Below are 72089 nucleotides of genomic sequence, written 5' to 3'. Positions count from 1 at the left end.
GCTATCTGCAAAAATGCTTGTTTGATCAAATTGGAAAAAATGTGCAAGTCTATGTGGATGATGTCCTGATAAAAACGAAGGTAAAAGATACCTTAATCGACGATATCCGGCAAACATTCGATAACTTGAGAAGGTTCCGGATGAAACTTAACCCGGCAAAATGTACTTTCGGTGTCCCTGCCGGTAAGCTGCTTGGTTTCCTTGTATCAAGCCGGGGCATTGAAGTGAATCCGGTAAAGATCCGGGCAATAGAAAGAATGACCATACCGCACGATCTCAAGGAAGTGCAAAAGTTTACCGGAAGCTTGGCATCGCTAAGCCGGTTCATAAGCAGATTGGGAGAAAAAGCTCTGCCCCTCTATGCTCTCATGAAAAAATCCGATACATTCGTCTGGACCCCTCAGGCAGACGCGGCATTTAAGGAGCTAAAAACAATGCTAGCCACAGCACCAATACTGGCTTCGCCTTTGGAAAGAGAGCCCATGTTGTTGTACATAGCAGCAACTAACCGAGTCGTAAGTGTTGTTGTGGTAGTAGAAAGAGAGGAGGAAGGAAAAACCGTCCAGAGGCCGGTATACTAACTGAGCGAGGTGTTATCCCTCTCGAAACAAAACTACCCGCACTTCCAGAAAATGACCTATGGCGTGTTCATGGCCGCCACAAAGCTTAAGCATTACTTTGAGGAGCACCCCATGAAGGTGGTGAGTGAGGCACCCATCTCCGATATCATGTGCAATAAGGATGCTAGCGGTAGGATTGCAAAATGGGCAATCCAGATATCACCATATGTACCGGTGTATGAAAGAAGAGATGCCATAAAATCACAAGCTTTAGCTGATTTCTTGGTTGATTGGGCGGAAATGCAATACAAGCCTCCAGACCAAAGAGTCGAATACTGGAAGATGCACTTTGATGGATCCAAACTCAAAGAGGGTCTAGGTGCCGGTGTAGTACTTACCTCACCTAAGGGAGATCATCTCCGGTATGTTTTGCAAGTGCATTTCAGGGCATCAAACAATGTCGCTGAATACGAGGCTTTGATCCATGGGCTTAAGGTCGCAAAAGAAATCGGTGCACACCGGATCATTTGCTACGGAGATTCAGACCTTGTGGTGCAACAATGTTCCGGAGATTGGGAAGCAAAAGATGCCAACATGGCCTCATACCGGTTTCACGCGCAAAAGATTGCCGGCTTCTTCGAAGGGTGTGAGTTTCACCATGTGCCGCGTGCGGAAAATGAAGCCGCGGATGCTTTGTCCAAGCTGGGCTCATCTAGGCAAGAAATTCCTCCCGGAATAGCCTTGGCACACTTAAGAGTACCATCGATCAAACCGAGTCCGGAGTCGGAATCAATTTTCGTACCGGAATCACATGTTGTACCAATGGATATCGATGAAGGAAACCCGGGGACTGTTCCGGCAAACTCGGGGACTGTTCCGGTAAGCTCGGGGACTGCTGCGTCTATACCGGAAGAAACAATGCTGGTGGATAACATGGACATAGACGTACCGGTCTTCCTGATTCGGGAGGCACCATCTTGGGTTAAACCTATTAAGGAATTCCTGATCAATGGCACCTTGTCGGTTGACGAAAATGAATCCAGAAGAATCCAGAGGAGGTTCAAGGCATACACCATTATCAATGGCGAGGTGTACAAGACAAGTGTTACCGGTGTCCTTCAAAGGTGTGTGGAACCGGAAGAAGGAAAAGAAATGCTTGTAGAGATTCACCAAGGGGAGTGATACGTCTCAAACGTATCTATAATTTTTTATGTTCCATGCTACTTTTATGATGATACTCACATGTTTTATACACATTATATGTCATTATTATGCGTTTTCCGGAACTAACCTATTGACGAGATGACGAAGGGCCAGTTGTTGTTTTCTGCTGTTTTTTGTTTCAGAAATCCTAGTAAGGAAATATTCTCGGAATCGGACGAAATCAATGCCCAGCATCCTATTTTTCCACGAAGCTTCCAGAACACCCGAGAGCCAGCAGAGGAGGGCCACAGGGCCACCAGATGATAGGGCGGCGCGGCCAGGGCCTGGGCCGCGCCCCCCTATTGTGTCACACCCCCTTCAGCCCTCCGACTCCGCCTCTTCGCCTATTTAAGCCTCCTCGACCTAAAACCTCGAGACGGAAAAGCCACGGTACGAGAAACCTTCCAGAGCCGCCGCCATCGCGAAGCCAAGATCTGGGGGACAGGAGTCTCGTTCCGGCACGCCGCCGGGACGGGGAAGTGCCCCCGGAAGGCCTCTCCATCGACACCACCGCCATCTTCATCAACGCTGCTTGTCTCCCATGAGGAGGGAGTAGTTCTCCATCGAGGCTAAGGGCTGTACCGGTAGCTATGTGGTTAATCTCTCTCCTATGTACTTCAATACAATGATCTCATGAGCTGCCTTACATGATTGAGATTCATATGAGCTTTGTATCACTATTCATCTATGTGTTACTCTAGTGATGTTATTAAAGTACTCTATTCCTCCTCCACGGTGTAATGGTGACAGTGTGTTCATCGTGTAGTACTTGGCGTAGGTTATGATTGTAATCTCTTGTAGATTATGAAGTTAATTATTGCTATGATAGTATTGATGTGATCTATTCCTCCTTCATAGTGTGATGGTGACGAGTGTGCATGCTATGTTAGTACTTGGTGTAATTGCAATGATCTATCATGCACTCTAAGGTTATTTAAATATGAACATCGAATGTTGTGGAGCTTGTTAACTCCGGCATTGAGGTGCTCTTGTAGCCCTACGCAATTAGTGGTGTTCATCATCCAACAAGAGAGTGTAGAGTGGTTTTATTATGTGATCAATGTTGAGAGTGTCCACTAGTGAAAGTATGATCCCTAGGCCTTGTTTCCAAACATCGAAACTCCGTTTATTTACTGTTCTGTTGCATGTTTACTCGCTGCCATATTTTATTCAGATTGTTATTACCACTCATATACATCCATACTACTTGTATTTCACTATCTATTCGCCGAACTAGTGCACCTATACATCTGACAAGTGTATTAGGTGTGTTGGGGACACAAGAGACTTCTTGTATCGTGATTGCAGGGTTGCTTGAGAGGGATATCTTTGACCTCTTCCTCCCTGAGTTCGATAAACCTTGGGTGATCCACTTAAGGGAAACTTGCTGCTGTTCTACAAACCTCTGCTCTTGGAGGACCAACACTGTCTACAAGAATAGAAGCACCCATGGACATCAAGCACTTTTCTGGCGCCGTTTCCGGGGAGGAAAGGTAAAAGGCACTCATACTCCGGTCCCAGGTAACTGAGTACTTTTCTGTTGCTGTTGTGTGAGTGTTCGAAGCTATTTCCTTTAGATCCTGCAATTGCATCTTTTTGTTTCTTGTTAAACACTAGTAAGGCATAATGGAAAACATCTGTGAGCTTTTTGTACTATTTTCTGAGTCAAGACATGAATGGTTTAATGCGAAAATTAAAAAACCTATGGAACCTTATTTGCATGCTAGTAGTATTAGTATGAACGCTTTGAACACCATTGTTGATAATGATATAGAAAATTATAAGCTTGGGGAAGCTGGTTTTGATGAGAATGATCTCTTTAGCCCTCCGGGTATTGAGGAGAAAGTTTATGTTGATTATGATATGCCTCCCATATATGATGATTATAATGATAGTGGTCTTTTGGTGCCACCTACTATGGAGGATAAAGTTTATTATGATTATACTATGCCTCCCACACTTTATGAGAATAATAATGATAGCTACTTTGTTGAATTTGCTCCCACTATTACTAATAAAATTGACTATGCTTATGTGGAGAGTAATAATTTTATGCATGAGACTCATGATAAGAATGCTTTATGTGATAGTTATATTGTTGAGTTTGCTCATGATGCTACTGAAAGTTATTATGAGAGAGGAAAATATGGTTGTAGAAATTTTCATGTTACTAAAACACCTCTCTATATGCTGAAAATCTTGAAGTTGCGCTTGTCTAGTTTTCCTATGCTTGTTGCATTATGCTTCATTAACTTGTTTATTTACAAGATTCCTTTTCATAAGAAGCATGTTAGGCTTAAATTTGTTTTGAATTTGCTTTTTGATGCTCTCTTTTGCTTCAACTACTATTTCTTGCGAGTGCAGCATTAAAACTGCTGAGCCCATCTTAATGGCTATAAAGAAAGCACTTCTTGGGAGATAACCCATATCTTTATTTTACTACAGTACTTTTGTTTTATATTTGAGTCTTGGAAGTTGTTACTACTGTAGCAACCTCTCCTTATCTTTATTTTATTGCATTGTTGTGCCAAGTAAAGTCTTTGATAGTAAAGTCATACTAGATTTGGATTACTGCGCAGAAACAGATTTCTTGCTGTCACGAATTTGGGTATGATTTTCTGTAGGTAACTCAGAAAAATCTGCCAATTTACGTGCATGATCCACAGATATGTACGCAACTTTCATTCAATTTGAGCATTTTCATCTGATCAAGTCTGGTGCCTCTATAAAATTCGTCTTTACGGACTGTTCTGTTTTGACAGATTCTGCCTTTTATTTCGCATTGCCTCTTTTGCTGTGTTGGATGGATTTCTTTGTTCCATTAACTTCCAGTAGCTTTGAGCAATGTCCAGAAGTGTTAAGAATGATTGTGTCACCTCTGAACATGTGAATTTTTGATTATGCACTAACCCTCTAATGAGTTTGTTTTGAGTTTGGTGTGGAGGAAGTTTTCAAGGGTCAAGAGAGGAGGATGATACAATATGATCAAGAAGAGTGAAAAGTCTAAGCTTGGGGATGCCCCCGTGGTTCATCCCTGCATATTTCAAGAACACTCAAGCACCTAAGCTTGGGGATGCCCAAGGCATCCCCTTCTTCATTGACAACTTATCAGGTTTCTTCTCTTGAAACTATATTTTTATTCGGTCACATCTTATGTACTTTACTTGGAGCGTCTGTGTGCTTTTATTTTTGTTTGTTATTTTCATTATCTTATAAATACATGCTTGTGTGGGAGAGAGACACGCTCCGCTGGTTCATATGAACACATGTGTTCTTAGCTTTATTCTTAATGTTCATGGCGAAGGTTGAAACTGCTTCATTGATATATGGTTGGAAACAGAAAATGCCGCATGTGGTAAATGGTATAATGTCTTGAATAATTTGATACTTGGCAATTGTTGTGCTCATATAGATCATGTTTAAGCTCTTGCATCATGTACCTTGTACCCATTAATGAAGAACTACATAGAGCTTGTTAAAATTTGGTTTGCATGATTGGTCTCTAGAGTCTAGATATTTTCTGGTTGAGGTGTTTGAACAACAAGGAGACGATGTAAAGTCTTATAATGCTTGCAATATGTTCATATGTGAGTCTTACTGCACCGTTTCATACTTCAGTTTGCTTCAAACAAACCTTGCTAGACTAGCCTTGTATTGAGAGGAATTCTTCTCGTGCATCCAAATCCTTGAGCCAAATACTATGCCATTTGTGTCCACCATACCTACCTACCACATGGTATTTCTCTGTCATTCCAAAGTAAATTACTTCATGTGCTACCTTTAAACAATTCAAAACTTTATTACTCCTTATTTGTGTCAATGTTTTATAGCTCATGAGGAAGTATGTGGTGTTTTATCTTTCAATCTTGTTGGGCAGCTTTCACCAATGGACTAGTGGCTTCATCAGCTTATCCAATAATTTTGCAAAAAGAGCTGGCGCGGGGTTCCCAGCCCCCAATTAATCAACCTTCATTAATAATTCTCTTCACATGTTTTGCTCGATTCATCGGTAAGCAACTTAATTTTGCAAATAGACACTCCTTCATGGTATGTGAATGTTGGAAGGCACCCGAGGATTCGGTTAGCCATGGCTTGTGTAAGCAAAAGGTTGGGAGGAGTGTCAACCATAAATAAAACTAAAGTACATGTGAGAAGAGGGATGATCTACCTTGCTAGTAGAGATAACGTCCTTCATGGGAGCCGCTCTTTGAAAGTCTGTTTGGCAAGGGGGTTAGAGTGCCCACTACCATTCGTTGACAACAACAAACACCTCTCAAAACTTTACTTTTATGCTCTCTATATGATTTCAAAACTTAAAAAGCTCTAGCACATGATTTAATCCATGCTTCCCTCTGCGAAGGGCCATTCTTCTACTTTTATGTTGAGTCAGTTCACCTACTTCTTTCTATCCTAGAAGCAAACACTTGTATCAACTGTGTGCATTGATTCTTACATGTTTACCTATTGCATTTGTTATATTACTTTGTGTTGACAATTATCCATGAGATATACATGTTGAAGTTGAAAGCAACCAGTGAAACTTAATCTTCCTTTGTGTTGCTTCAATGCCTTTACTTTGAATTTATTGCTTTATGAGTAACTCTTATGCAAGTCTTATTGATGCTTGTCTTGAAAGTACTATTCATGAAAAGTCTTTGCTATATGATTCAATTGTTTAGTCATTATCTTTACCATTGCTTTGAATCGTTGCATTCATTACATATGCTTTACAATTGTATTGATCAAGATTATGATAGCATGTCACTTAAGAAATTATCTTTGTTATCGTTTACCTACTCGAGGGCGAGTAGGAACTAAGCTTGGGGATGCTTGATACGTCTCAAACGTATCTATAATTTCTTATGTTCCATGCTACTTTTATGATGATACTCACATGTTTTATACATATTATATGTCATTATTATGCGTTTTTCGGAACTAAGCTATTGACGAGATGCCGAAGGGCCAGTTGTTGTTTTCTGCTGTTTTTGGTTTCAGAAATCCTAGTAAGGAAATATTCTCGGAATCGGACGAAATCAATGCCCAGCATCCTATTTTTCCACGAAGCTTCCAGAACACCCGAGAGCCAGCAGAGGAGGGCCACATGGCCACCAGATGATAGGGCGGCACGGCCAGGGCCTGGGCCGCGCCCCCCTATTGTGTCACGCCCCCTTCAGCCCTCCGACTCCGCCTCTTCGCCTATTTAAGCCTCCTCGACCTAAAACCTCGAGACGGAAAGGCCACGGTACGAGAAACCTTCCAGAGCCACCGCCATCGCGAAGCCAAGATCTGGGGGACAAGAGTCTCTGTTCCGACACGCCGCCGGGACGGGGAAGTGCCCCCGGAATGCCTCTCCATCGACACCACCGCCATCTTCATCAACGTTGTTGTCTCCCATGAGGAGGGAGTAGTTCTCCATCGAGGCTAAGGGCTGTACCGGTAGCTATGTGGTTAATCTCTCTCCTATGTACTTCAATACAATGATCTCATGAGCTGCCTTACATGATTGAGATTCATATGAGCTTTGTATCACTATTCATCTATGTGTTACTCTAGTGATGTTATTAAAGTACTCTATTCCTCCTCCACGGTGTAATGGTGACGAGTGTGTGCATCGTGTAGTACTTGGCGTAGGTTATGATTGTAATCTCTTGTAGATTATGAAGTTAATTATTGCTATGATAGTATTGATGTGATCTATTCCTCCTTCATAGTGTGATGGTGACAGTGTGCATGCTATGTTAGTACTTGGTGTAATTGCAATGATCTATCATGCACTCTAAGGTTATTTAAATATGAACATCGAATGTTGTGGAGCTTGTTAACTCCGGCATTGAGGTGCTCTTGTAGCCCTACGCAATTAGTGGTGTTCATCATCCAACAAGAGAGTGTAGAGTGGTTTTATTATGTGATCAATGTTGAGAGTGTCCACTAGTGAAATTATGATCCCTAGGCCTTGTTTCCAAACATCGAAACTCCATTTATTTACTGTTTTGTTGCATGTTTACTCGCTGCCATATTTTATTCAGATTGTTATTACCACTCATATACATCCATACTACTTGTATTTCACTATCTCTTCGCCGAACTAGTGCACCTATACATCTGACAAGTGTATTAGGTGTGTTGGGGACACAAGAGACTTCTTGTATCGTGATTGCGGGGTTGCTTGAGAGGGATATCTTTGACCTCTTCCTCCCTGAGTTCGATAAACCTTGGGTGATCCACTTAAGGGAAACTTGCTGCTGTTCTACAAACCTCTGCTCTTGGAGGCCCAACACTGTCTACAAGAATAGAAGCACCCGTAGACATCAGGGAGTGTGGGCACCACGCTTCGTCAAGGGCGCTGGTGGCAAAAGTGTTCCGGCATGGATTCTATTGGCCCACTGCCTTGGAAAATGCTGAGGATTTGGTAAGAAAATGCAACGGGTGCCAGAGGTACGCCAAGCAAAATCATACCCCAGCATCCGGTTTGAAAACCATACCGCTAACTTGGCCATTTGCTGTTTGGTGCCTTGACATGGTTGGCCCATTCAAAACTGCACGGAGCAGCATGACCCACATTCTAGTAATGGTGGATAAATTCACTAAGTGGCTTGAGGTGAAACCTATCGCAAAGTGTGATGGGCATACGGCTGTGAAGTTCCTAAAAGATGTCATCTTGCGGTATGGCTACCCGCATAGCATTATCACGGACAATGGCACAAACTTTGCTCAAGGTGAGTTCAAAAGATTTTGTGAGGACAACAATATCCGGTTGGATTTGTGCTCGGTGGCACACCCACAAGGCAATGGCCAAGTTGAAAGAACAAATGCTTTGGTACTTTCCGGTATCAAACCAAGACTCATCGATGCGGTGGAAAAGTCACTGGGGTGTTGGCTCGATGAGCTACCATCAGTGTTGTGGAGCATAAGAACAACTCCAAACCGGTCTACCGGATACACTCCGTTCTTTATGGTTTACGGAGCAGAAGCGGTCATACCAACCGACATTCTCCATGATTCACCAAGGGTGCAACTCTATACCGAAGAAGAGGTAAAAGAGGCCAGAGAAAACGATGTGGAACGTAGCACTGTTGCGTCATTTCTACTCTTGAAGTTGTGGTGTAAGAAGTTCCTTTTTTGTACCTTATTTGCTATGAATAAAAGATGTCGGAACCTCGAACGAGTCTCGGGGACTACCCCTACTAAAGTTACATATAATATGTTTATTTATTTCAGTTTACCGGTTGCTTATTGAACGTTTTTTCTTTCCGGTTTAGTAGTGTGCTAAAACCTACCGGTGTCTTCGACTCTGCTGCTATCCGCAACCCGGCTTCATGGCAAGCAAGATAAACCGGTAGGGGATAAGCACATGAACTGTGAAGAGAGAGAGCGGGAAAGAACAATCCGGAAAAATTTAACTAACCCCGGTTGTACCGGTTTTTTGCAAAAATTTCAAGTTATTTCTAAGTTCAAGAAAGTGCTTGCTTGGTAAAAGAACTTTGTGCTCATATGCCAAAAACGCCCAGAGAAGGTAGGCAGAGCCAAAGCAAAAGAGCCAAGTGTCCATCGGATTGGATGCGGAAACAATTCCGAAATCTTTGCAGTGCAAGATGAAAACCAAACAATGAGCAAAATGTTAAGACATTAGAACAAACACAACTTAATAAGCTACCGGTATAGCATACCGGCAGTTAACATTGTCGCATAGCCAAAAGAGCAGCTAAGTTTTATATTACATCATAAACCTCGGCATGCCGGGGTAGAATTTAACGAGCATTGTTTTAAAGTGAGCATGGCAGGCAAACATATCACAACAGATACAGCAACGACAAGAGGGTAGCACTTAGGCAGAAGGAGCTTCGGGAGGCACAACACCAGCTTCCGGAGCTTCCGGAGGCTGCTCACCGGCACCGGCATCTTCCTCTCCCTCGTCCTCTTCTTCCTCTTCATCACTGAGGTAGTCGCGGACGTCAGGAGGAGGGGGGATGAAGGTGCGGACCTGGGCGTACTCAGCAATCCGGTAGGCCCGATCCTGCCGCTTCGCGGTGAGGACCGGGTCCATATCAGTTGGAGCGTTTTTGTGCACGCCAAGGAGCGCATCCAGATCCAGGTCTTCGTACCAGGAGCAGGCGACGCGCAGCGCCATATCCGCTCCGGCACGAGCCGCAGAGCATTGCCACTCCCGGATTCGCCGGCCGGCATTCTTCAAGCACTCTGAGGTAAGCGATAAGTTCGCCGGCACCTCCTCTCCAGGCGAGAGCACCTTGAAGAGGTGGATTGCCACATCGGGCAGATCCGCAAGGTTCCGGTCAACCGCACGCATGTGGGAGACCCGCGCAGAAAGGGCAACAAGGTGATCATAAGCATCCCATGGCGCTTCCAAGTTCTGGTACTTCTGCTGGATCCGGCGCTCGGCCACCTTTTTCTGCGCGAAGAGCTGCGAGTCCGGGAAAAGCCCTGCAAGACAAAGAGAAAAGGGTAAGGACATGAAACAGGAAAACATAAGCTTATAAGCAGAAACCGGAGGAAAAGGAAGATAAGAAAAACTTACGAAGGGCAAGTGCGTCAGTTTGCATGACCAATTGGTCATACTCCTTTTGCTCTCCCTCCAAGCGCGCGGCTTGATCCTCGGCTGCTTTTCGCGCCTTGGCTCCCTCCTCAAGCTCAGCTCGCAGCACAACTGTGGAGTTGTTGGCATCCTCCAGGGCTTCATTGAGCTTGGCCTCAGCGGCGGCTTGGGCGGCCTTCATAGCCTCATTATGCTTGAGCCCAAGCTGGATCAGCTGCTCCTTCAGCCCCTTGGAGTAAAGCTCCTGGGCGTCCATAGCCTTGCGGTGCTCCTGAACGAGCTGCTCCTTTTCACCTAGAGCCCGGAAAGAAAGCGTCAACAAAATTGCGGCTGGTAAAATGAAAAAGAAGCAAGTTAACCGGAAAAGGAAAGAGTGATACCTTGGAGTGCGGCGATCTGGGTCTTGAGGGCTTCAATGGAAGCTTCCGGGACAGCTGTTGTAGAAAAAGATTCATAAGTGCTAAGGAAGAAAAGCTTCCGGTAAGAAGGTGCCGGAGAAAAAGAAACTCACCTTGGCACTTGCTGTGCGCCTCTGCAAGGTCCCGGTGCTCCCAGAGAAGCTCCTCAAAGAGGTGCCTCCGGGCCTCGGCCGTGCTCTGTTCAAGAAAAAGGGTTAGAAAAAGAAGCCGTTTTCTTCATGCTTCTACCTAAGTTTCGCGCTAAAAGCAAAGCTCTTAACCCGAAACTCGGGGACTAGCTATGCCGGTTTTTCGAGTTTTTACCTAAGCTTCGCGCTAAGACTTATGATCTTAACCCGAAGCTCGGGGACTGGCGATGCAAGTTTTTGAATCTCTCTCCTTAAGTTTCGTGCTAACAGCTATGCTCTCAACACGAAACTCGGGGACTGGGAAGATAGACAAGATCCGGAAAGAAAGAAACCGACAAAAATTGAAAAGTTGCCAAAAGTTTGGTGGAACTTACCACCATGTTGTTGGTGGCATCGTGCCAGGCGTTGTCCAGCTCCCTCACCGAGCGCTTCAGCCGCATGAAATGCTCCTCCGTGCTCCGAGGGCCAGCGGGGTCCGGCGCCGGAACCCGGTCCTTCCCTAGGCCGCGTGTAGCTGCAGACACGTCCGCAGCATTCCACTTCTTGGCGTAGTCAAGAAGGTGCCCGAGCTCGCGGCCTTCGCGCTTGAGCTCGGTGATCCGGCCCAGGAGGCCGGTGGGTTTCTCTCCAACCGCGGCAGCGGGGCGGCCGACGTGCAGCACCAAGGAATGCTGGCCGGCGGATGGAGTGCTGGAGGCCGTGGCCTTCCCCTTGAAAGGTTCGGACATGCGGACCCTGCTGCCTTCTGGCGGTGGCGTCGGCTTGGCCACAGAGGGCCCTTGGCTTAGCGGCGGAGTTGGGGTGGCCCCAGTTGGCTCGAGGATAGGAGCTTCTGGCGGCGGCGTAGAGGAAGCCGGCGCGGAAGAGTCCGGCGCGGTCTTGGAGGGGGAAGAGCTAGAGTGCTTCTTCTTCTTTTTCTTCGGGGCGAGAGGAACCAGAGGTTCCGCCCGCCCGGCAGCTTCATCATCGGCGCCGATGTTGCTGGCGCCGATATCTTGGTTCTCTGGAGGGGAGGTGAGATCCTCCTCCGCGCGGTGATCAGGAGGTGTAGGGGCCGCGCGCCCCGCACTTGTGGTGCCTCCCAGAGGGGAGGCAGAAGGGTTGCCGGTACCAGAGGGTACCGGGCTTGACTGAGGAGGAGGAGTTGAGGCCTCAGGCTTCGAGCCGCTGGCGCTCTTGGAGAGCTTGAGCGCAGGGCTGAACAAGAGAGAGAGAAAAGATCAAAAAGAGCAAGAGAAAGGAAAAGTTTGGAAAACGAAGCAAATAGAGAAACAAAGATCTTACCCAGAAGCGATCGGCATCTGCTTGTTCTTGTAGCGCCTCTTGCCAGTCTCTTTCCCCCCAAGGACTTCCGTCCAGAAGCGTTTGGCGGGGGGAGCTTGGCTGGAGCCGGCGTCAGGTGCAGGGGCCTTGTTCTTCTTGCTCTGAGGGATGAGCTTCTCCAAGAACTCCTGGCCGACCTCGGCCTGCAAGGGAGCCACGTGCTCGTGGACCTGTGGTTCGGGGCCAGCTGAGGGAGCATCTACAGAAGGGAAATAGCAACAATACATAAGAGACTGGAAGAGGAAACTACCTCAAGTATGGTGAGCTCATCGCTGGAACCGGAAGCCGCAGAAGAAAAGTTACCAGGGCGCGGAGTGGGGATGCGGCCCAACTTCAGATCGGTCCAATGGACGTAGGGATCTGGGTCAACCTTGTCCAAGGGGCGCTTCCGGCAAGGGCCTCGCCGATCCGACTCGATGCAAGGGAAGCGGTCCTTGGCCTGGAAACAAAGAGAAAATCAGTTAGCCGCAGCATAAAAGTTACCGGTAGAGCAGCCCGGGTGGCACAATCTCTTACTTTGTTGGTTGGAGGGTTGGTAGAGCTGAGAGGCAGGAAGCCCCACTCCCAGTCATCCGACATGTCTGTTTGGCAGATTTGCCTAGCCTTGAGGACTACATCCGCTTTGCTTAAAGGAAGGCCGGTGATCTTGGTGGGATCGCTAGGGCCGTACATCTCGCTTATCTTATGAGCCCGGCGCTTAAGGGGAAGCACCCGGCGGCAGATGAAGGTGCGGATGATATCGTCAGAGCAGATGTTGGTCTCCTTCATCAGCTTCTCCATGAAGCGTACGACCCGGTTCGTCTCAATGTGATTCGTACCGGGAAGTAGCCCCAGTTGACCTTCGTGGGCGGCGCCGGGTTGAAAGCCGGCAGATTGATGAGATCCGCGGCGCCGTTGTTCTTCACGTAGAAGAACGCCGTCTGCCACAACCGGCAGGACTCGAGGCCGGTGAATTTAAAAAAGGGGCTCCCTTGGCGGGAGCCGATAATACAAGACCCGCATTGAACGGGGGGTTTCGGCTTGGGAATATCCTTTCCCTGGACCGAATTGATCCGGAGAGAGAAGAAGCGAGCAAAGGTCTCGCGAGCGGTACGGATGCCGATGTAGCCTTCTATGAAGGCAACATAGCAAGAAAGATAGAAAACGGCGTTGCCGGGAAGGTGGTGAGGCTGGAGTCGATAAAAATCCAGAATTTGGCGGAAGAAGTCAGAGGCAGGAAGGCCGAAGCCACGCTCAAAGTGAGCAAGAAAGACAACAAACTCACCGGGTTCAAGCACCAGTTCGATCTCGTTGCCAGGAAGCCGGCAGGAGACTCCCTCCGGTATCCTCCTAGACCGGTAAAGCCAGTCGATCTCATGTTGTTTCACGTCGGAACCTCTCCAGGCTCCGCGTGTGATACCGGAAAGATCTTTTCCGGGGGCCTGGCTGGAGCTGCCGGCCTCTTGGCCTTTGCCGGATTCGGCTTCCATCCGGGCAAGATCTGCGGTTAGCCCGTCGGAAGTTCTACTCTCTTGGCTACTAGAGGATGAGGCCGAGAGAGACTCTTCGCTAGACATATGGATCTGGGAGACGCCGGTATCTACCCGCAAAACAGATTTCCCAAGAACTACCCTCGCACGAAGATCTACGAGTAAGAGGAAAAGCAAACTAAAAAGGAAGTAAATATTCTACCGGCCCAAGATCTGGAAAGCAAAGAGGAGAGAGGTAAATGCATTTTAAGCCTAACCTGAGGCGGCGGAGGCGCTTGGGGAGAAGGTCGCCGGAGCAGCGGGAGGCTCGTGAGCGCCGACGGAGGCTGGCGACGGCGAAGGGCGAAGACCGCCGAGCAAAGCCCGAAGCAGCGGCGGCGAAGAAGTACCAGTGGATCTCTCCGCGGCGAAGAACCTCAGCGCAGCAAGTGCGACGGCGCAAGTTCGTCGGAGCAAGGCTCTGGCGGCGACCGGCGGCGACGAGGTTCCAAGGGGCGAAGAGCTCGAAGCGCTGGGAAGTAGGCGAATGCGAGGAAAGGGATGAAGTGGAACCGCACTCCCCTTTTATAGGAAGAAGAGGAAGCGGGCCAGAAACCGCTGGGCCGCGGCGGTTCGCATCGTGGGCTGCCACGTGGCACGGTAATACCCGCGCGGAAAGTAACATGCCACAGGAAGGCCACACGGATCCGGAACGGCCGCAGGGATCTGATGTGGCGCCATAAATGCTGGCGCAGAAGCCGAAGGGAAGTGACCCCTGACACTGGCGCGTCAGACACAGTGCGCATGTCACTGACAGGCACTGTACCCGAGAAATTCTCGACTTCGCCGAGGAGAGAGTTAATGTCAAAGATACCGGGGAATAAGATACCGGAAGACACTTTGTAAAGAGAAAAAAGATGTGAGTCCGGCAAAGATGCCGGAAGATCTAAACTTACCACCGGAAAGATTAAACCGGTACCTTAAGATATGAGAACCTGGCATGGTCCGTCGGATAGGGTCCACCGGACTATACCAGCTTCGGGGACTAATGTTGGGGGGATGACCCCCAGTATGCCAAAGACATGCCAAAACCGGATGGTTTAGGCCATCAAGATACCGGTTTAATGTTTATACCGGAGCACGAAGTTAAGAGTTTGGCTAAGTGAAGCTAAGCCGGTATCCCCGGGAGGGGTATACCGGAACCGGATAGAGAAGACACCGAGCTACCGGTAAGAAGTGCACTGTAGCACGTCGGCAGGACTGGTCAAAGATTCTCTCCGGAGCTAGAAAACAAAGATGAGCTAAGCAAAGTAGCTTTAAACGAAGCCCTAACGATAAAGAAGAGGATGACGCTGAAAGAAGCCGGAGGACGTCAGCCTCCCTGATTAAAGAAGACCCCGGTGTCATCTATGATTAAAGTAACTTTGTAAAGTAGTTTGTCTAGTCAAAGATGCCATTAGGGTTTTCTTCCTCTGTAAGCCACCCTCTCCCCTATATAAGGAGAGGGGGCACACCCGTACTAGGGACGGGCAAGCTAGGTAAGACCTTGTACTGAGAAACTTGTATCCTATTGAAATCAATGAAGAGAAAGATCTAGAGCGAGTTCTTCCTTGTGTCTTTCTTCTTCTACCTCTAGCCTTGGCTAGGTTCTTGAGGAAAGCATCCGGAAGTTCATCCCATCTAATCACAAACCCTCCCCCGAATCCTCTTGCGTCCATCCGGCCCCAACTTAAGCCATCCTATGGCATCTGTCTATTCCCCACGACGACAGTTATGTTCCTGTGGATTCTCTTGAAATATTCCCTATGAGTAAAACTTGTGAGAATAATTATGCTACTGTTATTCATAATAATCCATGCTATTTTGATAAATCTTATGATAATGCTTTGTTTGTGCCTGATGTCGAAATGCATGGTACTAAAGAGTTTTACTTGGCAAATGTTTATGATAAATCTCTAGATGATGGTCCTATGTTACTTGATAATATTAATTGTACTACTAATGAAAATGGGATTGGAGAGTTCTTGACTTTATCTATGAGTCCCATATCTTTTGAGATTGATCAATCATCTTGTTACATTATTGATAAAAGCGGGTTTGAAAGTTTTAATCCCACTATTTTTGAGCTTGATAAAAATTATGTGTTTATGGATCATGAAAATCATGCTTTATGTGATAGTTATATTGTTGAATTTATTCATGAAGCTACTGAAAATTATTATGAGAGAGGAAAATATGGTTATAGAAATTTGCATGGTACTAAAACACCTCTCTATATGCTGAAACTTTTGAAGTTACTCTTGTTTTATCTTCTTATGCTTGTCACTTTGTTCTTCATGAATTTATTTGTGTACAAGATTCATATGCATAGGAAGTGGGTTAGACTTAAATTTGTTTCATACTTGCTTTTTGATGCTCTCCTTTGCTTCAACTCTTATTTCTTGCGAGTGCATCATTAAAATTGTTGAGCCCATCTTAATGGCTATAAAGAAAGCACTTCTTGGGAGATAACCCATGTTTTTATTTTGTTAATGTTTTGTTGTGTTTTGGAAGTTGTTACTACTGTAGCAACTTCTCCTTATCTTTATTTTATTGCAATGTTGTGCCAAGTAAAGTCTCTAATAGAAGGTTGATACTAGATTTGGATTACTGCACAGAAACAGATTTCTTGCTGTCACGAATTTGGGTAGGATTCTCTGTAGGTAACTCAGAAAAATCTTCCAATTTACGTGCGTGATCCTCAGATATGTACGCAACTTTCATTAGTTTTGAGTTTTCTGATTTGAGCAACGGAAGTACCTCTTAAAAATTCGTGTTTACTGGCTGTTCTGTTTTGACAGATTCTGTCTCTGTTTTTTGCATTGTCTCTTGTGGACTTTAAGCAAGGCTTTCTAGACTTGGAGAGCTGTAGCTAATGTTTTATTGAGTTCTTGCAATATGTCACTATAGGACAAAAGTGGATTATTTTTTTTTTTTGAGTACTAACCCCTCTAATGAAGTTTATGAGAAGTTTGGTGTGAAGGAAGTTTTCAAGGGTCAAGAGAGGAGGATGATATATGATCAAGAAGAGTGAAAAGTCTAAGCTTGGGGATGCCCCCGTGGTTCATCCCTGCATATTTCAAGAAGACTCAAGCGTCTAAGCTTGGGGATGCCCAAGGCATCCCCTTCTTCATCAACTTATCAGGTTTCTTCTATTAAAACTATATTTTTATTCGGTCACATCTTATGTTCTTTACTTGGAGCGTCTGTGTGTTTTTATTTTTGTTTATGTTTGAATAAATTTGGATCCTAGCAATACTTGTTTGGGAGAGAGACACGCCCACTTTTTCATATGAACACTCGTGTTCTTTGCTCTTACTTTTAATGTTCAATGACAAAAGTTGGAAGCTATTGCACTTATTGTTATTTGGTTGGAAACAGAAAATGCTTCATATTGTCTTGAATAATTTTATACTTGGAAATTGTTTTGAGCTCTCAAGTAGATCAAGTTTAAGCTCTTGCATCATGTAGTTTAAACCTATTAGTGGAGAACTACTGTAGAGCTTGTTGAAATTGGTTTGCATGATTGGTCTCTCTAAGGTCTAGATATTTTCTGGTAATTGTGTTTGAGCAACAAGGAAGACAGTGTAGAGTCTTATAATGCTTGCAATATGTTCTTATGTAAGTTTTGCTGTACCGGTTCATACATGTGTTTGCTTCAAACAACCTTGCTAGCGAAAGCCTTGTATCGAGAGGAAATGCTTCTCGTGCATCCAAAACCTTGAGCCAAAACCTATGCCATGTGTGTCCACCATACCTACCTACTATGTGGTATTTTCTGCCATTCCAAGTAAATACTTCATGTGCTACCTTTAAACAATTCAAAAGTTATTACCTCTTATTTGTGTCAATGTTTTATAGCTCATGAGGAAATATGTGGTGTTTTATCTTTCAATCTTGTTGGGCAGCTTTCACCAATGGACTAGTGGCTTCATCCGCTTATCCAATAATTTTGCAAAAAGAGCTGGCAATGGGGTTCCCAGCCCCAATTAATTAACTTTCATTAATAATTCTCTTCACGTGTTTTGCCCTGATTCATCAGTAAGCAACTTAATTTTGCAAATAGACACTCCTTCATGGTATGTGAATGTTGGAAGGCACCCGAGGATTCGGTTAGCCATGGCTTGTGTAAGCAAAAGGTTGGGAGGAGTGTCAACCATAAATAAAACTAAAGTACATGTGTAAACAAAAGAGAAGAGGGATGATCTACCTTGCTAGTAGAAATAACGTCCTTCATGGGAGCCGCTCTTTGAAGGTCTGTTTGGCAAGGGGGTTAGAGTGCCCACTACCATTCGTTGACAACAACAAACACCTCTCATAACTTTACTTTTATGCTCTCTATATGATTTCAAAACTTAAAAAGCTCTAGCACATGATTTAATCCCTGCTTCCCTCTGCGAAGGGCCTTTCTTTTACTTTATGTTGAGTCAGTTTACCTACTTCTTTCCATCTTAGAAGCAAACACTTGTGTCAACTGTGCATTGATTCTTACATACTTGCTTATTTGCATTCATCATATTACTTTGTGTTGACAATTATCCATGAGATATGTATGTTGAAAGTTGAAAGCAAGCTGCTGAAACTTAAATCTTCCTCTCGTGTTGCTTCAATGCCTTTACTTTGAATTTATTGCTTTATGAGTTAACTCTTATGCAAGACTTTTGATGCTTGTCTTGAAAGTACTATTCATGAAAAGTTTTGCTATATGTTATCTATTTGTTAGCAAATATAGATCTTTGCCTTGAGTCACTTCGTTCATCTCATATGCTTTACAATAGTATGATCAAGGTTATGTAAGTAGCATGTCACTACAGAAATTATTCTTTTTATCGTTTACCTACTCGAGGGCGAGCAGGAACTAAGCTTGGGGATGCTTGATACGTCTCCAACGTACCTATAATTTCTGATGTTCCATGCTTGTTTTATGACAATACTTACATGTTTTGCTCGCACTTTATAATGTTTTTATGCGTTTTCCGGAACTAACCTATTAACAAGATGCCGAAGTGCCAGTTCCTGTTTTCTGTTGTTTTTGGTTCCAGAAAGGCTGTTCGGGCAATATTCTCGGAATTCCACGAAACAAAGACCCAGTATCTTATTTTTCCCGGAAGACCCCAGAACACCGAAGGAGAGTCGGAGGCAGGCCAGAGGGACACCACGCCATAAGGCGGCGCGGCCCCAGGCCTGGCCGCGCCAGCCTATGGTGAGGGGGGCCCAGGCACCCTCCTGCGCCGCCTCTTCGCCTATAAGACCCCTTTCGACCTAAAAACGCGATACAAATTGATGAAACTCCAGAAAGACTCCAGGGGCGCCGCCGCCATCGCGAAACTCCGTTTCGGGAGATAGAAGTCTCCGTTCCGGCACCCTGCCGGGACGGGGAAGTGCCCCCGGAAGCCATCTCCATCGACGACACCGCCTCCATCATGCTCCGTGAGTACTTCCCTCATGGACTACGGGTTCTAGCTGTAGCTAGTTGGTACTCTCTCCCCCATGTACTTCAATACAATGATCTCATGAGCTGCCTTACATGATTGAGATTCATCTGATGTAATCGGTGTTGTGTTTGTCGGGATCCGATGGATTGTTACTATAAAGTTTATGAAGTTATTGTTGCTGCAATCTTGTTGTGTTTAATGCTTGTCACTAGGGCCCGAGTGGCATGATCTTAGATTTAAGCTCTATACTTATTGATTAGATTGTATCTACAAGTTGTTTGCACGTGTCTATGTCCGGAACCCGAGGCCCCAGAGTGATAGCAAGCCGGGATAAGCTGGAGGGAAGGCGTAGGTATGAGGATCACATGTTTTCACCAAGTGTTAATGCTTTGCTCCGGTGCTCTATTAAAAGGAGTACCTTAATTTCCGAGTAGATTCCCTAGAGGCCCAGTGCCACCGGCTGGTAGGACAAAAGATGTTGTACAAGTTTCTCATTGCGAGCACGTATGACTATATATGGAAAACATGCCTACATGATTAATAATCTTGATGTTACTGTCTTAATGCTATTTCAATCCTATCAATTGCCCAACTGTAATTTGTTCACCCAACACTTGTTATTGGAGAGTTACCACTAGTGTAGATAGCTGGGAACCCCGGTCCATCTTTCATCATCATATACTCGTTCCTATATGACATTGGAAGTAGTATCAACTATTTTCTGGTGCCATTGCCTCTGTGTTACTATTACTTGCTGTCTGTGTTACTCGTTACTATTGCTCTCATATCACCGCTACTTTCACATCACCCATGTTACTAGTGCTTTTCAGGTGCGGCTGAATTGACAACTCAGTTGTTAAGGCTTATAAGTATTCTTTACCTCCCCTTGTGTCGAATCAATAAATTTGGGTTTCACTTCCCTCGAAGACTGCTGCGATCCCCTATACTTGTGGGTCATCAATCCTTACTGATTGGCAAAGCTTTTAGCTACAAAAGGTAATACTAAGAACTTAAGGAATTTTTTAGGGCATCCAGTTCCATCAACTATGCATATGATGCGGCAAAGCCATGCATGATCCACAAATGCATCCCTATCATCAACTATGCATCAAGTACCCAAAGCTTTGAACAAGAGGTACAAAATATAGCATACATATGATAGGATGGAAATTATTAACATCCACCATTTCCACATTTGCCATACGATTGAGGGTCACATGAATGAAACCCAGTGGACATTTGCATAGGTAGCATAACAAACCTTGAAAAGCAGAGATCTGTGGCACGAGAGGCCAATCCGAAGCGAACCAAGAGGAAGGGCAATGGTGTTGAGCCCAGCACAGAGCTGGCGGCTCCTGGCGAACCATTCCCTGTTCAACCCATCAACATCCTCCACCACACCGCCCATGGCGTCAACCACCAGACCCGCGATCTTCTGCACAAGCTCAGCGGAGGCGAGCCCGCCGCGCTGCACCCTGCTCCGCGCGGCGATCACAACAGCCCGACCCTCGAGGCGCTTCATGTGGTGACCCGGCATACCACTGCATGGTGTAGTATGCAAGTCTGATATAACACCAATGAAACACTGTTCCACTAGTATTATATCGCTCAGAGTGGTACAACAGAAACATATGCGGATGCAAGGCATGTCTATAGAATTACAATATTGACTCTGTTACATAAGATCATCACAGCCTCCTACTTTACAATGAGGTAAAACTGCAAATAAACTCCAGAAGAACGACTCGTATTCTAGTCTTACCACGAACTCTATTTGAAGAGTATTTAACTAGCTATAGAGGCTATGAATAGATTCTAGCTAAATAGGAGCTATGTTTAGGAATCTAGTTCCCTTCTATGGCTAATCTAGGTTTTCTCCTTGTTGGATGTAGTATTTGACTCTTCTGACAAGGTCCTGTCCCTTGAAGTAGTTGTTGACTCCTCGGCCTTCGAGTTGTATTGTAGATTCTCCTTCGATGCCTCCATATCTAAGCAGGGGATTTAAGAGTGGGATGAGTACGAGCGTACTCAACAAGTTCATTGTAGGAAAGAGGTGTTTAATGCACTAGCTACTTCATTAGACCAGAAAGTCTAATACCAATGCAGGTTTTCATAACCATTTCTTCAAAAGGTTGCTTTTATTCAGAAGAACTATGTCCGTCAGCCTTCACCGGTTTACTAGAACTTCATGGAGTTCCTTTCCGGCAGCGTTCGCAGTTCCATATCCCGGAACAGGGAGTGACAGGTCACGGTTCATTACACTCTGCAGAGGTGTGTTGCTTTACCCATAAGAGATCTTAACCTTGGTGCCAACCGTGGTTGTGCCTCTAGGGCTCCCAGGATCCGGCTTATAAAGGCGTACGGATCTAGGGTTTACATGGAGAGTCCTAGCCGGATTACAGATAGCCTAACTACGGTACAATGTCTTGCCGTGTACGCCAAGGATCCGCCTTCCATATACGTCGTACTGGATCCGGGTCCCTCATGGGCCTCCACGGATCCGGGTTCCTCCTAATGTCGGTACGGATCCGGCTTACTGATCCTGGGCCGGACTTCTTCCTTCATGATCAACGACAGAATCGGGCCGCCCGATGGGCCACATGCCTCATCACCATCTGTGGGCCACCCGGGCTTGCCGGATCTAGGCACTGTCGATGGTACACCCATGAAGTATACCCACAACAACACATGAATAGATAAAATCATATATAATTCTGAATTACTTTGTACAATACTAAGAAAAGCTTCACCGGTGATATTTGACCATGAAACATTTCTTTTGACTACACTAATGTCTAGTACGTGAAGATACTTCATGTAGGAACAATTTCATAATCTGCACAGATCACCCTATTAGAGAATAGGGCATCACCAAACGGTTTGTAAACTTGTCTTCTCAATTGGCAGAGATCACTGCCGATAGAATCCAACTGCAGAAAAAACTGTAAACTTGTTAGGTGCTGGTTTTGAGCTTCAACCCAAAGACAATAAGTTTAATGTCATAGGTAAGTACATGTAATATGAACAATTACTTTCCACACAGCAGTAGGAAAAAATAGAACTGAAAACACAGAATCATGTAGAAAAGGATGGAAGAACATTTGAGTGTTTCGTCGAACTGATAGCTTCACAGGAAAACTCTTCAATATATTGCAGTAGCTTGACAATCCATACAGCCCTCATTCCATTATATAGATGCCATCCTTGAAAGTTGAAGCTCTGCTAAAAGCAGAGATGAAAGAGAAATCCCAAGTTCAAAACGGATAGAAATACAACTCCAGAAATACAGTCATTGATACATTGCGGCTGATCAAACTACAAATGAGATGAGTTGGAGACTGCATCACACCACTCGTAGCACGCAGACCAATCAACAACTTCAGACATATGAAAAGCTATTTATCCATGTTGAACCCTGAGTTTCTGTACTTTGTACCTATCCAAATTTCACGTTGCTCCTCCCACATTATAACCCTGAGCATCTGTAGTTCTGTTATACATGTTGTAGGTCGGTATGAAGCACATGACCATTAAATAAGTCGATATGTAGTAAGTATAATAGCATGATACTTTGCTAAAAAATAGCAAGAGACAAAATGCCTACCATAACGGCTTGCGGGATTTGTTAGAACTCTCACGATTATCCATCTTTGTAAACCGACTATACGGAAATTGACCCAAAGTGTTTCCAGTCTCTGGCCAATCCGTTTTAACAAATTATTATGTATTTGATGGAAGATTCCAAGGTAGCAAATTGCAATATACAAAACAAATTCCAGGGTGCATTCGAGGGGAACAAACATATACGACCTGCAAGAGGAAGAAAATAGAAGATGCATCCGCTGTTTCAATGTAATCTAAAAATTAAGTGTAAGAGAGGAGATATTGTGTACCAATGTAAGCATGTTCTCGAGGGTGGCTTCTTTATCAGTTCATCCTTGACTCAGAATTCAATCAAAATCCAATAAAATCGGTGGGAAATTGAGTGAGCAGCACGCAAAATCAAAGGAAAATCGAATCAAATTATGGCAGGCAAAACGTGGAGCGGTTTTGAGCGGAAGAGCAATCTTACAGATTGACAACCATGAGCGAGCTAGTGAGGGGATACAAAAGAAAGTGGGGAGGAGAATCTGGAGCTGAGAGGTACCAAAGTGGATAGTGGCGCCAGAGATGGACGCGAGCAGAGGGGCTCCCTAGGGCCGGAGGTAGCAGCAGATCAATCCATGCAGTTGTACAACTTGGAGCAGATCTCTGGAGGGCGCGAGGTCGGAGCATACAAATCCGAAGCCAGAGATCAACCTGTTAGATTGGTAATGTATACCGAGGGATCTAGGGATTGTAAAAAAATGAAGGAGAAAGATGTGGAGTTGGCAGTTATCACCGTGGAGGTCGCTGGGCGTGGTGGTGCCGCAGCAGGTTGCCGTGATGGGTGTGGAGGTGTACGGCACCATAATGTGCTTTTAAAGCTCGAGAAAAAGGCGGCAGCGGATGAACTTCCTAGAGCAGTTTCCACTCTTTTAGTGATCAGATTTATTAGATTAAATTCTTGGATTTATGTGTAATAACCCAGAACATAGGAACAACGAAGGGTAGATTTAGAAATGGGTTGTGCATTTCATCGCAAAACAGGGGAAATTTTTGCGCCTTATTGCAACTAAACCTAAGAGGGATCGAGGTTCTCTCTCATTTTGCACTTAGGGTTAGGCAATGTGAGTTAGGGAAATTTCGACATGATCTCTTTTGTATCTTGTTGATTTGGGGAATTGATTCCATTTGACAAGTGTTAATACATTTAACAATAAGCATTGAACAATATAAAATGGAATTCATAATTCAAACAACTTTGAATTTCAAAGTGAATCATAAATACAATGTTTATTCCAGAATATAAATGTTACATAAATCAAAAGCTCATAAACAAAAACCTGGGCTTTATTGATATCACAACATAGATTACATTGTCTTTACAATATTCTTGATACAAGAATTGATAAATAATAAACAAAAATGAAAATAAAGATTACAATATTATTTCTAAACTAAAACCTAGACTATATGACTTGAAGTATTTCTTCATGGTCATGTCCATCTTCAAAACCTGCAAAACAAAGAACCCAACACTAGCCAGAATGTTAGTGTTAGTCAAATAATTCAGTTTGGACAGAACCAATTGACATGCACACTTGTGCTTGTCCAAAACCAGGGACAGCACAAGATAAGGGCAACAGCAGACCAAACCTGAGCACCACCAGGGCTCAAGTTTCAGCATATGAGAGCACACAACTCAAGTGTGCTGGGCAGCAGCAAGGCCATGCAACAGATTAGTCACCAAGCAAGCCAGGCTTGTGTGTCAATGCAAGGATAGAAGTAGGGTTCATATAAAAGGGGCACAAACCCTAGAAATCAGAACCAGTCGACCAGATAAAGATTCACCAGGTAAGGGTGAAGCAAGAACAAGCTCAGTTCATCCAGTTCTTGAGCAAGAACGGAACCAACACACTCAACCACTTAAGCCACCGTAAATCATGGTGACCTAGAAGATCATCCAAGATCCGGAGGTGAAGAGCCGTGAACAAACCCAAGTCCGCATCAACAAAACATTTCTTTCTAGGAGCTGGAACAAGGTATACCTAGTTCCTGGAAAAGATCCAATGGATCTAATCCATCATACGCATGAACTAAGCATGGGATGAGCGAGATGCTCATAGGGGTAGATCATCACTTGGTTTTCACCAAGGATTATCGCTAGTCAAAAGCTACTAAGATAGAAACCATCCGGATACGGATCATGTGCACGAAGCTAGAAATCATGCACAGATGCACACACTAGCTAGATCACATGCACGGATAGCACCCAGTAGATAGCAAAGATTAGCAGCCAAGACTACACAGAAAATCCTAAGCATGCAACCATCGAAACCCTAGATTTCTTCACGAGCAAGCATATTGGCATTCATACTTAATATGATTCCCAAATATGCAAGCAAAGATGAGTAGCCAACAAGATCCAACCAACCATGTGAGCAACCAGTCAGTAGCAAGGCTACTAAGGTCACATCACACTTAGCACCAATTAAGAGGAAGCCAAATAGATCACATCACTATCCAGAAATGGATTCAGACTTTAATTGCTTGTAAAAGAATCATGAACATCAAATTCATATACAAGCAAGTCACTTAAATCATCACTGCATAAGCAGTTCATTATAATTTAAGTAATCCAAGCATGAATTTATCACAGATCCATGCTAAGCATTGACAGCAGCATACTGTTAAGCAACACAGTTAAATCCATAACTACTAGAACAAGTCTAGATAGCTAAGATGAGCAACAACACAAGTAAGCTATCACTGATAATTGGATTGATCAAATGGATCAATCATAGCAAGCCAAGTTACACAGAGAGGTTAGCCAACAAGCAAGAAATGATCCAATGGATCATTGGCTTGCAAAGGTAGCACTGAAGCATATCACAGACACCACTGGCACACACACAAGTGTCACAGATGCAACACAAGTACACCTAGACAAGCATAGCATGGCATAGTTAGCTCTTGAGCAAGCACGATGAGAGCATGGCAAGTGTAGAGCATGCTAGGAGCAGCGAGAGAAGCAAGCACGAGCATGAACAGACAAGCAAAGCAAGCATGTGCCAAGTACCGAGTAAATGGTAATTGGGCCATGAACTTGCAATTAACGAAGCACGAGCAAATTGCATAGGAATAGCATGGCTCGTGTGATCACGGGATCACCGGAGAGCAGCGAGAACATGAGGAGGAAGAAGAACGAAGCATGGGAGGCGCACTGAAGAGGTAGAGGTGAGACGAGCACTTACTTGCGCCCGGAAGCGGAGGCTAGGGCATGGCGAGGCAGTGCTCGCGCGGCCCTAACAGCTGCAAATCCAGGGTAGGCGCCGACGTTACGCCGGCGAACCCAGACACGAACCAGCACCACCGTAGCAGCACCTGAGGCGACGACACGAGTACTGCAAGCAGCACCCGCGCCAGGTCAACCCCAGGCACGTACTCATCGTCGGCGAGGGCGCGATCTCGCCGGAGTTCGTCGAGGCGATTCTCCACGAGATCCAGATAGGAGGCGATTCGCCGAAGAGGACGAGAAGGGAGAAACCGCGCGGACGGATCGATAGATCCGCTCACGGCGGTTCGGGATCGGGTGGTGGCTACGGCGGAGAAGGCCGGCGATGGCCGGAGCAAGGCGGCGGCCATGGCGGCGACGCCATCGCCACGGGAGTCGCCAGACGGTTAGGGTTAGACGAGCGAGTGAGAGGGCCGAGTGAGAGTGAGTGAGGTGGGCCGCTCGGCGCCACCGAACCCAAAAGGGGGCCAGCCTTATTGGGCCGTCCCTGGGTTAAGTTATTGGGCTGGGCCCAATAGGGATCCAGAGGGGTATTTTGGTCTTTTACATTTAATAAAAGATCAAAACTTTACCAAATTTTAATAAATCATAAACAACTCTAAAAATCCAATAAAAATTGGATTTATGAATGAAAAATAAATCTTAACAAGAATAAAATATGAAATGGAATTTATGAAACAAATTCAAAATTATGAATTTTAAGAATTTAAATAATAACTTGGAATTTTAAATTATTATTTCCTTGTATTTAAAATTCAAGGAAAAATCTCAAATAAGTTCAAATACTTATTTTCAAACATTTCAAAATGAAATTCTATTATTCCAAGTCATTTCTTTTGTAAAAGAGTATTTTCCCAGAAAAATACTATATTCCTTTAATTCCAAAAACTATAGAGGTAACTCTATAATTTTCAACTATTTTTGGAATGATTAAAGAAATCACCAAGTAAATAGTTTTACTTTGAATTGTTGTACTTTGTGTGAATTAAAATGGTATATACTTTTAAATCAATTGTAAATTACCGTCAAAGACATAAATCTTAATACAACCCTAAATTGTAATAACTCCACGGGAAAGGGATTCAACATAAAATAATACATCCATGATTGCATTATTTGGATTTTATAACATTGTCCTTACCGGACAATGATGCTTCTTACGTAACCCGAGGTCCAGGTTCCATCAACCGCATTGAACTGCACTATCTCGCAGTCCACAGGCAAGTTCACCCTTGCTCATGTCAACTTGATTATTTTCTACTACTTTAAAGCAAAGCTATATACTTACCATTCCTGCATCGCAAATGAAATGTTATTTTCCAACTATGAATATGACTATGTGGTTGGCAATGGAACCATGGTATGTGTTGATATGGTGGAGGTTCCATTGCAATGGGTTATATCACCCTAGGATTAAATTACCAATGCCGTCCAGTGATTCTAGCGCCGTACAAACCGCGTTGACCATGAGATCTATAATGGCTCGGGGAAGCCGATCGTATCTTTTCCCTTCGCACGCCAACGGATTGGTAGAGACGGTGGGGTGTTGGAGGCACTCGCCGCAATAGGTTGGGAAATCCTTTTAAATCCCCATCCATTAGTGATGTTAATCTCTACCATCTATGAAGGATTGTCCGGAGTACACCATGAGTAAAGCCGTATTATCGGGGAAGTCTATTGGAGGTGTACGGTTGGACAAAAGGGTGGGTTTGCGGTCGCGGAGAAGGCGGTGTGGGCTTGGATCTTTATACCCGGCCTCACACCAAAGGAAGTGTGAACGGGGGCAAGTCCCTGCGGATGGCAAAAAGGGTGAGATCTCTTGTGGGAAAAGTAACGCACCTCTCGCAGAGTGTATCAAATTGTGGCTGTCACTCCTTGTTCCGGGAAGGGAACCGCGAACGCGGCAGAAAGGAACTCCACGAAGTTCTAGTCAACTCGTGAAGACCGACGGGCATAGTTTTCATAATAAAAGCAACCTTTTGAAGAAATGATTGCAAAACATGCATTGACCCGAGATTTCCGATCAATGGTCGTAGCTAGTGCATCAAACACCTTTTTATTCTTTTAGAACTTGCTGAGTACCCCTGTACTCACTTTCTTTCGACACCCTTGCTAGATCGTGATCCGGAAGTGGAGGCCATCAACGATGGAGCACCAGAAGGAAGTTACGAGCTGGTTTACGAAGAACCCGATCTTACCGGTGGAGTGGAAGGCGTAGACTATGGGATAGTCTACGGACCAGATGACACGGAGGTGGAGGAGTAGTGACATACCCTAGCATCATAGAGCCGAGCAGCGTAGAACTTACCTAAATAAGTTGTTGAGCTCTCTTTTATATTGTTATGAGTTGTAATCATACTTAAGTAGTATCTTAGGGTGTTCTCATAGGACCTGTGAGAATACCAACTTGTTAAGACAATGTTTGTAATAAAGTGGAGTGTTATGACCTGCAATGTTTCTGTTGTACCACTCTGAGGGATATGGCAATTTGTGAAGAAGTCCCTTCACAAAGATCATATCAACGACTTGTATACTACAACATGCAGTGGTATGCTGGGTCACCGCAGCTGGTATCAGAGCAAATGTTGCGACCTTAGGTTGGAAAGACCTAGTATAGGGAAGAAACCTGTAGGAGTCTAGTAGAAATAGTAAAGGATTCTCTAGAAGTATGGTGGTTATTCACTTGAGAATAGCAAAGCCATATATTTTAGTGCGATAATTCTTTATTATAGCTATTATGATGCATTATCACTACTAATATTCTGCTTTTGTATACAGCCATAATGGCGAACACTTTTCCTAAGAGGACTTTGAGGAAGGTTGAGGGTTGGCTTGGTGATTATGATGGACCAATAACAGCTCTCCTGTGTGGGATGCTGAAGGAACTTCATTGTGATCCACGGATACCTGTTATCAAGTATACCTACTATGATGGGGAAATCCTAGCCAAGTGCAGGGTATCGGTCCAACTACCGACAAAACTGCTGATGAGTCGTGTAATGCCATACGGAGAAGCCAAAACTATCACCACAGCCTACCACATGGGCCTATTCAAGGCAATTCTTGAGATAAGGCAGCACAAGTCAGTAGAACTCCTATGTTCAGAGTTTTCTCATATACCTCATGCCGAGGAAGATGAGGATCCCACTCTTAATCATTTGGTGTTAGCACACAGAAGTCCCGAAGCCGCAAGACACAGCACATGGATAGCTGTAAGTCTTTATTGACCACGATGTACCTTTTACACATGAAAATGAGAGGTGAGATTGACCACATGCTAGCTGAGTTCACGGACCCTGATAAAGTCCAAACTCGGATGCGTGATTTGAGGGCACAACCACAACATACTACACCGTTCTTTAGCCTAGACAGCTATGTAGATTTGAGTGACCAGTTGCCCAAGGAAGATCCACTTACACCCAACTTTGTTCCGCACTATCCACACGTGTCAGCATCGTATGATACTGGATATGGGGGAGACCACTCATGGAACATAAATTGCTCGGAGTCACCGATCGAGAACTCGACGGGTTGGCGTTTCGGGGAACCTTTCGGTGATGAGGAGGAGCCAATTCCATGTGATACAGGAGATGAGAGTGGTGGGGTTAACCAACACTACAGGCAGGAAGAGAAAGGTACTGATTCCATTTCTTTAGATTTGGAGATGGGATTATCTAAACCATCACAGTACGAAGTAGGTGAGAGTTCTGGAACCAAGAAAAAGAAGAAGAAGAAGATGAGGGGTCAGGTGAATAGAAATCCTTCATGGATGACGGAAGAAGGAGGTATGTATCCTACTGGGGATATGTACGAGTCATTGTCTAGCTACTTAGGCATGACTGATCTCTGTCTCGGCACTTCGTCCGATTCAGATTACATACCTACTGGAAGGACCTATGTTCCGGATGGTGTCCGGAAGACAAGTCGCTGTACCGGATGGACCCCAGGAATGTATGCGGAGGCGAATGAAGACGATGAGGAGTAGAGCTCCAATGAAGAATAAAGTAATCTAGGTGGTATTGTAATAGAACGTATTTTAAATTCCCGTTGGCTTGGGCTTTGAGCCAAATAAGTGGTTTATATATACCACATGTAATATAAGTTTGTGAGTGTGTTATGTATTATACGGTGTATATACATAATAAATGTTTGTTTTGGATTTGCTTCTTGATTTTATTGTGTGACTAGTTCTGGGCAAGGAGTTGAGCTCAGAAAACATTTGCATGGTGTAATTATGAGTAATCGCTCTTTGTTACAGGACTAGGGGGAAATGGCGTTAGTAGAAACCGAAGAGGCTCGCAGAGAGCGGGAAGAAAGAGAGAAAGAGGAGGCAGATGCAGCAGCTAGAGCAGAGAACGCACCACCACCACCACACCCAATGATGCACCCAGATTTCCAACAGTATATGAGGTCAATGGAGGAAGATAGGAGGCGTTACCAGGAAAGCCGAACAAGAACATGCAAGATTTCTTTACCCATGTCATCAATGATAGGGGTAATGAAGGCAAGGGAGTAACACTATCGGACTTCCAAAATGCAAGACCACTACCATTTACATCAGCTCCAGAACCAATGGATGCTGAGGATTGGCTTATGGATACGGAAAGGAAGCTGAAGACCGTTGGCTGCAACGATGAGGAGAAGATTCGATATACTACTTATCTGTTGTCAGGACCAGCAGCATCATGGTGGGAGAACCTTGTAGCAGTACACCCTCCAGATAAGGTATTCACCTGGGAGGAGTTCAAGAAGAAGTTTCGGGACGCTCATGTTCCGGACAGCGTGGTGGAGTTGAAGAAGAGGGAGTTTGAAGAACTAAGACAGAATACTGCACCCATCATGCAGTATGTTCGGGATTTCAATAGGTTATCCAGGTATGCACCTGAGGATGTAGATACAGAGGAGAAGCGGAAGAAGCGGTTCATGAAAGGCATGAATCCATACATGAAGATGCAACTGAGGTTGACACGGACTGCCGAATTCCAGGAACTGATTGACTCGGCAATCACTTTCGAGGATGACTACAGGCAAGTCCAGGAGGATAGGAGGAAGAGGGCTCGTATAGAGCCAAGGAAGTACCCAATCAGTAAACCAACACCTGATCGAAGTTTCAAACCCCGATATCGACCTACTACTGGTAATCAATACAACCGGGGAGGTCAGAGTCAGAACCCAATTAACCAGATCATCTGCAACAATTGTGGCCTGAGAGGGCATTTGCAGAAGGATTGTCAGAAACCCAGAATCATCTGTTATGGTTGTGGGAAGGAAGGACACATCAAGCCGGATTGTCCAAACAAGGCGTCTTGGAGCGGACAGAGCTCTGGAGGACGAGGTGGAAACAACAACAACAACAACCGCAACAACAACAACAACAACAACAACAACCGCAACTACAACTACAACAACAAGAAGGGAAAGCCTTATGGAAAGCTGAATTGCACATCCTTGGAACAAGCGGAAGAGTCGGATCAAACAGTCTTAGGTACGCTAAGCATTCTTACTCATCCTGGCAAAGTATTATTTGATACTGGAGCAACCACATCATTTCTTGCATTGGAGTTTGTGGAAAAATTCGGGCTTAGATGTTCTAAGTTAGAAACCCCTATAACTGTTCTATCCGCGGGGGAACGATCTTAGTAACCCACGTGAAAGAAGCACAAGTCCTAACCATATGTGACTGTGTGTATTTCGCGGACCTATTCATCATACCCATGAAGGACATATCAGTCATCCTAGGGATGGATTGGTTGACGGAAAATGGAGCGGTGATTAACTGTGGAGACAAAACAATATCACTTCGCAACTCCATCGGAGGTCGAATAGTGTTCCAAGGAGATAAGTACAGTGAGTTAGAGATTGGATTGGAACTCAATAGTCCGAAGGAGGTGAGAATTGAAGATATTCCTGTAGTGAATGAGTTTAAGGATGTATTTCCTAAGGAACTACCGGGAATGCCACCCGATAGAGAGATAGAATTCACAATAGACCCGATTCCAGGCACAAGCACCAATAGCACAACCACCATATAAGATGGGGCCAAAGGAGTTAGTGGAACTGAAAGCTCGGATAGATGAACTGGAACAGAAGGGATTTATTCAAGAAAGTGTGTCACCATGGGGTACACCAGTTATTTTTGTGGATAAAAGAGATGGAGGAAAGAGAATGTGTGGAGATTACATAAATTTGAACAATGTAACTATCAAGAACAAGTATCCTTTACCTAGAATTCAAGACCTTTTTGATCAAGTTCAAGGAGCAGGAGTCTTCTCGAAGATAGATTTAAGGTCAGGATACCATCAAATCAAGATCAAGAAGGAGGATGTACCAAAAACAGCATTCGTATCAAGGTATGGACACCATGAATACTTGGTTGTACCATTTGGACTAACAAATGCACCAGCAATTTTCATGAATTTGATGAACAAGATATTCATGAAGTACTTGGACAAGTTTGTGATAGTGTTCATAGATGATATTTTAATCTATTCCAAAGATAAAGAAGAACATGCCAAGCATTTGAAGATAGTTCTGCAAACTTTGAGGGAACATCAGCTATATGCGAAGTTCAGCAAGTGCAAATTTTGGTTAGATAGTGTTGAATTTCTTGGACATGTCATAACCAAAGAAGGCATAGCGGTGAATCCAAGCAAGGTTCAGTCCGTATTGGAATGGAAATCACCTAAAAATGCTAAGGAGATACGAGGATTTCTTGGTATGGCAGGCTATTATCGGAGATTCATAGAGGGATTTTCAAAGATTGCAGGACCAATGACCAAGTTACTCAAGAAAAATACTCCATTTGTGTGGACAGATGAGTGTGAAGCCAGCTTCCAAACACTCAAAGATAAGTTAACCACAGCACCGGTGTTAGCAGTTCCTGAACCAGGAAAGGATTATACGGTGTATTGTGATGCTTCCAAGAATGGACTTGGATGTGTTCTGATGCAAGATCGGAAGGTAATAGCTTATGGATCAAGGCAGTTGAAACCACATGAACACAACTACCCAGTACATGATCTAGAGTTAGCGGCAGTTGTGTATGCTCTGAAGAGTTGGAGACAATTTCTATATGGATCCAAGTGTGAGTTATACACCGATCACAAGAGTTTGAAATATTTCTTCACTCAGAAGGAATTAAACATGAGACAGAAAAGATGGTTAGAGTTGATTAAGGATTACGATCTTAAGATCAACTATACACCAGGCAAGGCTAATGTAGTAGCAGATGCCCTAAGTAGGAAGAGTACGGAGAATCAACCTACGGAATGGGAAATTCCAAAGGAACTTCGGAAAGAGTTAGAGGATGCTCAGATTCTGTTTATTCAAGGTGATGCCAAAGGAAGTATAGCAACCATGAGGATTATGGATGAGATGTACTCAGACTTGAAATATGAGATTATCCGGAAGCAAGCGGATGATTTGTTCATCCAAGAGGAAATCAAGAGGATTGGTGAAGGAAGACCATCGGAATTCCATCTAGGGGATTTTGATTCATTATACTTCCAGAAAAGGATCTGTGTACCAGATGATCCAGAAGTGAAATCAATCATATTAAAGGAAGCACATGAAACCCCTTATTCAATACATCCGGGAAGTACTAAGATGTATATGGATTTGAAGGAAATGTTCTGGTGGAATAACATGAAAAGAGAAATAGCACAATATGTTTCGGAATGTCATACATGTCAACGAGTGAAGGCAGAACATCAGAGTCCTGCGGGATTACTCAAACCACTAGAGATACCGGAATGGAAATGGGATGAAATCGGAATGGATTTTATTACTGGTTTACCAATGACCAGTAAGAAGAAGGATATGATATGGGTAATAGTGGACAGACTTACCAAGAGTGCTCATTTCATAGCCGTAAACACAAAAGATACTGCAGAAAAGCTTGTGGATATTTATGTGAAGGAAATTGTGAGTAAGCATGGAGTACCAAAGAAGATAGTCTCAGATAGAGGTTCGATTTTCACATCAGCATTCTGGAAACAACTACAAGAATCTTTGGGATCCAAATTGGATTTCAGTACAGCATACCATCCACAAACCGGAGGACAAACCGAAAGAACCAATCAGATACTTGAGGACATGCTTAGAGCTTGTGCTCTGAACTTTGGAGGCTCATGGGAGGACCATTTACCTTTAGCGGAGTTCTCATATAACAATAGTTATCAGAGTAGCATTCAGATGGCACCGTACGAAGCATTGTACGGAAGGAAGTGTAGATCACCAATTTGTTGGTTTGAAACCGGAGAAAACAAGGAATTTACACCGGACTACATCAAGGAGAGACAAGAAGTCATCGAGGTGATCCGGGATAGACTCAAAATAGCTCAGAGTCGTCAGAAGAGTTACGCCGACTTAAAGAGAAGAGATTGGGAACCGAAAGTGGGAGACATGGTATATTTAAAGGTTAGCCCAATGAAAGGACTTAAGAGGTTCGGAGTGAAAGGAAAGTTAAGTCCTCGATATATTGGACCATTTAAGATAATCAGTCAGAATCGAGGAACAGCTTTTGAGTTGGAATTACCGGCACAACTAAGTCAAGTTCATAATGTATTTCATGTTTCACAACTCAGAAAATGTTTGAAGGCACCGGATGATCCTATCACATATGAGGAAATAGAATTGCAATCTGATTTAACTTATGTGGAAAGGCCCGAAAAGATCTTAGAAGTACAATGGAAGAAGTTAAGAAACAGGGCAATCAAATATTGTAAAGTGCAATGGCAACATCATCCCGAGCGAGAAGCTACTTGGGAGACGAAGAAGAACTCAGGAAGTCTTACCCCGAGATGTTCGAGTACCAATCTTAACTTCGGGACGAAGTTTCGTTAAGGGGGAGAGGCTGTAATAACCCGTAACATAGGAACAACGAAGGGTAGATTTAGAAATGGGATGTGCATTTCATCGCAAAACGGGGGAAATTTTCGCGCCTTATTGCAACTAAACCTAAGAGGGATCGAGGTTCTCTCTCATTTTGCACTTAGGGTTAGGCAATGTGAGTTAGGGAAATTTCGACATGATCTCTTTTGTATCTTGTTGATTTGGGGAATTGATTCCATTTGACAAGTGTTAATACATTTAACAATAAGCATTGAACAATATAAAATGGAATTCATAATTTAAACACAACTTATGAATTCAAACAACTTTGAATTTCAAAGTGAATCATAAATACAATGTTTAATTCCAGAATATAAATGCTACATAAATCAAAAGCTCATAAACAAAAACTTGGGCTTTATTGATATCACAACATAGATTACATTGTCTTTACAATATTCTTGATACAAGAATTGATAAATAATAAACAAAAATGAAAATAAAGATTACAATATTATTTCTAAACTAAAACCTAGACTATATGACTTGAAGTATTTCTTCATGGTCATGTCCATCTTCAAAACCTGCAAAACAAAGAACCCAACACTAGCCAGAATGTTAGTGTTAGTCAAATAATTCAGTTTGGACAGAACCAAGTGACATGCACACTTGTGCTTGTCCAAAACCAGGGACAGCACAAGATAAGGGCAACAGCAGACCAAACCTGAGCACCACCAGGGCTCAAGTTTCAGCATATGAGAGCACACAGCTCAAGTGTGCTGGGCAGCAACAGCAAGGCCATGCAACAGATTAGTCACCAAGCAAGCCAGGCTTGTGTGTCAATGCAAGGATAGAAGCAGGGTTCATATAAAAGGGGCACAAACCCTAGAAATCATAACCAGTCGACCAGATAAAGATTCACCAGGTAAGGGTGAAGCAAGAACAAGCTCAGTTCATCCAGTTCTTGAGCAAGAACAGAACCAACACACACAACCACTTAAGCCACCAGAAATCATGGTGACCTGAGAAGATCATCCAAGATCTGGAGGTGAAGGGCTGTGACACAAACCCAAGTCCGCATCAACAAAACATTTCTTTCTAGGAGCCGGAACAAGGTATACCTAGTTCCCGGAAGAGATCCAATGGATCTAATCCATCATATGCATGAACTAAGCATGGGATGAGCAGATGCTCATAGGGGTAGATCATCACTTGGTTTTCACCAAGGATTACCGCTTCCAAAAGCTACTAAGATAGAAACCATCCAGATACAGATCATGTGCACAGAAGCTAGAAATCATGCACAGATGCACACACTAGCTAGATCACATGCACAGATAGCACCAGTAGATAGCAAAGATTAGCAGCCAAGACTACACAGAAAATCCTAAGCATGCAACCATCAGAAACCCTAGATTTCTTCACAGGCAAGCATATTGGCATTCATACTTAATATGATTCCCAAATATGCAAGCAAAGATGAGTAGCCAACAAGATCCAACCAACCATGTGAGCAACCAATCAGTAGCAAGGCTACTGAGGTCACATCACACTTAGCACCAATTATGAGAAAGCCAAATAGATCACATCACTATCCGTAAATGGATTCAGACTTTAATTGCTTGTAAAAGAATCATGAACAGCAAATTCATATACAAGCAAGTCATTTAAATCATCACTGCATAAGCAGTTCATCATAATTTAAGTAATCCAAGCATGAATTTATCACAGATCCATGCTAAGCATTGACAGCAGCATACTGTTAAGCAACACAGTTTAATCCATAACCACTAGAACAAGTCTAGATAGCTAAGATGAGCAACAGCACAAGTACAGCGATGCTTGAGCATCAGCATCACCAGATAAGTGAATCATTTAGCCACAGTATTAACCAGTAAGTTATCACTGATAATTGAATTGATCAAATGGGTCAATTACAGCAAGCCAAGTTACACAGAGAGGTTAGCCAACAAGCAAGAAATGATCCAATGGATCATTGGCTTGCAGGGGTAGTACTGAAGCATATCACAGGCACCACTGGCACACACACAAGTGTCACAGATGCAACACAAGTACACCTAGACAAGCATAGCATGGCATAGTTAGCTCTTGAGCAAGCACAGTAGAGCATGGCAAGTGTAGAGCATGCTAGGAGCAGCAGAGAAGCAAGCACAGCATGAACAGCAAGCAAAGCAGCATGTGCCAGTACCAGTAAATGGTAATTGGGCCATGAACTTGCAATTAACAGAAGCACAGGCAAATTGCATAGGAATAGCATGGCTCTGTGTGATCACAGGATCACCAGAGAGCAGCAGAACATGAGGAGGAAGAAGAACAGAAGCATGGGAGGCGCACGTAAGAGGTAGAGGTGAGACGAACACTTACTTGCGCCCGGAAGCAGAGGCTAGGGCATGGCGAGGCAAGTGCTCGCGCGGCCCTAACAGCCGCAAATCCAGGGTAGGCGCCGACGTTACGCCGGCGAACCCGCACACGAACCAGCACCACCGTAGCAGCACCGAGGCGACGGCACGAGTACTGCAAGCAGCACCCGCGCCAGGTCAACCCCGTGCACGTACTCATCGTCGGCGAGGGCGAGATCTCGCCGGAGATTCCGTCGAGGCGATTCTCCACGAGATCCAGATCGGAGGCGATTCGCCAGAAGAGGACGAGAAGGGAGAAACCGCGCGGACAGATCGATAGATCTGCTCGCGGCGGTTCAGGATCGGGTAGGTGGCTACGGCGGAGAAGGCACGGCGATGGCCGGAGCAAGGCGGCGGCCATGGCGGCGACGCCATCGCCACGGGAGTCGCCAGACGGTTAGGGTTAGACGAGCGAGTGAGAGGGCCGAGTGAGAGTGAGTGAGGTGGGCCGCTTCGGCGCCACCGAACCCAAAAGGGGGCCAGCCTTATTGGGCCGTCCCTGGGTTAAGTTATTGGGCTGGGCCCAATAGGGGTCCAGAGGGGTATTTTGGTCTTTTACATTTAATAAAAGATCAAAACTTTACCAAATTTTAATAAATCATAAACAACTCTAAAAATCCAATAAAAATTGGATTTATGAATGAAAAATAAATCTTAACAAGAATAAAATATGAAATGGAATTTATGAAACAAATTCAAAATTATGAATTTTAAGAATTTAAATAATAACTTGGAATTTAAAATTATTATTTCCTTGTATTTAAAATTCAAGGAAAAATCTCAAATAAGTTCAAATACTTATTTTCAAACATTTCAAAATGAAATTCTATTATTCCAAGTCATTTCTTTTGTAAAAGAGTATTTTCCCGTAAAAATACTATATTCCTTTTATTCCAAAAACTATAGAGGTAACTCTATAATTTTCAACTATTTTTGGAATGATTAAAGGAATCACCAAGTAAATAGTTTTACTTTGAATTGTTGTACTTTGTGTGAATTAAAATGGTATATACTTTTAAATCAATTGTAAATTACCGTCAAAGACATAAATCTTAATACAACCCTAAATTGTAATAACTCCACGGGGAAAGGGATTCAACATAAAATAATACATCCATGATTGCATTATTTGGATTTTATAACATTGTCCTTACCGGACAATGATGCTTCTTACGTAACCCGAGGTCCAGGTTCCATCAACCGCATTGAACCGCACTATCTCGCAGTCCACGTGCAAGTTCACCCTTGCTCATGTCAACTTGATTATTTTCTACTACTTTAATGCAAAGCTATATACTTATCATTCCCGCATCGCAAATGAAATGTTATTTTCCAACTATGAATATGACTATGTGGTTGGCATTGGGACCATGGTATGTGTTGATATGGTGGAGGTTCCATTGCAATGGGTTATATCACCCTAGGATTAAATTACCAATGCCGTCCAAATGATTCTAGCGCCGTACAAACCGCGTTGACCATGAGATCTATAATGGCTCTGGGAAGCCAGTCGTATCTTTTCCCTTCGCACGCCAACGGATTGGTAGAGACGGTGGGGTGTTGGAGGCACTCGCCGCAATAGGTTGGGAAATCCTTTTAAATCCCCATCCATTAGTGATGTTAATCTCTACCATCTATGAAGGATTGTCCGGAGTACACCATGAGTAAAGCCGTATTATCGGGGAAGTCTACCGGAGGTGTACGGTTGGACAAAAGGGTGGGTTTGCAGTCGCGGAGAAGGCGGTGTGGGCTTGGATCTTTATACCCGGCCTCACACCAAAGGAAGTGTGAACGGGGGCAAGTCCTCGCGGATGGCAAAAAGGGTGAGATCTCTTGTGGGAAAAGTAACGCACCTCTGCAGAGTGTATCAAATTGTGGCTGTCACTCCTTGTTCCGGGAAGGGAACTGCGAACGCGGCAGGAAAGGAACTCCACGAAGTTCTAGTCAACCTGTGAAGACTGACGGGCATAGTTTTCAGAATAAAAGCAACCTTTTGAAGAAATGATTGCAAAACATGCATTGACCCGAGATTTCCCGATCAATGGTCGTAGCTAGTGCATCAAACACCTTTTTATTCTTTTAGAACTTGCCGAGTACCTCCGTACTCACTTTCTTTCGACACCCTTGCTAGATCGTGATCCGGAAGTGGAGGCCATCAACGATGGAGCACCGTAAGGAAGTTACGAGCTGGTCTACGAAGAACCCGATCTTACCGGTGGAGTGGAAGGCGTAGACTATGGGATAGTCTACGGACCAGATGACACGGAGGTGGAGGAGTAGTGACATACCCTAGCATCATAGAGCCGAGCAACGTAGAACTTACCTAAATAAGTTGTTGAGCTCTCTTTTATATTGTTATGAGTTGTAATCATACTTAAGTAGTATCTTAGGGTGTTCTCATAGGACCCGTGAGAATACCAACTTGTTAAGACAATGTTTGTAATAAAGTATGGAGTGTTATGACCTGCAATGTTTCTGTTGTACCACTCTGAGGGATATGGCAATTTGTGAAGAAGTCCCTTCACAAAGATCATATCAACGACTTGTATACTACAACATGCAGCGGTATGCTGGGTCACCGCATTATGTGCCTCATAGTAGTGGGGAAAATCAATGGCCCTTGCGATGGCATAGGAAGAGGAATGGAGGAGTCTGTTTCTTTTTTCTTTCAGGACGAAGGTGGAGGAGGACACATCTAGCGAGCCTAGTAACTAAGATAGCCCAGCCCACGGCGGGCCAAGCCCTTTCTTCCAGCCCGCGAACGATCTCTTGTAGCCCAGGTCGGTCCTAAGCGAGAGGTAAACGTGCGGTGACATGAATCAAGAGGGAAAGCGTGCAGTGACAGAGGTGCAGAATTTGGGGGTGACTTCACAGGAAGACATGAAAATGAGACCAACTATTTAGAGATAGCTGAGGCAGCAAAAGCCCAAACTCTTTCGCGGCCACCCCCAATTCCGACGATTCGTCTAGAATATCCTTTTCTTGAATAGTCACCTCTCTTGTGGTAAAAAAAAGGGGAGGAGAAGAAGGTTCCTCGGCCAGCACTGAAGGCATGGCGGCGGAAGCGGAGGAGGAGGTCCGGCTGGAGGTGGAGGCGGTGGCGGCGATGTACGGAGAAGACTGCCGCGTGGTCTGCGACTTCCCTCCCCACCTCGTCGTCCACGTCCGCCCCAATACCGCCGACGACTCCTCGCAGCAGGTTCGCTTTCTCCCCACCCCCTCCACACCTGAATCGGCTTCATGGCATCCGGTCCTCACGATTGGTCCGTTCTGTTTTGCGATTAATGAGAGGGCTTGGGAGGTTGATTGATTGACAGGCCGCTGAGTGAGCGAGCGTAGAACTAGTCAGCTGTGGTCAGTGGTGGTGGTATTGCTGCTTCCGAACCCTAGCATTTAGTAGCTTGGGCCTTTTCCCTATTAGTTAAGGTAGTTCTCTATGGCTAGTTAGTGCTTGTTGCATTATTACGGATCAATTTCTATGATGCTACTTACCGAGTCAGGATGCCTTTCATCAATTGTTCGCATCTATGCCAGAACCCTTCTAATGCGTATGTATTAATAGGTATGCTTAATTTCTGAGTTGCTTGTTTTATTTGTGTGCAAATATCAAGAATTATGTTGTGTGTCATGATCCAAAGGCCCATGTTTTTATGTAGAAAACTGAATCCAGAGGGCTGATATAAATATTAAGAGCCACTGTGGTCAGTTAGATGTGCTTTGTACTTTGGACCTTGTTTCCCTAAGTGCCAATTATCATCATGGTTCTAGTTATAGATGGAACTTTTTTTTTTTAACTTTCTCTATGTAGTTGTATCACTGTGGAGTAGAACTTTTGCTGTTCTGTACAGCTCAAGGCCTATGGGAGGAGTGTAAGTAGGGGAAATAAAGACGGAAGGGGGTGGGTGGTGAAGGCAAAAAGAAGGGGCACAGAAAGTTGTGGAATATATTTTTATCTTTGGGAGCAACACTCAAGTCACAAAAAGTCTACATCTGTCCTCATATGTAGAATTTTTTGGATTAAACTTCTTTGAAATGATAGCCAGTAATTGTCACCATATCCATGAACATGATTAAACACATTAGATAAATGCTGTTGAGTTTGCGTTTCCCATAAGCTTTGAAGTGTTGTTATTGTACATTTAGCATTACTTGGTTGCATTATATTTTTGCGTCTGAAGGGATGGAGAATGTAATTTTCTTTTCTTGTTTTTTAAATGTTTGTAAAGTTCATTAATTATTTATCCGTGGCATCCAGTGCAATTATCTTATTTGCCCAATATTACCCTAATTTTCTCTTTTGCTTCTAGGAGTTATGCATATTTATTAGTATGCTAATAGCCGCTTTCTTGTTTTCAGTTTGTAGAACTCTTTCTTGGAATTAAAGCATCTTCCGAGGTATGGACCTGTATAGCTTACCACCTTTCGATTCTGATCTATCTCCATTCAATTTCTATTTACCTCTATTTCATAGAGAACTCTTGTTGTTGGGGAACATATGTTCAATTCAATCGGTGGACTTGGAAACATATCAACTTCAAATCTGCGTAATTTATATTTATTTCATAATGTCTTTTAGAAACTGATTGACTATTACATTTTTGTTGATCGGCTACTTGAAGTTAAGTTGGTTAGTCACTTTTGAAATTATGCCATGTCTGTGCTTACTGCTTTTGTACACTGAACGCACATATTTTATTCATTTATGTTACTAGAGTTCTTCATGACATATATATATCTTTGCTGTTTTCGAACTGTTCTTCTTGCAAATAATGCCATCTCTTTACTGAAATGGCTCACTAATGAGTGTGTTGGAAGCAGTAAAGCCAGTAATAGTTCCATTGCATCACATTGAAGCAATGAGCTTGTGCTATCTAAGTTCAGAAGGTGGATGCAGTGTGAAGGATCAGCACTTCTTAGTGCAAACAAAATTTTCATTTCTGTTACTTGTTTTCTGGCTTAATTTTACATACTAACTGACTGAATCTTTGAAATTGCAAAGTTTCACAATAGGGCTGAACACCTAGATGTTGATATCTAGCATGCTTGAAATTTTACATCATGGGTACCATGTTTATGCTGCTACTCTTCTCCTAGAAATGAAGTCCCTAGCAAATCTATCTTATCCAGTATGGTTCATATCTGGTTATGTATTGCCTCAGTGCTTATGCATTACATTTTTATGGCATTTTACTTGCAGTATCCAAAAGAACCACCTCATGTTTGTGCTGTCGAAAGTAAGGGCCTTGATGAGAATAGACAGGCAAATCTTATTAGCAGCATCCAGAACAAGGCAAAAGAGCTTTCCGACTACCCAATGCTTGTGACTCTATGTGAGGTATTCCTTGTCTTTTGGCTTATGCACAGTAGAGAACCACAGTTGTTCATGCCATAGTGTTCAAGATGATTTTGCATACTTGCACGTTAGTTGAAGAGTTGAAACATTCAATAGTTGCATGTGTTTTTGGTATCCAATGTGCTATTAATCATAGTATTATACGTTGTCACTTGAGTAACATGAAGGCTGTCAAAATAATAATTGCTACTTTGCGAACTATGAAGTGTGCTGTCTTTAGGAAGTGGCAGATGAATTTGCAGTTCGAGGATAGCAAAACTTGCAGATTTTACTACTCTAGATTTAAGTGACAGATGGAGCAAAAATGAAACCAGTGAGTCTGATAATGTTTCTGTTTTTAACATGATCTAAGTAACTTCACGTGCAGGAAGCTGGAGAGATCCTCTCGAATATGAACCACCCAGCTGGCGATTGTCCACTGTGTCTATATCCTTTAGTCCCAGAGTATAATGATAGTTCTGCTTTGTCATTCATGAAGTTGATGTCATGCTACCACTGCTTCCACAGGTTGATTTCATTTCCTTCTCTACCTACACACGTGCATATCTTGTTCTGTCTAGTGGTTGCTTAGTATTTTGCCACTGCAGTGACTGCATTATGAGATGGTGGGGATGGCTTCAAAATGACGATGACAATGCTGATTCTAAGAAGAATGGTACGGTAGTAACTGGAGGTGCAAGAAAATTTGGCATTTTCTTTCTTTTGAAAAGCTCGTTCTTTTGTTGTACATATTCCCTGGAACAAGTATCATGCAGTTTAAATTAGAAGTCCTAAAATATCAGTTAGATTGGTGACTAATATTTGATTGCACATGAGTATTGAGTTGTTCATTCAGTTGTTTCTTATAGAAGGTCAATTGTGTGCAGTGTCTTATGAGTTCCATTAAGGTTCTGATTTGTGGTTAGAAATATGGGTACTTACACTCTGGTATTATTATGTTACTACGCTCCTGGCAAGCTAGATCAGTCCTCTGACCAAATGTATGGACAACGAAGCCACCTTCTTAACCTTCTTCAGTGATGAGCATATTAGTGTTCCTTTAGGACTCAAAAGAAACTTACTAATGTATTGCAGCACATTAAAATTATAAATGAACATATCGATCAGCAGTGATGGAAGTTCTTAAGCTGCTCACTAGGCAGTTAAACTATCTTACTTGTGCATATAATAGGCTGTTGGTACACGGATTAGCAGGGAATGCTTGACATATATGTAGCTGTTTCCAGTAATGCTATCATTTTTAGCATCTCTAGATTTCATTTACTATTATTTAAACAAGTTGAAACTGTTTCAGAAGTCATTGTCAACCTTCTCCCTACAAAGGGAGGTGAACTTGAACGCTGGCTGATTTGTGTCTGGAAAATATGTATACTTTATGTTCGAATTGATGCTGTTGCAATCAAGTCGGTGACATTATTATTTTAAAGTCACAATTGCAGTCTGCATTTCCAACAGTTGTCTTACATTCCTGATCCTTATTTATTGATGAAGATGTTAAATGGCATCACTTCAAGGCACCAATTATTGACAATGTAATTTTGTACAGCCATGTTAAAATTTTATGCATTGGCTATATATGTCACTCATGGGCTATCTTCTCTGTTGCTACATGTTATTGATTCTTCTGAAGGATTAGATTTGTCCAGCTCAGACAAGCTAAATCATCACAAAGGATTTTGCCCAGTTTGCCGTAAAGTGTTTGATGAGAAGGATATCGAGCATGTTCGTGATCTATTGAATGCAAGCACTACTCAACAAATGGTATGTATTGGATGTGATTCAAGTACAAGTGAAACATCTTAACATTTCCATGCATCATCAGTTATTCATCAGAGATCAAAATCCCTTGACATCCAATCATATTTGCATCCTTGCATGGAATTATCTTACAGTTTATAAACTAATCATATGTACTCATAGCTAATTAGTTGCGAAACTTCTTACAGTTACCCTTGTATGATTGTCAATCCATTCATGTATTTCAAATATTTGACCCTCTAGAGATATGCTACTCCCAATGGAATCCATTAAAATTGTTTCTTTCCATCCATTCACCTGTAGGCGTCTTTAACAGTTGACCTGGGAGAAGATGATAAAGAATTGCTCCATTCCGAGGCAGAGAAGAAGAGGAGAGAAAATTCGGGTCATTGTTTAATCTGCAACAAGAACGGAATGGTTTAATTGAACCGAAGAAAGACCTTGCCATACAGCCTGGAATGTATGTTTCTCTTCCACCTAATGAGCCAACCACAAGTGCAGGAGACGGCGCCAATTCTTGTGAAGCAACGGCAACTTCAACTTCAGAAACAGATTTACGCAGCATGGCAAACAACGCCGATGGCAGCAAGAAGCAAAACAGTTCAGGCCCTCGAAGGAGAAACCGAGCTTCCGCTCCCAGAAGACAACCCCAGGGTCAAGCTGGTGGGCAACAGTGGCAGAGAGGTCAAGTTGCTGGGCAACAGGGTCAGAGAGATCAAGCTGCTGGGCAACAGTGGCAAAGAAGTCAAGCTGCTGGGCAACAGGGGCAGAGAGATCAAGCTGCTGGGCAACAGTGGCAGAGAGGTCAACCTGCTAGGGAACAGAGGCAGAGAGGTCAACCTGCTAGGGAACAGTGGCAGAAGAAGGATGCAGACACTTCACACCAATAACCTTTTTTTCAGCTCTGTTTTTTCAGGCTTTGTATATTGATGGAGTGCTGCGGTCACAGCAAACGGGTACCAACTCATAAGAAAGCAGAGTGAACGATACTGGACTTCATGTCACTGCGTAAGAATGCTACATTCCATTTTTACTATGCAGACGTGTTTGACAACCTGTTTGCCTAACCCATGGGACACCAATTATCTATATCCATGTCGGGCTGTATGAGCTTAATAGAAAGTACCTGTCATGGTTTAATCAGTATATACCAGGGTCCTCTTTTGAACATGGTTTAATCAGTATATACCAGGGTCTCTTGTTCTGCGATAGAGTTTACATGTTTCTTGTGAAATGCCTGTCCAATTCCAATCGGCCGTTTGTTTCACTCATATCCACTCAACTGACTAAGATCATTCCTGTTCACAAGAAACTTCTGAACCGCAAGAAACTGGTTTCCTTTTGCTTCAAGAAAATTGTGGTATCTATACTGGACGCTCCATCCTGGTGAGTCGGTTTTTAGCTCATTTCCTTGTATTTGTTGGATCTTTTCCTCTTCTCTCTGCTCTCATCCACAACTTGACCACCTTTTTGGTTCACGCATGAATATTCAGTTCATGGAATCTCAAATCATCAACACAAAATTAACCGGTGCTAGGAAATCAGAATTGTCGGGGTTAATCACGATCCACAAGTACAAACAAATAATGGTTACATACCTCAGGCAAAGTTCATTTGCAAGTTTAGTCCCAAAATGCACATAGTAGTACAAGCTGCTAGATGTTTCATCTTTATTTTTTTCATAATGCATGAGTAGATTGATTCCAGTGTCAGACTGACATTGTTAACTTAACGCAACACTTAACTTGCAGTTTCCTTCCTGCTTATCCTGCCACAAGTAACAACTAGAAACACCTAACCTTCGCCATATAGCTTGTCCACAACGCAGAAATAAGCATTCCTCCACTCTCTCTTGAACAACAGAGCACAGAAGACAGCCCATAGTCCAGCCATAAACCCTGACGTGAGCCCAAAGTAGAAGAACACCGCTGGGTCATAAACATCAACACTTGTCTACGCTGATAATAAATACTTTTGTTTTTAGTGTATTTGGTGCAATTTTTCCCTTTACTCGCATACTGTACTCGCGCGTGTGTGGAACTGTACCTGTACTTACGCGCGACTGTACCTGCTCGTGTGCGCCACTGTACTTCTGTACATGTACTTGCTCATGTTCACGACTGTACCTGCTCGTATGCGCGTTTGTACCTGCTCGTGTGCGTGACTGTACTTGTACTCGCTCGTGTGTTCAACTGTACTCGTGTGTTGTGCGTGACTGTACCTGCTCGTGTGCACGACTGTACCTGCTCGTGTGCGTGACTGTACTTGTACTCGCCTGTGTGTTCAACTGTACTCGTGTGTTGTGCGTGACTGTACCTGCTCGTGTGCACGACTGTACCTGCTCGTGTGCGCGACTGTACTTGTACTCGGCTGTGTATTCAAATGTACTCGTGTGTTATAGACAACTGTACTCGTGTATTGTATATAATTGTGTAATTGTGTGTTATACGTAAGTGTACTTGTATATAACTTCGCGTGTCAAAACTAAGCTAGATGCAGCTACCTAATCGCATGTGCTAGCTTTGTGCAGGGCAGGAAGTACTCGTAGGTACGCCCAGATAAATACATGCGCGCGCGAGGCAGGACATGGTGCGAGTACGCGGCCGTACGGTGGCAAAGTGCGTGTGCGGGAGAAGCCAGCGCCAGCGCCAGCACCGGAGTACGCACCGAGCGGTATCTGGTTCATGCGTGGGAGGAGGCGCCGTACACGCGCGGGACAGTGCCACGCGTCGTACGTACGTACGCTGAAGCGCGGAACCGAACCTTCTTAAAGGTTGTTTTTTTTTAGCTGTACCCGATTACAAAACATCAACATGAAAGAACACAGAGCTGAAAACCAAAATCAACGGGTTCATCATGACCCACGAGTTCAAACCAAGAACAGTCGCATGCATAAAAATGTTCATATTACAAGGTTAAACCCCAAGTAAACTCGTGCTTGTACAAGCTACTAAATACTTCACCTTTATCCATTCATGTACTTCAATAGCAGAATGCCACCAGCATCAGGTCGGCCTTATTTGATGGGACTTATTTGATTTAGCACACCAGTTAACTTGCAGCTGTATTACTCGTTATCCCTTCCCAAGTAACAACAGCAAACACGTACACATTGTCATATAGCTTGTCGAAGAGTGGGAAATAAGCATTCCTCCACGCTCTATGGAACAAGTAGAGCACAAAAAACAACCCGAGTCCGGCAACGAAGCCAGCCGTTAGCCCAAAGTAGAAGAACAAGACTGTATTATAACCATTTTCACTTCCCTGCTGCTGATTAGGATGCTCTGGCGCATCGTTGCTCGGGCAACTCTTTTCAAGAGGAGGCCCGCAAAGACCGATATTGCCGCTGTACACGGACGGGTTCTCGTTGTAGATGGTGTCAAGTTGACGTCCTGTCGGAATTGTTCCTTCAAGATTGTTGTATGACAAGTCAAAGGAGCTTAGATACGTCAAATCTGACAAGGTCGTTGGGATTTCACCGGAAAGGTTGTTCCTTGAGAGGTCGACCGATTCCAGTGATTTCATATCCCCAATCTTCACTGGAATTTTTCCGGTCAGGTGATTCCATGATAAATATATCATCTGGAATTCCACCTGTTAAGTGGTTGAGAGACGAGTCAACACCGACCATCTCATTAGCTGCAAATGTGCCATACTTAAGCTCTTGCCGCTTCATCACCACGTACAAAATTTCCGTGTTCGTATCCCCATCAAAATAGTACCACTGAGGATCCAGTCTCGGTGGATGTTCTATGGTCATTGCTGTTAGTTTTGACAAGGATGACGGAATTGATCCTGATATATTGTTGCTCGCTAAACTGAAGTGTTGAAGTAGTACAAGTTTTGTGATGTTGATCGGTATATCCCCCATAAACATGTTATGGTTAAGCTGCAGAAATGGCCCAAATAGTTTCTGGAGAGATCAAGCTGCTCAAGTTTTGTGAGGTTTAGGTGTGTGAGCGTCTGGTTTGCATTTGGAAGTGAGCAGTTGATAAGAATAAGGGCCTTTAGAGTTGGAATTGTGTTTGCCACAAGGAACACATCAACGGTGCTGAGATTTATGTCACTCAAATCAACATATTCCAGGAGATGCAGATGAGTTAACCATGAGATATCCGCTGTGTGTATATTTTCCATGAAACTGAGGCCAAGGTGTCGCAAGTTTGAAAGGTTTCCGAGCTGAGGCGGCAGTATACCGGACAAGAGCGTGCCGGAGAGGTCGAGGTAGTCCAACTTTGAAAGGTTGGCAAGCTGAGCAGGCACTCTACCAGGAAAGTGTGTGTACGAGATATCGAGATGTCTCAAGTTGTGTAAAGAACACAAGAATTCAGGGAAAATACGACCATTAGGTCCATGCATCAGGGATGTCGAACTGAGATCGAGGTACTCGAGATGCTGGAGAGAAAGCAAGGAAGGACTTATCTGGCCGACCAAATCCGTTTCACGAAGGTCGAGCTCGGTCACATGGCCGGTTTTGTTGCTCGCAGTGACGCCCGTCCGGCGGCAGCGAGCCATGGCGCCGTTTTTGCCACGAGGCGAGGAAGCCGTAGGTGTCGTTGATGATGCCTTGCTTGAAGGCCAGCAACGCGTCCCTCTCGTGCGGCCAGCAGCTCGCATGGGAGGAGACGAAGAAGCCGCAGGACACGGCGGCAACAGCAAGGAGCAAGACGAGCCTGGCGATTGAGCGATGCATAGTGGACGTGCACCGCTGTAGCTACAGGATTCAGGGTTCAGTGTCTGTCTGTTCCGAACGGGCGCGCGGTTCTTTCTCTATCTTGCGGGCACCGTGACCGACTGTTCCGAGGGTGGAGTCGTCGTTCGAGAATCGAGAGAGATGCCCACTGCGTGGAGGCCGTGAGTCGTCTCGTTGTCCGTGGTGACTCACACGCGCGACGCATTTTAATGTCCGCGAGCGTCCATTTACGTCGCGCTGCGAACGCAAAAATGACTGTTTTTGTCCGCGCGTCCGTTTACGTTTGGGGTCTGCTCTAGCGGGGTGACAGTATTTTTTTTTCCTTTTTTCCCTTTTCTCTATTTAAACATAATTTCAAATATAACATTTTGAAACATGATTTTACACAAACTAACACATAGTTTGAACCATGGTGGACACAAATATAATTTTTTTTAAAAAGAAGTCAGTTGTGTTGATTTCCGTATGTTCGCTGCCAAGAAAGAACATTCGAGGGCACACCCAAGCCTCCCGTAGCTGCAACTGCGCCGGCTCGACGCCGTCGACGAACTCGGCGAACTTGTGTGGTAGCCGCTTGATGGTGAGTGGGTCGTCGTCGATGCGGAGGAGGAACTTGAAGCAGCGCTCCTCCTGCGAGGATGAGGAGGGCGTAGGCGACGGCGAGCGTGGGGCCGTAGCTGCTCCACCACGGCGGCCCCTGCCCCGCCACGGGGGCGCCCAGGGCCGCGGCCTCGACCGCCTCGCCGGCCACCATGACCGGCCATGGACTTCCTCGCGGGCTTGACTGCGTCGCAGGAACACCTAGGCGGCGCTACGGTCGAGCTTTGTGGCGGCTAGGGTTTCTTTGGAGGAGTGGATGAGGAAGAAGAACGCGCGCCCCCTTTATATAGGCCGGCGGCATGCGGTGGCCGCGGGACGCGGGGCGTCGCCATTAACGTGGTTGGCAGAGGTGGGCGGCCGCTCGGCAGCCGAGACATCGTCGCCATTAACGTGGCGCAGAGTGCCGAAGCGACGCAGCGGCGCAGTCGCTGGCGCGTTTGAGAAGACGCATCGACGCAGGGTCGCTACCAGGCGGGTTCGAAGAAACGTCCGCCAGACGTGAGCGGACGTTTTCGGACGTCCGCAGAGACGCATCCGAGGCGCATATTTGGACCAGGTTTACGTCTCCGCGGACGGCCCGGTCACTTTGCGTCGCTCCGCTGGAAGTGGTGCCAGACGCATTTTCGGTCACGGCGGACGAAAACGGTCGCTGAGCCTCCATTTGCGTCGCGCCGCTGGAGATGCCCTTAAGAGTACCTGATTACGAAGGACGCAGCTGGCTACAAATGGTGATCACACATGCATCCATTAGCCATAGATCGGTGTGGAAAACGATCAAATTAAATAGGGTGGACCGGGTCGGACACGATCAAATTAAATATCATACACTGCAAGAAACCCACGTCGCTGGAGCAGCTAAGGGCCTGCAGACAAAAGTACGATAAACCAATGAGGATGTATATCCAGAGGTGGAACATCATCAAAAACTCGACAGAAAACATATCTGACGAGAGAGCAATCTGAAGGAAGGACTTCGTTGAAGATTTGGGAAGAACCAACCCGAAAACAATAGCAGCACTCATGGAAATAGCGAATCACTGGGCAGATGGAGAAGATGCTGTTCATAATAAAAGGCACATGTCGCCTGAGGATGAGCGCAACCGAAACTTTCAAAATAGGCGACGATTCTCTCGACAGTTCTCATATTATGATGCTCCCGGCCAAATATCGGCTGGTTTCCGAGGAAACAGCGGAGGAAATAATCGGGATGATTATCAAAAGAGTGGCGAGCAGCGTAACGATTACAAGGACTGTTCCCGTCCCAACAGGCAAAATAATGGACCAAGGTTTCAGAGGCCGTATGTATCACCCGAGGATCTCCTAAATGGACCATGTCAAATGCACTTTTTCCTTGACAATAATGGAAAGAGGCAGTCACGACATCTGCAGAAGGACTGCCGGACTTTTCTAGCACTACATCGATATGCAGGGCATACCAGCATGCAGGCAGTAAACAGAAACCCCCAGGGGCCAAGGAGTGAGATTCACCTTCCACCTCCACCCACAATCACGGACGAAAATCGGCACCAGTTGCAATTGGCGGCAGCTCCACAACCAGGTCCTTATATCGACACCAATGGCGCGGTCTTGATGATTCAGAAGGGAAGACCCTCCAACAGAACTCAGAAAGTAATCTCGCGACAAGTTTTTATGGCAGAGAAGATGCCTCCACCAACAATCGAGTACCTGAACTGGTCAGGGCAAGACATCGGCTTCACCATAGCTGATCATCCGCAACAAGTTCCAAGACCAGGGCAGTCTGCTTTGATCCTACCAGCGGTGATCGCGGGATTCGACGTTTCACGAGTGTTCATAGATGGATGGAGCAGCTTAAACCTCATGTATGCAGATACATTGAGGAAGATGAACATATCCTTGGCAAACCTGTTACCAACTGATACGCGTTTCCACGGCATCACACCGGAGAAGCCGAGCTACCCATTGGGAAAGATCAATCTCGATGTTTAGTTTGGAACCCGAGAAAACTACAGAAGAGAGAGGCTGGAGTTTGAAGTCGTGGACTTCCCGTCGCAGTATCATGCTTTGTTGGGGCGACCCGCCTATGCTAGGTTTATGGCAGTGCCACATTATACATATCTGTTGTGGAGACTCCCTGGACCCAAGGGTCCAATCACAGTGAAAGGAAGTTTCGCGCTAGCTGATAAGTGCGACAAGGATTTTCATCGACTGTCAGAAACTTTCGGGATGCAAGCAGAGTATATGGCGTCAAGGATAACAACTGATTATGATGTGTTTCCTGATGGAGGAAGGCCGCTAAAGGAGCCAACCTTTGACACAACCAAAAATTCAAAGGAAGTGCAGATTCACCCGACAGATCCCAAGAAGACGACAGCTATCGCAACAAATATGGATCTCGCATAGGAAAGCGCGCTCGTTGAGTTCCTCCGTGAGCGCTGAGAAATCTTTGCATGGTGTCCAGCTGACATGCCAGGAGTACCTAGGGAACTTGCCGAGCACCCTCTTAACTTGGATCCAATGGCCAGACCAATCAAACAACCTTTGCGGCGTTTCTCGGAACCAAACCGCAAAGCTATGCTGTCAGAAATCAATCGACTCAGAGAAGCTGGATTTATGAAAGAGTTACATACAGAGGCCACGTGGGTAGCTAACCCAGTGCTGGTACCGAAGAAAAACACAGAGGTCCTTCGCATGTGCGTCGACTTCACGTGTCTCAATAAACATTGTCCAAAGGATCACTTCCCCCTCCCAAGGATCGATCAAATTATCGACTCCACGGCAGGCTGTGAACGTCTTTCCTTCCTGGACGCATATTCTAGTTACAACCAGATCGGACTAAAAGAAAAAGATGAGGTCAAAACAGCTTTTATAACACCCTATGGCGTGTTCTGCTATAGAACAATGTTCTTCAACCCCTGAAGTGTTGCATCTGCTGCATCGTCCCAGAAAAATTTGTCTGCTTTCTTCAGTAGCTTGTATAAAGGTAGTGCCTTCTCGCCAAGACGGCTAACAAATCTATTGATTGTTGCGACACAACCAGTTAATCGTTACACATCTTTGAGACAAGTTGGCCGCTTGATGCTCAGGATAGCCTTGATCTTTTCCGGGTTAACCTCAATGCCTCTATGAGAGACAATGAAGCCAAGGAGTTTTCCGGCTGGTACGCCAAAGACGCATTTCAGCGGATTCAACATCATCTTGTACCGTCGGAGATTTTCAAAGGTTTCCTTGAGGTCGTTGTTCAAGTCGGATCCTTTCCGGGTCATGACCGCGATATCGTCGACGTAGGCGTGCACGTTCCGGCCAATTTGGTCCTTCAGGCACTGCTGCATCGTACATTGGTAGGTGGCACCTGCGTTTTTCAAGCCAAAAGGCATGGTAACATAGCAGTAAGTGCCAAAGGGTGTGATGAACGAGGTCGCCTTTGGTCGGACTTCTTCATCCGGATCTGATGATACCCGGAATATGCATCAAGAAAACATAGAAGTTCCGCCCCCGCCGTCGAATCAATGACTTGGTCAATGCGCGACAAGGGGAATGGATCCTTCGGACAGTGCTTATTCAAGCCGGAGTAATCGATGCACATTCTTAGTATTTCAGAATTCTTTTTGGGTACAAGGACGGGATTTGCGACCCAATCAGTATGGATAACTTCTACTACAATATCTGCCTCTAGTAACTTTGCTAACTCCATTCCTTTGGCGCGGCGCTTCTTATCTCCAAAGCATCGCATAGCTTGCTTCACTGGTTTTGCACCTGGGTTTATGTTGAGGTAGTACTCAGCGAGTTCCCTTGGTACTCCGGACATGTCAGAAGGTTGCCATGCAAAGATATCCATGTTAGCTTGGAGGAACTCGACGAGCGCGCCTTCCTATTTGGGGTCCAGGCCCGCTCCGACTGACACCTTCTTGGTGCTATCGCCTTCTATGAGGTCGTGCTTCTTGGTGTCTATCGCGGCCTTGAACGAGTTCTTCTGTTCGGAGATCTGCTTCTTGGTGGTCTGCATTTCACTCGGATCCACCGCGACTCTGTAGCCTTGCAGCTCCTCTCTAGATATCATGGATTTTGCAAAGGCGGCTTCGCCCTCCTCGCAGTCCCTAGCTTTCTTGTAGTCTCCACATACGGTGATCATACCGTTAGGACCCGGAATCTTGAGCTTATTGTAGATGTAGCATGCCCTTGCATGGAACTTGTGGTAGGTGGGCCTGCCGAAGATTACATGGTAGGAGCTCTTGAAGGGCACTACTTCGAACGTGATCATCTCTTCGCGGAAATTATTAACATCGCCGAAGGCCACGGGAAGTTTGATGCTGCCCAGGGAGTTTGCCTTTTTACCCGGAACCACACCATGAAACTCAGCGGTGCTGTGCTTAAGCTGTTCCTTGGTAAGGTTCATCCTCTCCAGGGTCTCCAGGTACATGATGTTCAAGCTGGCTCTGCCATCCATAAGGCATTTGGAGAAGTCATACCCGTCGATGCGGGGACTCACAACCAGGGCGTAGCATTCTTTGGGGATGATGGTCGGGTGATCCGACCTGTCGAAGGTGCAAGGCTTTTCCGACCACTTGACATACTGCAGCACATTTGGAACTGTGACGTTCAAGAGCCGGAGGGCCGATTTCTTGGCTCGGACCGTTGGAGTTCCGAGGAAAGTGTGGTAGGCACCAACACTCTTTTTGACGAAAGGGTTGGATTTATTAGCTACAGAACCCTCTTTGGGATCCGCCGAAGCATCATCCTCATCCATCGCCTCAGAGATTTCCTCGTCCTTGTCCTTGTTCTTGCCCTTGCCTCCTTTGCCGCGTGGGCGGTGCTTCCGGGCTCGCTTGTATCCTGCTTCCGGGTCAGTCTTGAGATCATTGACCCACTTGCAGTTGCGATTGGTGTGACAGGATTTGCCAGTAGCCGGATCTATATGGGCTAGGCATGGCATATCCCTGTACTCTTCGTACGTCTGGGGAGTGCGGGTTCCGGCAACGGTGACTTCGTCAGCGCGCTGCTGGCCCCGGCCGGCTCCGCCACCACGTCCATGGCCTCTTCCGCCTCCTTGACCTCCGCGTTGGAATGTCATGGCAACCATGTCGGATCCTCCGCTCTTCTGGTCATCGGAGGGGTTCTTCCACTTGTTGTTGCTATTACCGCCGTTGTCACGGTTCTTCTTTTGCTGATGCAGGGGTATGGCTGTCGCTGCGAGGTCTCCGCCTGCGTCGTCATCGGCGGCAGTGTGGTTGCTGGCGATGTTGATCATGTCATCCAGAGTCGGCTTGTTTTCATTGACCAAGCAAGTAAGCTTATGCCGCAGCAGTCCTCCCCTTTGCAATCCACCTATGAAGGCGTGCATAGCTGTGCGATTATCCACGTTCTCGCACTCGTTTCCGGTTGCTAACCATCGGGTGAGGAAGTTCCTTGATGTTTCACCCTTTTTCTGGATACATGCCTGCAGATCGCTTGTCGTGGCAGGTCTCTTGTAGGTTCCCCTGAAGTGTTTCTCGAAGGCGTTCTTCAGGTCGAACCAGCAAAAGATGGAGTTCTTCTCGAGGTTGCTGAGCCAAATACGAGCTGGACCAAGAAGGTACAGCTGGAGCATGCGGAGACTATGTTGGGGGTTCCTCCAGCAAAGGTTACTGCATTGTAGTAATCTTCGATCCAGGTATCCGGCCTTTCACTGCCATCATAATGCTTCAGGTTTCCGGGTAGCTTGAGGTTCAAGCTTCTTGGCTTTGGTTCCTCTCGAATCATCCTGCCAAAGCACTTTGGGCCAATGTAGTCGGATCTGTATTCATTGAGACGTTCCCGTGCATCACGCGGGCCGTCGCTAGGGGACTTTGAGCGGGAACGGGATCTCCGGCCTCCGCCTCCGCCTCCACCTCCTCCACTGGGTGGTGGGGAGGGAGATCTGCGAGGGGGCCTATGAGATTTCTTACTTCTGGCTTCGGATTCCCTGCGTCCTTCATGCGGCTGACTCCGGCTCCAGTGGCTACCTTCTTCTTGGTGGCGGTCGCCTCCGTCGTTCCGACATAAGATTGAAAGATCCAAACCTTCCTCCCGGCTTCTGTGGGGCTCGGGTTCGCGTTCTTCGTTCCGGCTTCTGCAAGGCTCGGGCTCGCGATCGTCGTTCTGGTTCCGACGGGGTTCCGGCGTGCGCTCCGTGTTCCTGTTCCTCGGAGGCGGCACATTGTCACGAATATTGATTCCACCGGGCCCATGGGGTCTGGTGTTTCCGGCTGGACTACGACGGCGAGGCGGCGGAGGGCGCGGGATCCGGGGCGGAGGTGACGGGTTTCGGTACTTGTCCCTGCCAGTATACATTAGGCCCTTTCCCTTCTTTGGGTCCGCCGGAGGTGTTTCCGAGGGCACCGGGATCGGGTTTGGATGCTCTCTGGTCCTTCTTCTGCGCTCCGTAGATCCGGTGCGCGACTCATCATCACGATGTTCTCTTCCGGGGGCGTCCTTCTGCGCGGTGGACACACAGTGTTCCGGGTTGGATCCCAACCTGCACGAAGTGTCTGCCTTGCTCTGTTGCTTTACATCTGAAGCGACGAGCGTACGGGCGTGGTTGATGTCGATTTCCTCATCTTTCTTGGTCAAAAGCTCCGCAACCTTCTTCATGTTTTCCTTTGGAGTTGTGAGCGGCTGCTGGTCAGTGGGAGTTGCAAAGGTGATCTTGTGGGGGCCAATGGCATCCCGTAGGATCTTGTCTGCATCCTTGTGAGCATATTTCATCATGGATTCCCAATGTTCTCGGAGTTTTTTGGCCTTCTGCAAGGAGTCCACTGCTTCTCGCTCTCTTTTAAGGAAACCATCCATAACTTCTTCAGCCTCTTTCCTTTCTTCCAGCATCGCCATTGCGGTGTTGGAAACTTTCCTGACGGTAGCCAGCATCTCCTTCCTTGTTGCTTCAAGAACATCCGAATCTGCGGCTTCGTCGGGAGTTATAGGCTTGTTGAGGACTTCTGTGTGCGCTATAGCACCTATACCTGCTTGCTCCACGAGCTCTTCCGGGGTCAAGTATTCCTCGTGCTCCGAAGTACGCGCTCCTGCAAGATCCGGCAATGCGCGATGCCGTATCCACGAAGGCGGAGTCCCTGAGTTGGACGGTCCTGGGTCGGAGGGGTTGGTTTCATCTTCCGCTTCCTGCTCCAGTCCAACTATGGTCGCGAGGACCTCCTTGGGCTGGGCGGATTCCGCTTCGGATTGTCCATCACCTCCGAGTTCCTTCAGCGCACGATTGTACTCTTCCGTGCCCATGGAGGAAGCGTCGTCAGATGTTGGGCTCAGGTTGCCCAAGATTGATTCTTCTTTATCTCCGGCATCCTCTTGCTGTCCCGGAGCGTCGCTGTCTCCGACAGCCTCCTGCTGGCCCGGAGCGTTGATGTCTCCGGGTGCCTTAGCCTGCATGGGACCAGCTCCGTCCTGAGGAGGGGCGGTTCCTACGGTATGGGTGAGGAAGTGCACGAAGTGACACCTTTGTTTCTCTAACACCTGGGAGACCCATGCGGATCTGCATTGGTCTTCCACCGTAATTTCCTGCTCAGGGGCGGATTGGGTGGGATTTGAATTTTCCAGATCTAAGGCGGAATCTTCCGCTGGAAGTTCATGCGTCTCAGATCGGATCTTCGCGACTGCGTCCTGCTCAGCGGCGGTCACGTCAGCGTGACTTACCAGTGCGTTCCCGTCGGAGTCGACGGTCTCGCCGATGAAGATGTGGATGCCGCCGATTGGGATGATGGAGAGTTTGATGGGGTCGGTCTTAGCCGGAATCCAGCACTCGTCCTGAGGGACGATCGGAAAGTTCCCGGCGTAAAGAACACGCCCCACAGTGATGGATTCGTCGTAGCTTCCCATGGCGGAACCCTCCCGGTTCCGGCCTCCAGACGCCGCTGGCCCCACGGTGGGCGCCAACTGTCGTTGCCTATTCGATGGTGCCTTGGAGGAGGGATCCTCACGAGGGGGAGAAGAAGTAGGGGCCATTGGGCGGAGTATCCTCGGGACGGTGGAACGCGAATTACCCAGCTTCAGAACACCAGCATGATGACAGGACCTACTGCTGATTGTCTGATATTATCTGGGCGCTTTCGCGTTGTTGCAATGAGTTGTGGTTGTGCCTCTAGGGCTCCCGGGATCCGTCTTATAAAGGCGCACGTATCTAGGGTTTACACGTGAGAGTCCTAGCCGGAATACATGTTGCCTAACTACAATACATTATCTTGCTGTGTACGTCAAGGATCTGCCTTCCCTTACATATCGTACCGGATCCGGCTACCCGTAATGGGCCAGGCCGGATCCGACTCACAACGTCGGTTTGGTGGATCCGGCTCCTTGTTCCTGGACTGGACTTCATCCATCTTGATCTACAGCAACTGGGCTGCCCGATGAGCCTCATGCCATCATCACCGTATATGGGCCACCCGGCCTTGCCGGATCTAGGCACTGTCGATGGTACACCTATGAAGTATACCCACAGCACCTCAAGTGGCAGAACGACGCAGGGCGCGCCGCCATCATCCGATCCGGGAGACCCAGATCTAGGGTTTCCCCCCGGAGCAGCACGAGTGTGTAGATGCAAGCTACGGCGAGGATGCCTTCAAGAAGGTTATAACGAGTGACGCCGCCATCACCCGCCAAGACCGAAATCGTAGCATGGTTTTCACCGGCAGCCGCGCATCTCTAGCTCGCCGAGCGTAGAGCAAGATGGCGCCCCTTAAGCCACCACCGCCGTTCCTCAGTTGCCGTACTACCTTTTGCATGCGTGCAGTAAACTAACTAGCTCGTGTGGACGAGCGCGCGAGCAAATATCCGCACTCGTGTACATTTCTTGAGAGACATGCCTGCAACCTTCCAGGAGCAGATGTGCGTTACACTTGCGACCAAGTAGAGCATTGACCAGATTCTTAATCCCATGTGGTACTTTCAAGCATGACATTGGCACCCAATCCAGGGACCAATGGCCTAATTAAATAAACATGATCCATACTCTGGGCAGACATACCTGTCCAAAGCATGGCAAATATATCATAAACTATGGTCAATCGTGTATTGGTACTTTAGATATCCACTTCATTGCAGACATGAGTACACCAATTATGGGGCGAGGATGGTCTCCTTAAGCCAAGATGTTTATATATCTACATGGTCTCAGAACCAAATGCTTCTTCAAGCTACAAAATCCGAACCTTCCTCGCTGTTACGTCCCATCTGGGTTGACCTGAAGCACTCTTATCTCTGGACTCTCCAAGATCTCACTCAGATGAAGACCTCCTCGCCACTGGTCACAGCTGCCCTGGTTTTGCTCCTGACGGTGGCAACGGTCCAGGGCATCAGGCTGGAGACTCATGCGGCACTGACCAACCATGTGTTGTTCAATGTAAGTGACTGGCTAGCATTTGGCTGTTTTTATGTGCACATACAGCAACGATTAGTCAGCTGTCGTGAATTATTGATTGTTCAATCTAATTTCCTTGCGTTTTGCGGTTACAGAAATCTGGGGAGGAAGGGGCATCAGTGGCTTCATCAGCTGAAGCGGAGGAGAGCATTTCTGAAGAGGAAGATAGAGCAGGACACAGGCGGCCTGAAAACGATATCCATGTGGATTACTACGGGCCGAGGGGCCATATCCCTAGCCACAACTGATCACATCTCTCCCTGTAGAAAACAGAACTCATTCTCCCCCCCCCCCCCCTTGGATGAATACTGATCGATCGACGAAGCAGACTGCTGCTGCTTCTATAGCCAGCATCAAAGATGTTACTCATTTATTTAATTCTTCTTACTGAAGAGGGGGGAGAACACACCTGATGTACTAACCTGATGACTGTATTCCAGTAGAACAGTATTCTAAGCTTCACCAGATTGAGGTACCAATTTTTTTGCCTGTAGTGAACCGGTTATGTTTTTTTTTCTCGGAGATTTTTTTTTTGAAACGACTGGCAAAAGATTTGCCACTATTCATTAATTAAGGGGAAGAGTCTAGACAAGACCAAGGTTCGCAACCAAAAGAAAGAAAATTAAGGGATTACTCTCCCGTTATTACAAAACTCAAACACTTCGCACCCGCGGCAACCCAAAGCTTCACTTCGGATTTGATGATGTTGAGGAGGGTGGTAGTAAGGGCGGACTTGTGGTTGAACTCTAGCATTCCGCTCCTTCCAAATGGTCCAACTAACAAGCATGGTAAGGGATGCCAATGCCTTACGGTTGTCCGAAGCCTCATTCAACATCTTCATCCACCAAACCTCGAGGGTGAGGTCGTCCGTCCACTCATGGATGTGAATGGAAGGAATGCCAATCCAACTTTTCACCATTCCCCGAAGGCGCTTGGAGTAACGGCAATGGGAAAGAAGGTGGGCCGTCGTTTCTTGAGTTTGGTTGCAAAGCGGGCAACGGCCGCAATTGGTCCTACCCCTCCTCGCAAGACGGTCCGCCGTCCAAATCCTATTATGGAGAGCCAACCAAGCGAAGAACTTAATCTTCGGGGGGGGGGGGGGGCAAGCCTTCCAAACAAGTTTATTCATGTTGGTAGTCAAGGCACCGAATAATTGTGCATTGTAGACAGCAGTCGAGGAGTACTCTCCATTCTCGGTGGTGTTCCATGTGATTGTGTCCTCAATAGGCTCATTGAGTTGTATGCCTCGGAGAAGTGTCCATAACCAAATGTACTCATGCAAATGTTGGACGGTGAGGTTTATGTCCATCTTGATTTTTTTTCACCCAAGCATGGCCCAACAACGCTTGGTTGACCTTCCATCTCTTTCTTGTGGAGACTTCATAGATTAGAGGAGCTAAGTCTTCGGGCTTCGAGCCATTGAGCCAAGGTGAGTCCCAAAAACTAGCAATCTTGCCATTCCCAATGGAGATGGTTGAGGCATAGAAAAGGTCCATGTCAACCTCGTCAAATGGGTTGCCCATGCCAACCCAAAGCTTGGTTGGGTGCCTCCATTCGTACCAAGGCCATCTCAAGCGAAGAGCCCTCACAAATTTCTCTATGTGGAGGATGCCTAAGCCACCAAGACTTTTAGGCCTACAAACCGCCTCTCAATTTAACTTGCGTTTTCCTCCGGTGATCTCCTTTGTTCCGGCCCAAAGAAACGTCCGCTCAATTTTGTTGATGGAAGCCACACACCCCGGTGGAATTCTAAGAGGCGTGAGATGGAAGATAGATTGGGAGGTGAGGACGGATTTGATAAGGGCTCCTCTACCGGACGCATTGATGTTTTTACCATCCCAAGTCATAAGCATGCCGGCCATTTCGTCCTCAAGCGGTTGGAAATCCACTCTTTTAAGCTCCCAAACGGAAAGAGGGAGACCCAAATATTTGATAGGGAAAGACGCCCGGATGACCGGCAACCCCCCAAGCACATCATCAAGATCAACGCCATGGCGATGGATAGGAATGACCGAGCTTTTTTGGAAGTTAGTATGGAGGCTGGTAGCTTCGCCGAAATAGTCAAGGATGGCGGAGAGGTTCTCGATGTCCTCCTTCAAGGGGAGCATAAATACGGCCGCATCATCCTCATAGAGAGAAGTATGGATAATGGTTCCTCTTCCTCTAATTTTGTGGAGAAGGTTTATTCATTAACCAAAAGTACAAAAAGTTGGCGTGTGCCTATTATCAAGTTGACCCATGATCCGACCCAGAGTCGTAGAATTCCCTTCATAGATTGGCGCTCTCTGGGCCCTATTATCAAGAATATCATTTATCACAAGAATAGCAAGAATGAAGTAGCTTAGGCAAACCTGCATCGTCCAGCTGATGCGTCTCGCTCTGACTCAACTTCTGTAAAGAGGAACGACGTTCTTAGGCCCATTGAGTCACCATAATAGTGGTCTCCTACTTCCTGATACTATGAACGGAAAATACAATTAAAATCAGCTAACAAACTTGACGTAGGAAAGATATGTGCGGCCTCATTCAGATTTCGCTTTATGTGGCAGAATGATACCGATGAGAAGTATTACACCAAAACATTGATATCAGCCACCAAAACACCAACATTGGACTTGTCTTTTATCGAGGAGGATAGATGCTACACCAACGATAAGCAGTCCGAAGCAAAAAACCACTCGATCAAACCCTTCATCTTGAGTTTGCTCAACATCATGTGCTTGATCTTGGACATCATTTGGTGAGTAGAAAATATTAAATGGATACTCATCAGAACCATCATGAATCCTTTGTTGATCTGTCCTTGATCTTGCACACTAGAGGGAGGCTCTTGTGCTTGTTCTTGAGTTGGTGCATCATTAGCTTCAAGAGTTGGAGATTGTTGGTGTTGTGAGGATGAGGGATCCACAATAGTAGAGCATAGTCCTTCCCGAGACGTCATAACATGTCCCTCAATGGGGCGGAAAAATTCCACACCCATTCTTACTTGAGATATTTCATCATCTCCACAAACATCAACTTGCCCCACTTAGGAGACATCATTTTCCTCGAACTTCACACTACAAGATTCGATGATTAGCCTGGAGGCTTTGTCAAAGACTCTATAAGTGTGAGATTCAGCATCGTAACCAACAAATATACCCTCAAAAGCTTTAGGAGCAAATTTAGATAAACGAACTCCTTTGATTTTATAGAAACACTTACACCCGAACACCTTTAAGTAGGAGATATTAGGCTTGTTCCTGGTGAGAATTTCATATGGAGTCTTGTTCAAGCCCTTACGGAGATAGGGCCGGTTTGAAGATTGACATGCGGTGGAGATGGCTTCGGCCCAAAAATTGTAGCGGGATTTGTAGCACGCCATCAGAGACCTTGCCATATCCATAAGAGTCTAGTTCTTCCTCTCTACAACACCATTTTGTTGAGGGGTGTATACAACGGAATATTGATGTCTTATCCTATTATCACTAAGAAAATCATTGAGTGTGTAGTTCTTGCAATCGGAGCCGTTGTCACTTCTTATTGCCAATATAGTGCGGTTGTGCTGACGTTGCACCTTGGTAGCAAAGTCGATGAAGATTTTTTGAGTCTCATATTTCTTCTTGAGAAAGTAAACCCAAGTACATCTTGAAGAGTCATCAACAATCACCGAGCGTTGTTTCTTCGCACCAAGACTTGCATGAGTGGTAGGACCAAAGAGATCCACATGAAGGACCTCCAAGATCCTCTTGGAAGAGATAATAGTATTGCTTGGATGCGGAGAGTCATGCATTTTACCTTCAACACAAGCCCTGCAAACACGATCTTTGGCAAAAGAAACATTGTCCATTAGTCCCACAATATGGTTCCCCTTGTAAAGACTTTGCAAAGTTCTCATGTTGATATGGGCCAAGCGGTGATGCCACAACCAACCCACGTCCGCCTTTCCGAATAGGCACATCGCACTTGAAGTGGTGGCCTGATGTCTACGCACGCTTCTATTCTTGTAGACAGTGTTGGGCCTCCAAGTGCAGAAGTTTCTAGAACAGCAGCAAGTTTCCCTTAAGGCCTTGTTTACTTCTCTGGTATTTTTCTTCCCAATGGGCATGGGGATGCAAGGGAATTTGGTGTTCACCCAATCCCCTCAAATACACTTGCCAAAAATACGCTAGTATGATGGAGAGTTTTCAATTTAAGAAAAAAAGGTGGGGATGAGAGGGGATAGGAGGGGATATCTTGGGATTATTCCGTTCAAAACCGGAGAAGTAAACGGACCAGTGGGGATTTTCTAGGATACAAAATGATCCCCTCCCATCCCCATAAATACACTATAAGTAAACAAGGCCTAAGTGGATCACCCAAGGTTTATCGAACTCAGGGAGGTAGAGGTCAAAGATATCCCTCTCGAACAACCCTGCAATTATGATACAAGAAGTCTCTTGTGTCCCCAACACACCCAATACACTTGTCAGGTGTACAGGTGCACTAGTTCGGCGAAGATATAGTGAAATACAAGTAATATGTATGATCGTAAGTAGTAATTGCAATCTGAAATAAAAATGGCAGCAAGCAAACATGTAGCAGAACTGGTTGTAAACGGTGTTTCAATGCTTAGGAACAAGGCCTAGGGATCATACTTTCACTAGTGGACACTCTCAACAATGATACCATAATTAAATACATAGATATTATCACTTCACTATGCTACTCTGAACCACTATCCGGTTTGATAATAAACACAAATTTACCGCGTAGGGCTGCATAAGCATTCCTTAAATTTCACATTCCCAAATCTATGGACGCCCCACACTATCACCTTGAGCATACAAATATGGTACTAACTACTCACCACAATTTATAAATATTTCTGTAAATTAAACTTAAGAAACTAACACGGTGTGCACACTGTCACCTTCACACCGTTGGACAAGGTGTCCCCGGAGACCACATAATAAAACCATTTGAGTAGCACAATAGTGGAAGAATAACATCTACTTATTCAGCTAGATTACAAAGCTCATGATTATATAAAGATCATACATGGAGAGATAGATAGACCACATAGCTACCGGTAAAGCCATCAGCCTCGGGGGAGAACTACTCACTCCTCATCATGAGAGTCAGCAACAACGATGGAGATGGCGGTGGAGTCGATGGCTCCGGGGGCAATTCCCGTCCCGGCAGTGTGCCGGAACAGAGACTTCTGTCCCTTGAATCTTGTCTGCGATGGTGGCGGAGCTACAGAACTTTTCATGGACGGAGGCTTGTTGATTTAGGGTTCACGCGTCGGGAGGCTTCTTATTGGCGAAAGGGCAAGGTCGGTGGAGGCCAGGGGCCCTAGACCACCCCTAGGCGTGGTCAGGGCCTGTGCCGCGCCTAGGCCTGGTCTGGCCTCCCTGTGGCGCCTCTCCGTCCACCCTCTGGACTTCGTCTTCGTTACGGAAAAATAAGAACTTCGGCTTTTGTTTCATCCAATTCTGAGAATATTTCCTGTACAACTTTTCTGAAATACAAAACAGCAGAAAACAGGGAACTCGCACTATGGCATCTTGTCAATAGGTTAGTGCCGGAAAATGTATAAAAGTGCAACGAAGTGTAAGCAAAACATATATAAATTGGTGTAAAAAGAGCATGCAACATCAAAAATTATAGATACGTTTGCAACGTATCAACATCCCCAAGCTTAACTCCTGCTCGTCCTCGAGTAGGTAAGTGATAACAAAAATAATTTTTGAGGTGACATGCAGCCAACACAATCTTGATCAAGTTATTGTAAAAGCATTGTGAGCTGGGATCAAAGTACTCTAAACATAGGCATTATAGACATAATTCTAACAATAGAACTTAGCAACTATGTTTCAACATGAGAAGTAACTCAAACAAATGATCATGAATAATTGTGCATTGAAAGCAACTGTTTGTTTATGAGCATAGAGAAAACATAGAAAAGTGGTACACAACTTGTCCTTTATGAAGTAGCAAAACATAAATTCCAGGTTACCTTTAAAGTTCAAAGGGTGACTAGATACAAGTAATTCAAGAACAAGCAATATCATAATCATGAATCAATTATAATAAATTTTGGGACTATGCACATTATACCCAGAATGACAACTATGCTTTCTTAATTGGTGCATAAAGAAAGAAGATGAAGACTCAACATAAAAGTAAAAGAAAAGCTCTTTGCAGAGGAAGCAAGATTAACAAGTTTTATAAACCTTCCAAAAAGTATGGTAATCATTAGCTTTGAGCTCTCATTACCCCTATCATAAGTATCTTGAATGGTTAAAGTTAATGTGAGGGCAAATATGAGTTATATGCTTGACAAATCACAAGTTGAAAATCTCGTGCCCCTTGAATACGAGTACCTAAACCTCATGCTACTCAACATAGGTCCCAAATAAGTTCTTGTCATTGTAAGTATACATGTATCATTGAGAACGCCAACGGGGTACTTCTTGCCCCCTGATATAGGAGTATTCCTTCCCATGATATAGGAGCATTCTCATACCAAAATGACAAGATGGACAGACAATGAGCATTTCAGCAATCCTTTTATTTACTATGCGCATAACTTTTTATTGAAGATGCGTCATAGAATGCTCACGATGGTTTGCTGTAAATTTCCACCATGAATGATGCATGGCTTAAGTTGGTCGCCCAGGCATTTCTCTAACATATATACAAACTCCATGAACTTACAAGTTTCCATTTTATTTCACACCGCTAGGCATCCATAAACAAAAGAACATGATATCAACTAAATAGGAATAAGTGCAATGTTGAAAGCGTGCCCCATGAAAGCATTGTTGTGCTAACTCCCAACTCGTAATTTGCAAGCATATAATCTTCATAAGATAGTCACAATGGTTCAAGTTTATTAAGTGCAAGAAAGTAAATGTGCCATCAAGTTCGTGAGAGCTTTACTAACTAATTTTCTCATGATTTTTTTTAATTCAGAAGATAAATAAAAACATGATGAATATACTTGGAATAACAATGATGCTAGTAGGTAGATATGGTGGACACAATTGTCAAACTTTGGTTTTTGGTAGTTGGATGCACGAGTAGAACTCATACTCAGTACATGCGAAGGCTAGCAAAACACTGGGAGCGACCAACTAAGAGAGCAATAATGGCCATAATCATGCATAGTGATAAAACATTTATTAATCAAAGAATAATGTGATATCACAAGTCAAAACAAAATGATCATAGAGGCTTTAGTTGACTGGTTTGTAGTCATAACATGGTGTAAACAAGTGCCAAGTCAACCCAATAAAGCATCAAAGGAGAATACCACAATATTATGCTTTGTATGATGGAAACAAAAAAATGATTCTTTCAATGACACATTAAGCACTCTTAGATATTTGAGACAATTCATGCTACAACAATGACTACTAAGCATATGATAAAAAGAACATCCAACATGACATGCCAAAGTCTATGCCACAGTCTAGACAAGCTTCCTTTTGCATCACTATAAGCATGAAACATTTCACTTGTCTCCAACACCAATCAACTTATTTGAAACAACTATCATAGATAATAATCAATAAGGACCAAAGAGATAATCATACATGAATAAAGAATACTAATAAGCTCTGAACAAAATAGGAATGAAAATCCAAGAGCTAAACGCATTACTTAGCAAAAGAGAACACTCGCAGAACAATAAGAGTGAAAACTAGAGTGTTCTATGCAATGAAAATGGAGCGTGTATCTCACCCACACAAGAATTATAGGATCCAACCATATGCTACAACAAACAAAATAAAAGAAAACAAAAAAAAAACGCTCCACATAACATATGAAGCAATAAAAATATAGCATCTAGAAAGATGACCTGATGCTTTGTTGATGAAGAGGGGATGCCTTGGGCATCCCCAAGCTTTGACGCTTGTACCTCTTGGATATTTCTTGGGGTGACATGGGAATCCCGAAGCTTGAGCTTTTGTTCATACTTCATCTCATTACATCATTCTTCTCTCCCTACACTTGAAAACTTCCTTCATACAAAACTTCACACAATTCTTATGAGCAACATTAGTGCAATCAAAATAACAAATTCACTTGGGTTCAGTTCTAACATATATCAAACCTCCATTAAAACATTAGATATTGTAGCAAGTTCTTCAGAAGGCTCTTTCTCTCAAAAGAACTCAAAAAGAAAGAGATTAAGAGGCAAATGCAAATAGTGGCAGAAATCTGTCAAAACAGAACATCAGGTAAATATCGATTTTTTCGAAAATCTTCTGTTGCTCAGATCGAAAAGTGTTCAACTAGCGAAAGTTAGCTAATAACATGGGGCATATGCTAAAAAACATTCAGCACAAAATTACGTCCTAGCTGGGAATACAAAATTTTATGGTGACAACACAAAATCTGTTTCAGGACAGCAACTTCCCCAAATCTTACTTTCTTCCTATTAGAAGTTATTCTTGGCACAAAAATGAAATAAAAATGATAAGGAGAGGTTATTACAGACGTAATAACTTCCAAGACTTAACAAAAAATTACAAAAATAAATATGGGTTATCTCCCAAGAGTGCTTTTATTTAACTCCTTTCAGCTAGGCGTAGTAGTTTGACAAGATGCTCACATAAGAAATATGAATTTGAGTAAGAGAGAACATCAAGGAGCAAATATAAAACAATTTTAAGTCTAACCCACTTCCTATGCATAGAAATCTTGTACACAAATAAATTCACAAAGAATAAAGTGACAAGCATAGGAAGATAAAACAAGAGCAACTTCAAAACTTTCAGCATATAGAGAGGTGTTTTAGTAACATGAAAACTTCTACAACCATATTTTCCTCTCTCATAATAACTTTCAGTAGCATCATGAATAAACTCAACAATATAAATATCACATAAAACATTCTTATCATGAGCCACATGCATAAAATAATTATTACTCCCCACATAAGCATAGTCATTCTTATTAATTGTAGTGGGAGCAAATTCAACAAAATAGCTATCATTATTATTCTCATCACCATAATAATAAAATATAGGAGGCATATTGTAATCATAATTAATTCTCTCCTCAATTGTAGGTGGACTGAAAATAACACAAGCATCATTGTAATCATCATATATTGGAGGCATAGTATCATCATAGCAAATTTCCTCCTCAAAAGCTGGGGAACTAAAAAGATCACTTTTATAAAAACTAGCTTCCCCAAGCTTAAGACTTTTCCATAGCATTAGCAATAATGGTGTTCAAAGAATTCATACAAATAACATTGCTACTACCATGCAAGTAAAGTTCCATATGTTTTTTAATTTTCTTTTCAAACACATCATGTCCTAACTCAAGATAAATACTATAAAGCTCTCTAATTTTGTTGTTGTTTTCCATCAAGCATAACTAGTGAAAAAAATATAATTGCAGATTCTAAAGGAAATAACTTCGAGCACTCACACACCAGCAACAGTACTAGAACATAGCTTAGTAGCCAGAGGATGTGAGTACCTTTTACCTTACCTCCCCGGCAACGGCGCCAGAAAAGAGCTTGATGTCTACGCACGCTTTTATTCTTGTAGACAGTGTTGGGCCTCCAAGTGCAGAGGCTTGTAGAACATCAGCAAGTTTCCCTTAAGTGGATCACCCAAGGTTAATCAAACTCAGGGAGGTAGAGGTCAAAGATATCCCTCTCAAGCAACCCTGTAGTTCTGATATAAGAAGTCTCTTGTGTCCCCAACACACCCAATACACTTGTCAGGTGTATAGGTGCACTAGTTCGACGAAGAGATGGTGAAATACAAGTAATATGGATGATTGTAAGTAGTAATTGCAATCTGAAATAAAAATGGCAGTAAGCAAACATGTAGCAGAACTGGTTGTAAACGGTGTTTCAATGCTTAGAAACAAGGCCTAGGGATCATAATTTCACTAGTGGAAACTCTCAACAATGATACCATAATTGAATACATAGATATTGACTTCACTATGCTACTCTGAACTACTCTCCGGTTTGATAATACACACAAATTCACTGCATAGGGCTGCATAAACATTCCTTAAAGTTCGCATTACCAAATCTATAGATGCCCCACACTATCACATTGAGCATACAAAGATGGTACTAACTAGTCACCACAATTCATAAGTATTTCTATAAATTAAGCTTAAGAAACGAACACATTGTGCAAACTGTCACCTTCACACCGTTGGACAAGGTGTCCCCGGAGATCACATAATAAAACCACTTGAGTAGCACAATAGTTGAAGAATAACATCTACTTATTCAAATAGATTACAAAGCTAATGATCACATAAAGATCATACATGGAGAGATAGATAGACCACATAGCTACCGGTAAAGCCCTCAGACTCGGGGGAGAACTACTCACTCCTCATCATTAGAGTCAGCAACGGGGATGGAGATGGCGGTGGAGTCGATGGAGATGGCTCCGGGGGCAATTCCCATCCTGGCAGGGTGCCGAAATAGAGACTTTTGTCACCTGAATCTTTTCTGCGACGGCAGTGGAGCTACGGAACTTTTCGTGGACGGAGGCTTGTTGATTTAGGGTTGACGCGTCGGGAGGCTTCTTATAGGCGGAAGGGTGAGGTCGGTGGAGGCCAGGGGGCCCCAGACCACCCCTAGGCACCGCCAGGGCCTGGGCCGCACCTAGGCCTGGTCTGGCCGCCCTGTGGCTCCTCTTCGTCCCTCCTTTGGACTTCGTCTTCGTTACAGAAAAATAAGATCTTCAACTTTTGTTTCATCCAATTCCGAGAATATTTCCTGTACAACTTTTCCGAAACAGGGAACTGGCACTGTGGCATCTTGTCAATAGGTTAGTGCCGGAAAATGTATAAAAGTGCAACAAAGTGTAAGCAAAAAATATATAAATTGGTGTAAAACAAGCATGGAGCATCAAAAATTATAGATACATTTGCAACGTATCATGGTCCCCGAGAAGTCCACCACATACAAGTTGTTTTCACGATACCCAACGAAAGCGACTTTTAGAGTCTTGCTCCACAAGAAGACCACCATATCTCTATCAATAAAGATGGTGAACCCCATCTTACCTAAGGCGGAAACAAACAACAAATTATAACCAAGGGTTTTACAAGCATGGCATCCACAAGAGTAATGTTATGTGCAACCACAACCTTGCCAAAACCCAATACCTCGGATGTTGAATTATCGCCAAAGGAGATAGTGATTTCATGAGTGTTGGGCCTTAATTCCTTCACAATATCCTTTCCGCCGGTCATATGACTTGTCCATCCACTATCAAGCACCCATTTTGAACCTCTGGCGGCATAGTCCTACATGAGATCAATTCTTGGATTTAGGTACCCATTTTTCAATGGGTCCTATTTTGTTAGAAACAAGGGTATTTGGGACCCAAATAGACGAAGCAATATAACCATCATAAGAGCCAACATATTTTTCATAAACATCACCATAATAATCTTTAAATAAAACATAGTGAGGGTTAGCAATTCTCGCATGATCATCATTAATGACTTTATCCTTTGAGGCATCGCCACCAATGACAACCTTCTTCTTTTCTTGTGCGGGCTTGGCCTTCTTCTTGCTTGGATTGATCATGCATGTGGGCACATTTGGGCACCCCTGCAGGATTAAATCTTCTCCAAAAGTTGTGTCCGCGGTTATAGACGACTTGGAGCTGTATGACTCGACCATAGACAACTTGCACATGTTGATTCATTAATAATAGCTTGTGTAGTAAGTTAGCACAACCTCAATAATAAATGGTCAAAACTTGTCAACTGATGACCCACAAGTATAGGGGATCGCAATAGTCTTCGAGGGAAGTAAAACCCAATTTATTGATGCGACACAAGGGGAGCCAAAGAATATTTGTAAGCCTTAACAGCGGAGTTGTCAATTCAGCTCGCACTCGGAAACAGACTTGCTCGCAAGATTTTATCGAGTAGTAACAGTTTTATAGCAGTAGCAGTAGTGAAATATCAGCAGCAATGTAACAAAAACAGCAGTAGTGATTATAGTAAACAACAGGATTAAAATACTGTAGGCACAGGGATGGATGAACGGGCGTTGCATGGATGAGAGAAACTCATGTAACAATCAAGGTAGGGCATTTGCAGATAGTAATAAAACGGTATCCAAGTACTAATCAATCAATAGGCATGTGTTCCATATTTAGTCGTACGTTCTTGCAATGAGAAACTTGCACAACATCTTTTGTCCTACCATCCGGTGGCAGCTGGGCCTCTAGGGAATCTACTGGAAATTAAGGAACTCCTTTTAATAGAGCACCGGAGCAAAGCATTAACACTCCATGAACACATGTGATCCTCATATCACCGCCTTCCCCTTCGGTTGTCCCAATTTCTGTCACTTTGGGGCCTCGGGTTTCGGACAACAATACGTGTATACAACTTGCAGGTAAGATCATAAAACAATGCATATCATCATGAAACAATAACATGTTCAGATCTGAGATCATGGCACTCGGGCCCTAGTGACAAGCATTAAGGATAACAAGTTGCAACAATATCATAAAAGTACCAATTACGGATACTAGGCACTATGCCCTAACAATCTTATGCTATTACATGACCAATCTCATCCAATCCCTACCATCCCCTTCAGCCTACAAGCGGGGGAATTACTCACACATGGATGGGGGAAACATGGCTGGTTGATGGAGAGGCGTCGGTGGTGATGATGGCGATGATCTCCTCCAATTCCCCGTCCCGTTGGAGTGCCAGAACGGAGTTTCTGGTCCCGAGATGGAGTTTCGCGATGGCGGCGGTGTTCTGGATGTCTTCTGGCGATTTCGTCTAACCCCCGTGCGTTTTTAGGTCGAAGACGTTAAGTAGTCCAGAGGGGGGGCACCTGGGGCTGGCCGAGGCGCCGCCACCACGGACGCCGCGGCCCGGGGCCCGCCGCGCCGCCTGGTGGGGTGGCTGCCTCGTGGCCCCCCTCCTTCTGGTCTTCTGGCTCCGTTACCCTTCTGTGAAAATAGGCCCATTGAAATTAATCCCGGGGATTTTCCTGAAAGTTGAGTTTCTGCACAAAAACGAGACACCAGGGCAATTCTGCTGAAAACAGCGTTAGTCCGTGTTAGTTATATCCAAAATACACAAATTAGA

The 72089-nt window shown here is 44.8% G+C and overlaps 2 pseudogenes; one reads left to right on the top strand and one right to left on the bottom strand.

The window, feature by feature from the left end:
• Nucleotides 1-40275: 40275 nt before the first annotated feature.
• On the top strand, nt 40276-45519 carry LOC124702882 (annotated as a pseudogene).
• A 1881-nt stretch (nt 45520-47400) lies between these two features.
• On the bottom strand, nt 47401-49042 carry LOC124702746 (annotated as a pseudogene).
• Between the last annotated feature and the right edge of the window lie 23047 nt (nt 49043-72089).

Source organism: Lolium rigidum, chromosome 3 (genome assembly GCF_022539505.1).
Source record: "Lolium rigidum isolate FL_2022 chromosome 3, APGP_CSIRO_Lrig_0.1, whole genome shotgun sequence".
Lineage (NCBI taxonomy): Eukaryota > Viridiplantae > Streptophyta > Magnoliopsida > Poales > Poaceae > Lolium > Lolium rigidum.
Note: the sequence above shows the minus strand (reverse complement) of the source record. Positions and strands in the feature narration are given on the sequence as shown.